Source organism: Vigna unguiculata, chromosome 11 (assembly GCF_004118075.2).
Source record: "Vigna unguiculata cultivar IT97K-499-35 chromosome 11, ASM411807v1, whole genome shotgun sequence".
Classification (NCBI taxonomy): domain Eukaryota; kingdom Viridiplantae; phylum Streptophyta; class Magnoliopsida; order Fabales; family Fabaceae; genus Vigna; species Vigna unguiculata.
The window spans coordinates 16,762,077-16,826,166 of NC_040289.1; the positions used below are offsets into that span (position 1 = coordinate 16,762,077).

Here is a 64,090-nt window from a genome sequence, read left to right on the forward strand (position 1 = left end):
CATATACAGCATCTCAACATAAATAACACAACATCCCAAATGAATATCATCCTTTTAATTCATACCACCTGGCCACAACCAGGCTATTCGTGTTCTACATCTTCTAGTGATTACTTTAAGATGACTTGCTGCCATACCTATCGGCCATAACCGATAGAGCACGTGCGGCAAACCATGTTACGGATCATACACCGTAACGCCAGGTGGAGTTCCCAAATACGAATCTGGTTCGCAACGTCCCAAGACTACCAAACTTGTCAGTCAACTACTGAGGAGGACAATCTATCTGGACCCGTCTGTACTGGCCACAACTAGCACACTCACACCGGCAACACTCGCCAACCCGATCCACAACTCAAGGGTTCCTCGTGTTCATCCGCCATCCCGAGCCACAACTCAAGAGATGTTATTCCGAGCCACAACTCAAGGAATACCACGTGCTTTAACCCCTATCCCGAGCTACAACTCAAGGGATACGTTCCGAGCCACAACTCAAGGAACAACAACAATCCTACCTTTGAAGCATCACCAAAAGCCCTATAGATCATGCACGCAGAAATCCAACAACCCAAGGCTGCAACAACAAAATCACCTGGCGGGTGACACGTACCGCCAGGCGCTGCCAGCTTCCAGACTGCCTGGCGGGGGACGCATACCGCCAGGCGCTAAGCGCCTCTGAAATCTCCAATGCTGCAGACACCACCTGGCGGAACCACCCTCACTGCTAGGTGCACAGGTTCCAAGTGCCCACTGATGTAGTAGTTATTGCCTAGTTGAAAGCTCTTTGCTACCAGGCGCCCCGTTGTTCTAGAGCCCACTATTTTCTTCTCTATCGCTTGGCGGACCTCGCTCTGCCATCAGGCGCTGCATTAGTACTTACGTAGTACTGGTTGTGGTCAGATTCAGACACTCTTCGCATCTTTCCACTCACGCTTGCCCTCACTCCAGTGTGCCCCTAACTAGTGCATCATATTCGTATATAAGTATGTATATTTACAACTCTCACCATATCTCTATAACAACTCCCCATAAAATTACTCCATTCCAAGAGGCTCACAAATTGTTAGGTATCATCCATGTTTTTCCAAACCAGTACCTATATGCCTTCTATTATGGTCTTGACGGCACTTGAATCTTTCATTAAATAACATACTCCCCATGCTACTAATTATCATTCTCTCAACCACTTTATACACCTACAATCTGCTCGCTTATAAGGTAAGATTGGAAATATCACTACTTTACTATGATCACTACACACTAGCCCCTGCACCAGCCCTTTTCATTCAATTATATCTCCTACTGCAAAATCTTAACAGGTTTTTCCCCTCAACAGTAATAAAAATTAAACTCCTAATTTACACTTGTCATTACTAAAGACTTTTATCCAACTATCATCTTCAACCCCCTCGCAGATAACAAGAGACTGATTCACCAAAAACCAAACGTCTAATATTCCAAAAACACCATCACAACACCTAGCAGCCACTCAGATCCACTCTCTCTACGCCGGCGCCTAGCAGCCATCCCCGTGCCGTTATGTGGTGCATGCCTTTTTGGGCAGCTTCCCAGAATTTCATCACCCTGCACAATTCTAAATCTCCAATTTTCTCATCCATGTTCCTCCATCCTTCCATTCAATTCACCTCCCTCGTGTACTTATGATTACTACTCTTCTTAAACCTTCAAATACACAAAATTTCCTTATATTTACTCACTTAATTTAACCAATATGCGAAAATTCCAAATTCTCAAACCCTAAAAGTTCATTCACACTGTTCTATCAATTTTATCCATAAATTATACTAAATTTAATGAATTACAACGTCAGATCATCCCATAACAACTAACCCTTGATTTCCCTTTGAACAAAATCATGTAAAAACGCACAGAAATCATAAATTGAATTAAATAGACCCACGCTGCCTGGCAGAAATTCATCACCGCCAGGCAGTTCATCAAGAAAACCCAGAACTAGGTTGCAGGCTTGCGTCGTCTGGCGGTACAGGGCTTCACCGCCAAGCGGTTCCTCGCGGGAACCTAGAAAACACACAAGAATGGATGAGCCGCCTGGCGGGCTATACATAGCCCACCAGGCGGTTTCTGGAAAAATTCCAGAAACTCAAAAATTTAGCAGAAACACGACGAACTCATGCATTTCACAATATATACATCATGCAATTAAAAATTAAAGTAAATTAGACGCGTAAAACTCCTCTAACCTGGTTTCCTTGCTAAAAGTTTGGGAATTCCCAAGGTTCTTCTTTGCTCACCAAAGTCTTCTTAGTTCTCCCTCAAATCAGCCTTAATTCTCCACTCAAACCTCACCACAATCCAATTTTCGTGCTCTAGTTTCCGAGTATAATCACAGTTGGCCAAAACCCTCACTCTTACCCCAATTTGGCCTTTTAAATGGTGCCTTATTACTAGGTTAATTACCAAAAACGAATCAAGGCATAATGGTGATGTTAATTACCATTTATTGGATCTTTATGTCTGTTTTGCAGCCACCCTTGGCTGTCAATTCCTCTAGGGTTTACGTTAACCCTTCACATTCAAGCCAAACACCAAAAGAAATAGTAAAAATAAAGTTTAATTTTAGTTCTCCAAGGCTTGAACCCACAACCATGCTAATGCCAAGTCAATGCTAAACCATCAAGCCAATTCATGTTTCTTACTTACTAATATAATTCAAATATTATATTATTCCACAACATGATCAACATATATTTAAAACAATAACAAATAAATAACACACATTTGGCATACATAGGACTTGAACCCAAGTCTTCTTACACACTAAAGTACTCTCAACCATTTGAGCTAGTACTTTTCCACGTTATACAAATTAGAATTTAATGTCATAAAGGCATTCCCTACCCGCATTTATTCATTAATTAATTAAATTATGCGGGTCTTATAGCAGGATATATGGCTGTCAAAACATGGCAGTTAAAACCGCCATTTTATACCCCAAATAAACGTCGTATTTAACAATTTTTTTGTAGTGCAAGTATAAATGCAAATACTCCTGGACCGGACACTTTCAATCGATTAAAAATAGAGATAACCTATTAATTTCATTAAATAGATATAGTACTGATAGAATCAACTGAATAAATCACAAAAATAGTCAACTAAAAAATTGGGAAAAATGCAGAAATGCGAATTTGTGAATTAAGTCAGGAACACTATGAAAGATCAATCAAGATAGGTTCAAATTGTTAGTTTTGAAATGGTTGAAAAGCCAAGAAGGGGGGGTTGAATTGGCTAGTTAAAACTTTAGGCTATTTTTGCAAGCTAAAAACCTCCTTTAATTGAATCAAATAGATCACCAAGTTAGGATGCAAACAGTACTGGACTATACACTTTCAGTCGATCAAAAACAAAGTTAACAGATTGATTTTACTAAACAGATTCTATTCCGGTATAATCAATCGATTGAAACTGAAAAACAGTCGACTGAAATACTGGGAAAAATGCATAAATGTGAATTTGAATTTTAAACCAGAAACAATGCTCAAGAATGATCAAGATCAGTTCCAAATGATTATACAAACATGCTCAATGCTTCAAATGCTATAAAAACATGCAAGAACATGAAAAAGATGATTAAAGCATAAGTTCTTGAAACTTTAAAATGAAAATGCAAGAGAGAAAGGTTAGAGAAGAGAGGACACCACGAATTTTTATACTGGTTCATTCAAACCTGAGCTACATCCAGTTTGTCAAGGCAACCTTAGCTTGACTTTGCACTATTTCAAAAGTTTTACAAAGAATCCACCCTTACACTTCCAAAATATGCAAAAACACCACAAAAGACTCTTGAATCACACAAGAATCACACCAGCACAACAAGAACCCTCTTGTAGACCTGGAAAACCACTAGGCACACACACAAAGCTTGAGAAAGATCAAACCTCAGTGGTAGCACAACCTTGCCTACCACAAACCACTTTCTCCAAGCTTCAAACCAAGCCAAAAGCTTCAAGAATTGATCCAAGATCAATCTTCAACAGCTGCAACACCTATGATCACGAAGGAGAGAGTTTCCACAAGTTTCCAGAACCAATTTGTGCTCTAAAATGATCAACAGACCTCTCTTTCGAAAATCACAGCTTTTATAGTCAAACTATTACGAAATTCAACATGTTGATTTTCAAATCAATCGGTTGATTTCACTTAACTTAAGTGAAATCAGTCGATTAAAAACTAAATCCACTGATTGAATTTGTTGCAGTTTAAGACTACTACAGCCAACCTTTTGAACCTGTTAAAGAGTCATTCAACAGATTAAAAGAGACATTTTAACCTGTTGAAAAACCATTCAACAGATTAAAAGCACACCAAAGACCAAACTACATCTAATTAATGCTTTAAGGTCTACAACATGAATTACAAACTACAAGTACATTTTCTTAATGATGTAATTACATGGAGAGCACATGTTTCAGCCTTGATCACCATGGATATCATCAAATCTCCTTTCCTTCATCAATGTAGGCTTCATTCCAATGTTTATGGCTTCAAGATAGTTCAAAAGAGCTTCATTCAATCTTCATCAAATCTTCAAGAAGCAAACCACCTTGGCTTCTCATGTCAACACAAATGAGTTAGACAAACATGAGTAATGCTACAGATAATGCCATATCACACAAGAATGTCAAAAAGATGATTCAAATCAAAATTCTTTAAACTTTATAGTACAATACAAGTGAGAAGGGTTAGAGAAAAGAGCAATGCACAAGATTTTTATACTGATTCATTCAAATCTGAGCTACATCTAGTTAGTCAAGGAAACTTGAGCCTGACTTTGCACTATTTCAAAAGATTTACAAAGTTCATAACATTACACTTTCAAAATATGCAAGAACACCACACAATGACTCTTGAATCACATAAGAACCAAACCAGCATACCAAGACACCTCTTGTAGACCTGGAAAACCACCAAGCATAACCTAAAATCTTGAGAAAGACCAAACCTTAGGTGTAGCACAACCTTGCCTACCAAAACCACCTTCTCCAAGCTTCAAACACTAAGCAAAATGCTCCAAAAAAGATCCAAGATCAATCTTCAATAGTTGCACATTGTATGATCACAAAAGATAGAGTTCCATAGATTCCACAAATTTTTTGCACTAAAAAATGGTCTCCTTAGCTCTCTTTCAAAAAATACAGCTTTTATTGTCAAATGGTTACGAAATTCAACAAGTTGATTTTCAAAATAATCGATTGATTTCACTTAACTTAAGTGAAATCAGTTGATTACAATATAAATCAACTGATTGAATATGTACCAATTAAGACTACTACAACAAACTCATTCATCTGTTTGCTCTTCATATTGAATTTGTACTTTAATGGATTAAAATAATATGTATGTTCTTAAAAGGCAGCTGGGTATTTATGTAATGTATTTTGTGTTTTGACACTAATTTATATTCATGAATGTATGCATTGCTTAATTGCATATTGAAACTCGTTTAATCTTCACTTAATTTATTGTTTCGAGTGGATTAAGAGTGAAATGAAACCCTATTTTTGTGACCCATGATAAGCAGAATTGCATTCGCATCAAGGAGTCAATATGTTCTTAATCTTTGTTCATCGATTCTATTTTAGTAATTTATTGAATTTTGTATTTTGTTGAACTGCCATAACCTCCCTTGTGTTGCAATTAGAACCTTTGATTGAGAACATAAGTCACTAGGAGATGACCTTGGGTTAGCTCTGTTAGCACAAATAGCCTGGATGATTTGGTGCTTGAAGATTTGATGACGAGATATGAAGCCATTACCTTAGAACATGTTGGAACCAGGCCTAAATTGCTAAAGATGTGAAGATTTGATGATTCACGTATTTATCAAGCCTTGTATGCGTGCTCTCTAAATGGTTTAGTCATGAAGAAAACAAGCTTGAAGATTGAAGTTCATTTTGTAGACCATTTAGCATTGTATAGATGTATAAAGTGTTTGTTGTGTCTTTTAATCTATTGAAATGTTTTTCAACAAGTTAAATGGTGTCTTTTAATCTATTGAATGACTTTTTAATAGATTGTAAGGTTTGTTGCAGTAATTTTAATTGTTACATATTCGATCAGTTGATTTATTTTGGAATCAACTGATTTCACTTAAGTTAAGTGAAATCAACCTGTTGAATTTTGTAACAGTTTGACCATAAAGTCTATTTTTTTCTCGAAAGAGAGGAAGGAAACCATTTTTTAGCATGAAAACTATCTGGTATCACACTCTATCTCTTTCGTGATCATACAGATGTGCAACTGTTGAAGATTGATCTTGGATCATTCTTGGAGCTTTTGACTCGGTTTTTGAAGCTTGGAGGAAGAGGTTATGTAGGCTAAGTTGTGCTACCACTTAGGTTTGGTCTTTCTCAAGCTTCTGGGTTGTGCTTAGTGGTTTTCTAGGTCTGCAAGGGTTGTCTTGTTGTGCTGGTGTGCTTTTTGTGTGATTCAAGAGTCATTGTGTGGTGTTTTTGCATATTTTAAAAGTGTAATTTTGTAAACTTTGTAAATATTTTGAAATAGTGCAAAGTCAGGCTCGAGTTTCCTTGACTAACTGGATGTAGCTCAGGTTTGAGTGAACCAGTATAATAATCTTGTGCATTATACTTGTCTCTAACTTTTCTCACTTGTTTAGCACTTTAAAGTTTAAAGAAATTTGAATTGAACCATCTTTTTGATATTCTTGTGTGTTCTGGCGTGATCTAAAGTTGTGCTGATATTTGTATCACTTATAGGAATCAATTTTGTTTGATCTTTCAAGCTGGTTTTGGTTTAGATCTGTTGATTCTATCAATATTGTATCTATTTAATGAAATCAATCGGTTGTCTTTGTTTTTGATTGATTAAAAGTGTGCAATTCAACAAGTGTTGCATCCTTAATTCGTGGTCAATTTGATTCATGTAAAAACTATTTTAGGCTTTTAAAAGTCACTATATTTTTTAACTAGCTAATTCAACCCCCTTCTTGGCATTTCAACCATTTCAATACTTACAAGCTCTTGAGTACTATATTTAAATTGTTTATTTGTTTGGGTACAACCTTGATCATAAACTTAGCTCGACCTGGATTGACCTGGTCTTGATTAGGCTAATATGGACAAATATTGATAGTTTTTAATTTTTAACAATTACTTTGTATTTAAATAGTTTTTTGAATTTGGTGGTAATTGAAATACTTTATCAAAACAAGAAAATTAAAATTTAGTAAATTGATCTAAATAAAACATTTGAAAAATGAAACAATTTGAAATGCTAATTAAAATTCGATATACTTGAATGTCTTAGAAAAATTTGAAATTCCTTATAAAAAATCTAAAGAATGATGGCCTTAATTAGGTTCAGAAGCACAATTAAAAACCTTTAAATCTCGCAAGGTCTATTTATAATAAATTTGCCTGAACTTCAAAAAATAGTAAAAAATAACAAAAGAAATCAAATTCAATGATCCTTATGTTCGTTTTCAAGTCCTAAAAGTGTAAAATCCAATTAGCGAAAAATAATATCTACAAGAAAAGTTAAAGTTGAAATAATGAGTAATGGTTGCATGAGCTGGAGATGCGAAATTGAAACAATTATTACTAATGAGCCCAACTTATTATTACTAAAAGAAAATAGACTAAAATTCTAAAATGGGAGAAATGGTAAATGAAAATGATGTGAAACCTAGACCATTATAATATTCGGTTGGGGGAATGATATTGATGCCATACTCAAAAAAGGTGAGAATGTGAGTGATAGGTCATGGGGTATGATCGCCCTACTCCTCTTCTTTATTTTTTCTCTCTCAACTCATCCTCTTTATTTTCTTTTTCTCTTAACACCTAATCTTTTATTTCTTTTTCTTCATTAATTTTCTTTTTTTGTTCATCATAGTATGAGCATGCTTTTTCTAGTATTCATCAAACATCTTCTCTTTATCTTTATACCTTAACTCTTTTTTTCTCTCCTCAAAATTCTCTTTCAATTTCCTTTCCATATGTGAAACAAACTCATTAACAAATAATTTGTGATAATCATTCAATTTGTAATAGTCATTGAGTTAAGGGGCATTTTTAGCTAGATATGACAATGCGCGGTGAACCAAGTCATAACCACACACTTATCCTTTTGCACTCCTGGGAAAAATTGAGCAATTTCAAAACTTTATTCTGAGGTATTTTATTTCACATCAACACTGGATCAAAGGAATGAACCTTACTTGAGACAAATCAATCTTCTAGAGATTATATTATCATGTATATACAAACAGAAAGATTCTATTTTTCACACATGAGTTAATCTTTTGAATTCACAAGACAATCAATTATGAAAGAAAGCACTCAAGTTAAATGTGTATTTTCTCACCAAAATTCGCTCATGTGTTTTGGCTTGTGTTTTCACTCAAAATACTCATGCAAGTAAACACTCATAATATTTAACAAGACTCTAATATTCACAAACTTTCAGAAAAATATGCATTCAAAGATCATGAGGGCTTTTCACAGGTTATAATGGGGCCAAGGCAAAGGTAGGAAAAATTTTAGGATTTTTGGGTTTTTGAAATTAAAATATAGAAAGAATAATGGAACATAATTTCAAAAACAACTCTTTTTCATTTATTGCTTGTTGCTCTCTCTTTTTCTTTTTTTTTAGAAAGCAATTATTTCAACACTTTTTCATCAACAATTTTACCTTTTTCCATTTTTATTAATTTGTGGGTGAGGTACTCACCCACACACTTTATTCCTCAACCATTCCTAAACATAATCCATTAGCTCCTTCTTTCTTCCTAAGGTAAAACATGGTCTTTTTCTTTTCAATGTTATACAATAGGCTTAAAACAAGAAAAAGAGGTTTAAAGCTCAAAGGGGCTACTAATGGATTAATATCATGGTGGGCTTATTTGGCCAAGTAGCTAAAAATAGGAAATGCCTCAGTCATATCAAATCATGCATATTCACCTAAGTTGCAAAACAAAAGAATCAAGCTAAATATTTGAGTATAAACAAACATGAGCAAGTCACTCAAGAAAAATAGGAATGACAATGGCAGTTCATCCTTTACATTAAGGCTCAAGACTCACAAGGTCAAATTCTTTCACAAAAGATTTAATCAAGATATTCTCAAATCAACTCAATTAGCAAATCATAGAAACAATCCACTCATATCAACATGACTTTTATTTTTTTTCAGAATTATGATCATCCCAATTACTGAATCAAATCCTAAAAATCCAATGTTAATATGTTTTATTGAAAGTAGGGAAATATTTTGGTGGATTTCTTAAGAGACATATTGTTTAAAAGTTCCACTTAGTAAAAAGTTAATACTTTCACAATTTTCTCAAAAAGAAATCACAATTTTTTTCTTTTTAAATGAAAACAAAAACAGAAAAAAGAAAAATCCTACCTACAGTTTGTCTCCCCACACTTATTTCAAAAAAAAATGTCCTTGATGGACTTATTTTGGGGAGGAAACGAAAAAATTTGTGACTATTGGCTCAATCTGGCCATATGTCAAAATTTATTTTCTTTAATTTTATAAAGTACAAGTCAGCTTGTACAATTTTATTAAAGAAAACAAAAACACATATTTTTGAAATTTTTTTAATATTTTCAAAATTAAAAACAGAAACAAAAAACAAACATGCATGCAAATTAACTTTTCTATCAACAATGATTTTAAAAGAATTTGAATCTAAGCTTTTTACCTGTTGTAGCAACCTTTCTTCTTTTTCTGCAGCCATGTCAACAAAGATAACCACTGAAAACTTATTTGCATCATTCACATCAACAAACTTGATATGTGGAGTGTGTGGCTTCAACTCAACTTGACCATCATCAGGTGCATTCGAATGGTTAAGTGGATCATCAGTAATCCTCATAATCTCATCTTCTGAGCAAAAATTTTCACCTGGTGTTGTTGACTCTGCTGCTTCATCATTAACCAAGTCAGTTGCAATTATAGATGCTTCAGCTGCATCTTCGAATACTGTTGGTTTTTCAACTACACTTGGTTCCTTTATTGTATTATCCTCACAACTTTGCTCTTGAAAATGATCATTTGTACTCATATCCTCATCAATGGATACAACTTTATATTTACATTGAGCATCACCAACATATACATCAATGAATATGTTTATGTGAGAATCTTTAATTTCTTCATCAGCAATTCTATAAAGTTGTTCTTACTTGCATCCCTCAACATATCAGACAATATTTGCTTATTTTCGTACCACTCTTGCTCAATATTTTTGCATCTTTGATCAACTCGCAACCTTTCATCCACGGACTCTAATTTCTCTATAACTTCATAACTTTCCTGTAGGATGGTCCATTGGTTGCTTCAACTTGTTGTGGTGGTACATATTGTTGCTGAAAACTATTTGGAACATATGGTTGCTGAGGTGGACACTCAGAATATGGTTGTTGCTCATATCCCAAAAAACATGATCTAGGATATAGATCATTAAATTGTCGTAAAGTTAACCTACTTATATCAGGTGCAGAAGTAGGTGTGACAATTTGTTGCTGAAAATCACATGGTTGTTGTGGATAGCAATTGTAATCCATTTGAAAACTACAATGTTGATTATTTTCGTATGAAAAATTATTTTGCATTTTTGAAAGAGGTTTTCTGAAAAGAAATAAGTTGAAAGCTTGTTGAGTAGACTTCCAGGAAAGAGAGGTGCGTCTCAATGGACAACTTAAGTACCTTGTCTTTCCTTAGCCAAAGTGTTTCCCAACTAGTTTCACAAATTTCCCAACAAAATCCTCAAACAAAAATTACGCTTAAAAAAAATAAAATAAAGTAACTAAAAAAATAACTAAAGAAAATAAAATAAATGTTAGAAAAAAAATTTGAGATAAAAAAAAATGTTAGTGATAAACAAAAAATAAAATCAAAAGAAAAAAATAAAAATAAAAATAAAAAATAAAATCAAAAGAATAAAAATAAAAATAAGAACTAAAATGATAAAAATTCTAACCGTGTTCCCCGGCAACGGCGCCAAATTTGATAACGCTGTCGTTGACGCGTTCAAATTAATACTACTTATCTATAACAACTGCAGTATTGTTAAGAAAGTAGTCAACAAAATAGAAAGGGTAAAATAACCCAAAGTCGTTTCCCAACGAACACGGAATTGATTTTTAACAAATTAGTTCTTATAAAACAATACAAAGCGGTTAGTCAAATAAAATAAAAAATATAGGGGATTAAGATAAACAAAGATAGAAATAAAATTTAAAAGATAAAAAGAAATAAAAACAATAGTACAGAAAATAGATTGATTCCATTACTTTTTCAAAATAGATTCATCATCGGTTATCTAAAGATTATTGCTTAATTAATTATTGTTGTAGATTTGCAAATTAATCAATGTAAAGTCTCAATTAATTTGTTGGCGTTCTCACTTTTAACCAAAGTATTGTCTCAATTAAAAGTGAGAACTTTTAGATTATCCATAGTAAATTCAATCAAAGTACAGTTTCAATCAAATTTTACTATGCCTAATCATGTCTATTCTTTTATCTCCTCACCAAATAAAAAACTTAATTAATCAAAGTAAAGTCTTGATTAATTTTCATTAGATTAAATACCTTTAACCAAAGTAAAGTCTCAATTATTGGTAGAAACTCATTTAATCACATGAAAGTTTCTAAATAAAATCAAAGTAAAGTCTCAATTAAATTTAAAAACCCTTGAACTCATATGATCAACATGCATATAGATTTAAAATCATTACTTTTTACGAGATTCAAAGATAAAAGACATAGATGAATTAAAACCTCAACAATAATAAAAAGAACAAAGAAATTAATTCATTCTAACCTCAAAATCCATAATGAAATTACAATGGAATCAACCCAAGAAGTTTAGCAATCCATGAAATACAAAAGAAGAATAAAGAGAAGAAAAGAGAGAGAAAGGAAACGAAATTAGGCACCCCTAAGGGTTCCAAAACTCCGAAGTCCCGAGCTTGTCCTTCTGCTTCTCCCTTGGTCTCTTCATATAGGAATTGGGCTAGGCTTTTCTTTTGCTAAAATCTCTCAAACATCTTTTAAAATAAAGATAAAGATAAATATTTAAAAAAATATTTGGAGAGATATAGACTATTTGACAAATATAATTGGTTGATAATATCAATATCTAATATAATTAAATTAATTAATTAATTAAAGATATATGATAAATTATCACCAATTAGTATTTGTATAAATTTTCCAAATCAACCCTTTGCAATCTCTTTAAATTATCTTCTAAATAATCCAATATCTTCAAGATATATTTGTTTGTTGTGGAACTAAAAAGATTCAAGAAGATCTTGTCATATTTAAAAAGATTTGGTAGTTATTATCTTTCAATATTTTATGATATAATTAAATAAGATATTATTTAAAAATATCAAATAAAATATCTAAAGATATATTTTTTCCAAATTATCTTCTATCATAAAGATAAAGAAAACCGCAAGGTCCAATTTTTTTGTTCCTCTCTTCTTGGTTTAGCCAAACTTATTCACTTTTTCAAGGCTTGAATTTTTGTGCTTTTGATAATTTCTTATTCTTGGATTTATCTTTAAGGTGTCATGAAGCTTTAATCAATTTATTTCCACACCTCCATGAGCTCAACATAGCTGCAACTGCACTAACACACCTCAAAATATCCAAAGAACATTTATGCAACTAAAAAGATATTTTTAACATGTTTTTGTATCTCATGTTCAATAAACCCAATTATAGGAAATCCCAATTAAATCAATCTTTAAGCACAAAAATTCAATTAAATACCTAGAATTAAACATTAAATGAGGGCAAAAATACGCACTCATCAGCTAGCCCAGAAGAAAAAGTGTGGGGCATAATGAGTATTTTAGCTTGTTGGCCCAATTAGGCCCGCCTGCTTAACTCGCAGCCCGCACGAGCCAATAACGGGCCAGGTCGCACGAGCCAACAACAGGCCAGACCGCATTGGCTCGCATTAACTTCAATCTTTAAAATTTAGTGGCACCAACATAATACATCATGTGTGTTTCTTATAAGCAAGTTGCTCATTAGAGTTTTTTCTCTAGTCCATCCAAAAGCAACTCATAGTTCGTGTGTCTTCCCTTGTTTCAATCTAGACCAAAGTTATTTTTATTTTCAACATACTTAAAAATTAGGACTTATAAAATTTGAATATTACCTTTTTTTTTTAAGAAATAGGCTTATAGAATTTTTTATTATTACTCATTTAATTAAATAAAAACAAGGTTATTAAAATCCTATATCTTGGTGGAAAAATACAAAATAAATAATTTCTCATGCAGGTCGCGAGTTGGCCTGCAAACTTGCCAACCAAACATTACGCAGGACAGGCCAACCCTACCCGCTTTTTTCGGGCTAAATGCAGGGTGGGCCTGTCTGGTTTGTCATCCCTACTTTTAGTACCAATACTTGCCATAAGTATGAAAAAATAGAAATAAATATTTAAAAAATATATAAAAAAACTCATTGAATATCAAGAACTAAAGCTCTGATACCAATTGATGTGAAACTAAGGATATGATCATTATGATATTCAGTTGAGGTAAGAATATTGACGTCACACTCAAGAAATATGATCACCACAGGTTACTCCGATAAGATAAAACTTGTGGTTGGTAAGACGCATAACTCCACAAAACTCTCTAAGATAAAGGTCAGTTTTCTATCAAATTCAGATGTATCAAAATATTGCAAAGAGCATCTTTTTATTCGGCTCGTCTAAAATAGATGTTTACAAGAAGGCCTTTAGTTCCTGCACACCCATAATTTCTTTGTGCAACCCCTCAAATTTTCAAAAAATACCATTTTGCTCTATGTAAAAGTGACTTTCGAATTAAATATTCTTCAAATTTTTTGGAAAACACTTTCAAGAATTTTCGAAACAAGATATCCGGAACAAAATTTTTGGAATAAAATTTCCGAAAAGCATGAAATGAATTATGGAATAAGTTTTTTGGAATTAGATTTCTGAAACATATATAATACCAATACAATGCCTTCTTGAATGAGATTTTCGAAACATCCTGAAATGAAGTATGTTTTGAAAAAACTTTCCAGAAGACATGAAATTTGTTCTTGGAAAGAACATTTTTAAACGATTTTTTTTTCATTTTTTTCTTTCTTCCTCAGCAGGTCTTTTCTTCCGCTACAGCACCAATGATGTTGGAAGCAGCAACGATAGCAAAAATGAGAATAATAGTGTGATGTAGTAATGAAAGATAATTGACTATTTTTTCTTCTTATTGTGGGGGTGCTGGTAATAATTATGGGAATATAAGAAGCAATTGCCTTACAGGAAACCCTCTTCTACCCTTTGCCCATGTCTATTTAGACCTTAAACATATAATTTTAATCTCTCTGAATAGAATGTATGTTCATGGTAATCAAACGAGGAAATAAACATACGAGAAAATACTACTAACAAATATACTTTTCTTGTTACATATTAAAATTTATTAAAAATTATAAACTTCAGTAAGTTTATTTCTGACTTAATTACGTGTTTATCTGAAAGTGATATTTACTATAGTTAAATATGTTTTTTTTTAAGTTTAAATAAATTTTAAAATTAGTTTTTTCAAATTTTATATTAATTTAGTTATTTATTTTTAAAAATGTATGTATTTAATTTTTTTACTAAATTTTATTAAATTATTTAATATTTTAAACATATTTTATCATGTTCCTGACGTTTTGGTTTTGCCAAACTTTTGTATCGGTTAAAATAATATTTAATAGAAAAAGGTTGGTCATCTCGTCCATCTGCTTGATTAATTTGTTTTATAGTCCTATATATAAGGAAAAGAGAAAGCCCCCTGTGCTTCTTCATTAGCAAACGCAAGTTCTTTGTGCAGTCCCTACCCCAAAAGAAAGGTAGTTCTCATTCCAACACAACAATACTGAACACAAAACAGTAGCAGAACCCACCTGGCAAACACAACACACATACACACTCTCAGTGCAGGTTTTCATTTCCATTACATCTCATTAACATTCTTACTGTACCATTCATTGGATCTGACTCAAACCGAACACGTTCCCCGGCATTGGATCCGTTCCACGATCCGACCCATTTTCCCTTCGGGTTGGTTGATCCAAATGGGAATGCTCCACAAGCCATGACCCCAGCCGTGGAGGAGGACCACCACGACCCTTCCCTTTTCCACGACTCCAACGACCGTTTGCTCTCTTCATGCTCCTGCTCCACGTCCGCCTCCGACGACGACGCTCCCACTCCCCAAAACGACACTCATGCCCTCCCTCAATTCCCCTTCCCCACCATGTGCAAGTACGATGCCTGGATCTCCGAACCCTCCTCCCTCTCCGAGCGCCGCTCCCGCCTCCTCCGACAGTTCGGTCTCCCCACCCCGCCTCCCCCCGCCGCAACCATCCCCCGATCAGCTTCCTCTCACCAATGCACCGACACTTCCACCGCCGCCGCCACTATTCCCCGATCGAAATCCGACAATACCGCGGATCGCGGCACCAAGCATAGCAAGTCCTCCGTTGTTCCCATTCGCTACAATGACAACGGTTTTCTCGTGAATAATAATATTAATATTAATTGTAGTGTTAGTGGTAGTCATTCTGTGAATAATAGGATTTGTGTGGGTGTATCTGAGGAGGGTGGAAATGGGGAGGGGAATGTGGTGGATGAAGTGGAGCAAGCGTGTACGATTAGGGATTTGGACAATGGGAAGGAGTTTGTGGTGAAGCGGGATGGGGTGTGGAATGAGGTGAAGGAGGTGGGGACTGGAAGGCGTTTGACTGTGGAGGAGTTTGAGATGACGGTGGGGCACTCTCCGATTGTTCAGGAGCTAATGAGGAGGCAGAGTGCGGAGGAAGTTGGCGATGGGGACGGCGTGGATGGGGAAGGTGATGGTGGGAGTGCTGGTGGTGTTGATGATGAAGGGGATGGTGGCAAAGTGAGGAGAAAAGGTGGGTGGTTTAAGTTCATGAGTTTGAAGAGTGTTGTGGTGGGTCAGAAGGAGAGAAGGAGTGGTGATGAGAGGGATACGTCTTCGTCAGAGAAAGGGGGTGGCCGGAGGTCAAGCTCTGCCACGGACGATAGCCAGGATGGTGGTAGTGGTTTGGTTCAGGGGGGTGAGAGAGTGAGGGTTAGACAGTATGGGAAGTCTTGTAAGGAGGTTACAGGGCTTTATAAGAGCCAGAAGATTCAGGCTCATGATGGATCCATTTGGAGCATTAAGTTTAGTTTGGATGGGAAGTACCTTGCTAGTGCCGGTGAAGATTGTGTGATTCATGTTTGGCGGGTTGTGGAGTCTGAGAGGAAGGGCGAGTTACTAGTGGAGAAACCGGACGATGGGATTTTGAACATGTTGTTTGTTGTTAACGGGTCGCCGGAGCCTTCTTCTCCTGGCATGGAGAATAATTTGGAGAAGAAGAGAAGGGGGAGGTTGTCTGTCAGCAGAAAATCGTTGAGCGTAGACCAGTTAGTAGTGCCGGAAACTGTGTTTGCTCTCACTGAAAAATCGGTTTGCACCTTTAAGGGTCATCTCCATGACGTGCTTGACCTTTCTTGGTCCAAGTCTCAGGTTAGCTTCTATAAAAGGATTAGATGTTATTCTTTAATTCTACTTTTGTCTTGTATGCCTGAATATACATGTAACGTTCATTTTATTTACATTCATTCGTACACCCATATGCATTAAAATTGTTATTAGTTTTTCTGCTTTGTCCTGTTAACAGATAAAATCACTTAAGAGGAACAGCTGGACTTTTCTACCGCTACGTAAAATTATTGAGCTTGGATTGAGAAATTGATTTAGTGCTAACCAAACAAGCACCGATTGAGGCTCTTGTGAGAGAAAGTGGATATAATGAAACAGTTAGATTAAATGGGCAGAAAACCAAAACATCAGAAAGCACCAAGAAGATACTCAATTATACCGAAAATTTGATTATTATGTATGGAACCCATTAGTCTATTGATTTATTTTAGCTGGCCTTGCCTAGTGGGATAAGACTTGGTTCATATTTTATTGTCCATTTTTAATTAGCAGAATAGGCATCAAATGTGAGTTCTGAATTGTATCAGAGTATAATATTTATATTTATAAGTTTATGTATTGAAATGTTTATTTTTTATGGAATATGCTGTTAAGGGAACACAAATTGTTACTATAAGTTCGAAGACTATTTTTGTTGATTTATTTTTTTGGTTAGAACTTTTTGGAATTATTTGTACACTACAACAGCGTTTTTTTTTTTTTTTTTTTTTTTTCAATTTCATCTCTGTTTTGAGGTTACTTACTGTAGTTGTAATCATAAACTCAAAATATTGAAATATGAAATCTAGGAACAAGTAGATAAAGTTCTGTTTCTTAGGGAAGATTTCTGGAGTTATTTCCTTACTCCCTGTCAAATTGATTACAATTTATTTGAATTTAAGGTAGTAGATCAACTAATATTTATTTTCTGAGGTTGCATTGTCATCTAGGTTGGAAATGCATTTGCTGATTAATAGTTTAAAGTGTGGCGACTTGTAATGAAATGGCTGATCACACGTGTTATGTATTTCTTTATAATGGTAGCTATTGGTGATATTTTTGGGTTGTTTCTATGTCCAATTTTCCTAGAAATTACTTTAATGGAATAAATCTAGAGAGATAGTGGCTGTAAGGTAAAGGGAATTTAACTTCACTGCCTATCGAACAGAGATAACATGTTCAGGTCAATAAGTTTTTTAAGGTGCTGATATGTTGGGAGGTAACCTAGTTGTGCTTAAAAAGTTATTTCAGAATTAAAAAAAAAAATATTTTCTCTCAAGATCCTTGCATAATATTCACTAGAATTTAAAAATCCCTATAAGCATTTATGGATATATAAAGTTGTTCCGAACTTAAGTCCACTAAGATAGTATTGTTAGGGTCAATTACTATGTTGAAGGTATTGTTTGCTTTGGATATGAATTTAAAAAACCTTTTATTTTCCCTTGACATCTTTGCATAAATTCCCCTTAATTTTAAAATGCCTATAAGCATTTATGGATATATGAAGTTGTTTCGAACTCCAGTCCACTAAGATATAGTATCACCAAGATCAATTATTGCATCTAAGGTATTGTCCATTTTGAAGTTTGGTAGCTTTGTCATGGTTTTGTCCTTCAAAAACACCTTGGTGAATTCAGAGAGGAAGGTGTACATAAAAACCCTTGGGCCTCGACTCCTAAGATATGAGACTTTTTAGTTTACCAAAACACAGGTCCCCCAATCGAGAGTTAAGGAATAGGAGTGTTCACTTTTCAACGTCTTTTTGGTCCACATAGATGATGCCAATGTTCCAAACTCAGAAGTAATCCATTCTAAAAGATTTCAAATTATTGATTAATAAAATGTTCTAAATATATTATTAGGAAATATAAAAAGGTTAAACCTTTTCTAATTTTATATAAATATTTTTAAACTATTTTTGTTACGAAGATTTTTTTAATCAGTTTGCTTATTTGCTAAAATGTACCCATGTTGTAGTAATGGGATTTTGGTTTAAGAGCACCATTCAGGGTGAAAATGTAAAGAATGAATTTTAGTCATATATTATTACAAGCTAGGAAGATGTCAATGAAGAACTTAAATTGGGCGAGGAGGATATGTTTACTTAGTAAGAGAGTTTCTTGATTATCATCTTATATTTGATCTTTACAATTCAAATATTCGTCATGACAATGTGCAGTTTGTACGTTTTCTTAAATGTTTTTTCTGTTTGATCAGCACTTGCTCTCATCTTCAATGGACAAAACTGTGCGCCTGTGGCATTTGTCTAGCAAGTCTTGTCTGAAAGTTTTTGCACACAGTGACTATGGTGCGCACACTCCTCTATTACATCTGCTCTCATTACTTTTTTGTATTCTGAATAGATTTTATGGATTAGAATGATTTGGAATATGCATTTGTGATATAAGCTTCTTCTATTTCTTTTCCTACTAAAAATTGAAGACAAGTTCTGACAATACACTCTTAGACATGCATTTTTCAACAGGTGGATTATTGGTTGAAATTTATCGTGACTTGTGAAATAATAGTGAAAGTCATCAAATAAGAGATTAGACTCTTCATTGTATGATTTTTAATAAATGCTAGCTATTACTGAAAAATGAGACCAGTCAATTTATGAATTTTAATAACAGTATAAAGTGTGTTGGAAATAATGCATTTCAGAGTGTGTTGTTAGTGTTCCTCAATTTTTAATTGGATTCACTGTATAATCCAATTATACACTTAGTCATCCGTTGGTTTGCGTAACCACTTTAATGGACAGTAGCATGATTTTATCAAAATTGACTGTTGCTGTATATAGAACTGATTGTACAAAATTTTATTCTTTTCACATATCAGTTGCCACTTAAATTTAGCAATAATAAAACATTCTTGTACTCCTCCCACCCTTCCCACACCGTTTCTTCTCCTTGCTAATTATACCTTTGCTTCAATTTGTTATCTGTCTGGCACAGTAACTTGCATCCAGTTTAATCCTGCTGATGATAGATACTTCATTAGTGGATCTTTGGATGCCAAGGTTCGTATTTGGAGCATACCTGATAGACAAGTTGTTGATTGGACTGATATACATGAGATGGTCACTGCTGCTTGCTATACGCCAGATGGTCAGGTTAGTTCTACATTTATATGCATTGTTTTATCTACATGAAAAAAATTGATATTTTAGTCGGAATTCAATGATATTTTCTGCTCAAAGCAGGGTGCACTAGTTGGTACTTACAAGGGAAGCTGTCATTCATATAATACATCTGGTATCATCTGTGTTCTCTTTAACCACATATAAATTTATCCATTCTGATGATTGCAGGCCACTGATTATTGCTATCATTGTCATTTTTTTCCATTTCATTCAGAAAATAAGTTGCAACCGAAAAGTCAGATAAATTTGCAGAATAGGAGAAAGAGATCAAACCACAAGAAAATTACTGGCTTCCAGGTATAATGACTACTGGTCTGTATTAATTTTTCCTAAAATTTAAAGGTTAAAATGGAAAAAAGAATAAAGGCAAATAATTGAAGGCTTAACAACAATTATAAATGTTCTTTGGTTGGTAATAATACTCGTGCTTGATTTCGTACTGATTTTTATGAACAGTTTCTGCCAGGAAGTTCTTCAGAAGTCCTCATCACTTCTTCTGATTCTCGGATTCGACTAGTTGATGGCGTTGATCTAGTTCACAAGTTTAAAGGTAGGTGAAATGAGTTCTATATCAAGTGACTTTTATTGGATCTCTTCGTGAATTATATTTAATCTTCGTGCTATGTATTCAAACATTGCTTGGTACCTGATGAAAATTTTTACTGCAGCCAATGGCAAAATTATTACTGAAATTGTTTACATGATAGAATAAGGAAACCTCCAACTTAATAGATGCATTAGAGGGAGGCTAAGAGAATTAAAATGTGTAATCGATTTAGTGTTACCGATATCAGATAATAGAACATATCGAGGTCCTAAAAAATCCTTTATGAAATTATAACGGAATTACAACGGAATTACGATATATGCATACATATATTTTAAAAGAATAATACAGAAATACAATTGTAATGCAAAAACAATGAAAGAGATAACCGTAACTAATAATAATATTATGTTTAGAAATTCAAATAAAAATAGCATCAAATCATAACACCAAAAATTTCAAGTTCAAAACTTTAATAAGGTTTTTCCCATGTGCTACTGGCCCTGCGCAATAGTGTTTTCTCCTGCGCTGCTGTCCCTGCACACTAGTCATTTCTTGTCTTGCGCTGCTGCCCCTGCAAGCTAGTGTTTTCATCTCCTGCACCGCACCATGGGCGTTGTGGCTCTCTGCCTTTCGGACCATCTCCGGTCCGTGCCAGCTAACCATGATGCAAAATGTGGCCACCATGGGTTGCCATGACAAACTTGCATCACCACCACCATATTGTGGCAGCAAGCTTCAAAACCGCCACCAACTTTTGCCATGATGCTGCCACAACAGATTTTCAATAACACTTAATTGATTGTTTTGAGAGTCGTTGGTTAGTTATAGGAGAAGTTTGTTTGTAGACATGAAGAAAAAGAGAATAGTTTTGAACTTGGGAGTGTTTAGAACTATTATTGAATTTGAGATGTACTTTCATATCAATAAAGACCTTCTTGTTTCTTAATTGCTTGTTTCAATCATAGTTTAACCAATTGGTGTTAGAGTTCCAATGTAGGAGCTCTGTAGGTGGTGCATGTGCTTAAAGAGAAAGAACATATGGTGGGAAGTGTTGAAAATATGGAGAAAATTGTGGAGAACCAATCAGCCACAACAAGAAGATTTTTCATAGCAAGAATTGTGCATAATGAGGTTAGAATTGATGCTGGAAAAGTTGTTGGAGTTGCGAGTAAAACACTTCCTAGAAAATACAGGATGAAATGAATCCACCAATTGAAACGGAATCAACTAATTATGAGGTGATACAATGAAGTATTTTGGTGGGAGCCTTAAAGGGTGGAAATTTTACATTTTGATGTTTCAGGGAGATGATGCTTTTGGGTGGGCGGTGAAGCTCGAATTTTACTTTATTTTATGTGTGATTGCATTTGTTGGGAAGATGGAGGCATTAGTGGGTGATGCATTTGGGTGGTGCAGCGGTGGGAATATTGCCACCGAAATCTCGAGATGGGAAGATTTCAAGTTGGCATTAGAGGTTAGATTTTACTATGTGTCTGAGTAAATTTTTAGTGTTATTAGCATTGAAGCAAGATAATTTTTGGTGCTTGAAGATGCTACTAAATTTAAAAAATATGTTGATTTTGTTCAAGGCTTGTTGGAACTACAATTGATGACTATTTTGATTGGACACTAAACAAAGTAAGTAGAATTGAGGTAAGGAATTGTGTAGCGAATAATAGGAATGTGGGGTTTAAGGAGGAAGAAACAGTGATAGAGATATTGTAGGGTAGTTGTTTTGATAGATTGTTGGGCTACTCAAGCAAGGTGGTGGAAAAACTATGATTATATTTGATAACCTCCACATTATTTTTGTGGAAGTGGTAGACATTATTTTTTATGGTGTTTTGAAATTTAGCAAGATTTTTATCTTTTTGAATTGGGAGGACCAAATGTTGTACTGGAGTTAAAGTTGTTGGATAGGTTAGCAGATGTTAAACAAAATTTTGAGGAATTAACAATGAAGATACACATTGGAGAGTAGGAAAGGGTGTTGAGACGAAATCTTGGATTGATTAAGTCAACCGCTTCCCTTTGATTAAGTCAAGGATCATTTCAAGATCAAGGTAATAATTCATCGCAAAGTGCAATGTTGTGGAAAAGATATAGAATATATAAGCTATTCTAGGCGAAATCAACACTATGTTGAAATGATATGTGGAGGTTTTTCAATTACCCCAAGTTATACCCCCAAGCTAATTTTGAGGAATTAGCAATGAAGATGCACATTGGAGGGTAAGAAAGGGTGGTGAGCGGAAATCTTGGATTGATTAAGTTAGCCACTTTCCTCTAAGTAAGTCAAGGTTCATTTCAAAATCAAGGTCAGGGATTCAATGCAAAGTGGACAAGATAGAGAATACATAAGCTATTCCAGACGAAATCAACACTATGCTCAAAGTAGTGTTATCAAATTTCTGAATGCTTAATATATAATGTCCAAATTTGGGCCACGCCACTAAAATTATTTAACTTAAACCCTATTACATAGAACTCCCTCCTCTCTTGTCCCTTTAAATGCTAGTGCCGCAACATCTTATTCTTTTACTTGTTACTACTGTAGTAAAACATTGTTTAAAACCTCTCCTCTCTTCTTTTCACTTTTCACTTTTCACTTTTGCATGAGAATTATATGTAGTGGTATTATATTTCTTCTGATCGTAATATTTCCGCTAAAACCTATTATGGTTTTCGTTATAACTTTATAAAGGATTTTTGTGTCGTCAATATTTTTCGTTATTCGATATCGATAACATTGGTTCAAAGGATTTGCGGAGGTTTTTGAATTACCCCAAGGTTTACCACCTCATAGGCAAAAAGACTATTGTGCTTATAGCTAAAGCCAATATTCCTAATTAGACTATAAATATCTTCATGACAAAAAGGAAGAAATTGAGAAATTAGTGGGTGAGGTGCTTGAAGGTGCTTCTGAGGCTAAGTGTTAGTCCTTTCAAGTAGGATGGGAATTTTGCATGGATTATAAGGCTTTCGATGAAATAATTGTACAGGATGATTTTCCAAATGACATTATAGATTAGGTTTTGGAAGAAATAAGCAAAGTTATATTTTTTAAACATGATTTGAAGGTGACTTACCATCAAATTTGTTTGAGGTATGAGGACACACGAGGGCAACTATGAATTCATTGTTATGCATTCAGATTGATTGATGTCGCATCTACTTTTTAGTTCATTATTAACAAGGTTTATAGACCGTACTTAGGACATTTTGCTCATCTTTTGTAGAAATAGTTACTGCACCTAGGCAATCATTTTAAGTTATGGGTTGAGTGTTGGATAACACTGCACTTAGTTATAGCTTTTGATGATTAATCTTCCTCTTGTGTCTCCTTTTCATATCTATAAATGAGGAATATGAGAAAGGTCTCTTAAGCTCTCAAAATATATTTTCTCTGTTTAATTTAAGTTGGTATGAGAGCCATTATTTAAAAAGCCTATCGTAGCGAGATTTTTTGGACATTCTGTTCCACCCGCTATTGGACTGCTATCTGACTACCCATTTCTAGTCTCACGCACGAGATGTATATACCTCAACGTGAGAAGGGTGTGTTAGAGGTCCCACATCGACTAGAGACAAGGTAAATTCATAATATATAAATAGGGTGCAAATCTTACCTTACAAGTTGGTTTTGTGGGGTTGAGTTAGGCTTATGTTCACTTTCTAACATGATATGAGAGCTGGTCGATCCCGCTCTGGTTTCTATGTCATCTTGTCCGCCTATGTTAGTCACCGCTATTTGCGGCTATCCACCACTAATCACCGCTGTCTGTGGCTGTCCAACTCGGTTTATCACTATCTAGAGCTACCCACTGTTTTCTTTAACAGTCCAATGCTGTCAACCACGGTTATCTGCTGATCCGCTGCTGTCCCCCACCGTCCACCGCAGTCTGCCATCGCAGCTCCGTTCAATAACAACTGGATTTGGATTGCCTTTCTGAACGACGGCCAAACCCGCAAGTGTCGGAGGCCAACTCCCGTCCACGCGTCGCCACGCACCGCCTCGCACTCAACCTATGTTCATCACAGCTCAGAGCGTGACGTCCAAGCGCCGCCTTCCGCTCATCAGAACTTCTTGTTGGTACCAGTCTTGTTGGACCTTGCTAGCTTCGTTTTGACCCTCCAAGTTCCGTTCCAACGTGGTTCAAAGTCACTTATTGTGAAAATCACCCTAGGGGTTTGTTTTCTCTAGCTGTTTTCACACTTTCTTGTTGGTTTCTTGTTGTTTTCGTCAAATAATGGCCACTAGAAATCCTATTTCATTCTTTGGAAGTCCCTTCATTACTACCGAGAAACTAAATAGCCAAAATTATCTATCTTGGTTTGCTGTCGTCGAAATGTGGTTTCTTGGTCAAGGACATCATGACCACTTTGAGAATGATGAAATCAATGTATCCTCTATAAAAGTAGAATAGTGGAAACAAGCAGATTTTCAGCTATGTGCTCTGTTGTGGTAGTCGGTGGAACTGAGACTTTTGATGTTCCTTAGGGCCTTCAAAACATGTCGCACCTTTTGGAGGAGGGCTCAAAACATTTATGCCAATGATATCCAATGCCTCTATGATTCGGCAAACAAGCTAGCATCTCTAAAAATGACCAATCATGATATGATCTCCGTCATGAATGAAGCCCAATCAGCTGTGGAAGAACTGCAGATGTTCTCGGAAGTCGACTGTTTAGATGAAATGTAGAAGAACCTTGACAAGTACTATATGGTGATGATCCTTCGTGCTATAATCCAGACTTGAATCATATCAAAGATCAACTTCTAACCTCTCATGAGGTCCCTTCCATAGACACCTTGATCACACGCATGGTTTGTGTCCCAACACCTCAAACTCACTAAGCTCTTGCTCCAGTGGAATCCTTTGTCATGGTCGCCACTCAGGAAGAGGAGGACGTGGAACTAGAGGAGGCAAACATGGAGGTCATGGGTCCTTAGTGAACATATCGTAAAAGGATGTTTCACACCTAGGAAAACTATTACTCCTTACATGGTTTTCCCTCCAACATAGCCAATGTCTCTTGGACTGAAACTACTGAATCCAAGTTCATTGAGGACGAGTATCAGGAGTATCTACGGCTCAAGTCCAACAGCTTGGCTCAGTCATCTCAAGCTCCACGTACATCTATAGTTTGTATCTCACAATCCATGGAAGGTCACAATTCATGGGTAATTGATTCAGGTTTGCTTCTAACCACATATCTAGAAATACCTCCTTGTTCTCAACCATTTCATTTCAAGAAAAACCTCATTTTGTAACCCTTGCAAATGGTTCTAAAACTTTCTCAAAGGAAGTCGGTCAAGCTATCCTGTCTCCATCCCTAAATCTAAAATTTCTCCTTTTTGTCCCTAATTGTCCCTTCAATTTAATTTCCTTAAGCAAGCTAACCAAAACATTAAATTGTTCAGTAACCTTCGATAACAAATCTTGTTATACAGGAGCATGGTTCGGGGAAACAGATTGGAAAAGGATATGAAGCCGGAGGATTATGCCATTTTGGATGTCGTCCACAAGTGTCATATGTTGCAGCTCCCAGTCCTAAAATGTTACATGATCGGTATCCAGACCTCATCTGTCCAAATTTAAAAAAGTGTATCCAGACCTTAGAATGTGAGTCATGTCAATGTCAACTAGGCAAACATGTTAGATATACCTTTCCTAAATGGTCTCAATCAAAGTATAATTCTAGTTTTTATATCATCCATTCTAATATCTGGGGACCTAGTCATGTCTCATCTTTTGGTTTTAGGTATTTTATTACTTTCATTGATGAATATTCGAGATGTACTTAGGTTTCTCTTTTGAAAGATCGTTTTGAATTGTTATCCATTTTACATCTTTTTTAAATAGAATCAAAAATCAATTCGGTCAAGTAATCAAAATCTTAAGTGAGAATGCTAAAGAGTACTTCTCAGCTACTTTTTCTACCGTTTTGAGTTCACGTGGTATCTTGCATCAATCTACTTGTCCTCATACACCATAGCAAAATGGTATAGCAGAAAGGAAAAATAGATGCTAAAATGGTATAGCAGAAAGGAAAAATAGATGCTTGGTTGAAACTGTTTGTACCCTTTTGCTTAGCGCCCATATTCCAATCCATCAATGGGAGATGTCATCTTAACTGCATGTTTTCTTATTAATCGGATGCCTTCCTCCATTCTCTATCATAAGGTCCCTTTCTCCATTATGTTTCCAGATAATCCTCTCTTTCACATTTCTCCTTACATTTTTGGTTGTGTATGTTTTTGTTCATGACATGTCTCTAAGGTTAGACACGCTTTCTGCTCACGCTCTTAAATGTGTCTTCTTGGGCTGTTCATGACTTTAAAAAGGGTATCGATGATACTCTCCTGAAACCAAGAAATACTATATGTTTGCCAATGTTACATTCTTTGAATAGACCCTTACTTCTCTCCATCTGTTCAAGATGTTCATGTCATACAATAAGTCCTCCCTATTCTAGTGGTTGAGTACAATATTTCCAGTGTCTCTGTCAATCCAAGTTTTGATCAAAGTCCTCCTAAGCCATCATCTCAACATATTGATCCCGTCCAACACAGGACCTAGACAGATAGTCCAGTTTTCCAAAAACATGGTGAATCCCCTGCTTTAGATTCTTCTCCCTCGTCTCTTGATACCACGACTCTTGGTGAAGGTGATTCAAGCTGACCCATTGCTATCAGGAAAGGTACTCGTTCCACTTGAAACCCACATCCCATTTATAATTTCTTAGCTATCACATATTGTCGCCTTCCTATTGTTGCCTTTTATCCTCAGTGTCTTCTGTTGTTATTCCCAAAATTGTGAATGAAGTACTTTATCATTATGGATGGCGATAGGCCATGATTGTTGAGATGCATGCTCTTGAACATAGTCATACTTGCGAGCTCGTGCCCCTCCCACCGAGCAAGAAGGTTGTAGGTTGCCTATGGGTGTATGCAGTTGAAGTTGGCCCTGATGGTCGATTAGTTGCAAACAGGTATACTCAGGTTTATGGCCTTGATTATTGTAACACTTTCTCCCTTGTGGCCGAGATGACTAGTATTTGTCTCTTCTTTGTAATGGCAGCAATTCGTCACTAGTCGCTTCATCAATTGGGGATATCAAAAATACCTTCCTTCATGGTGATCTTGAGGAGGAAGTTTACATGGAGCAATCTCTTGGGTTTGTTGCTTAGGAGGAGTCTGGTATGGTGTGCAAATTGCATCGCTCTTTATATGGCCTCAAACAATTACCACATGCTTGGTTTGGAAAATTCAGCTCAATTGTTCAAAGATTTGGATTAAGATGTAATGAGACAGGTCACTCAGTCTTTTACTCATATACCTCTCTTAGGAAATGTATCTATCAAATAGTATATGTTGATGATATAGTCATTACAGGAAATGATACTATTGGAATATCTCAATTAAAGGAGCACTTGTGTAGGCATTTTCAAACCAAGGATTTGGGAAGCCTCAAATACTTCTTGGGCATTTAAGTAGCTCAGTCTAAAGATGGAGTTGTAATCTCTCAAAGGAAGTATGCTCTTGATATACTATAAGAAACTGGTATGATTGATTGTAAACCAGTAAATAGTCCTATGGACCCAAAAAATAAAAAATTAACAACTGAAGAAGGTGAATTATTCTCCGACCTTGAAAGATACAAGAGGCTGGTTGGAAAACTAATTTATCTCACTATTACAAGTCCTGATCTATCTTTTGTAGTTGGAATGGTTAGTCTGTTTATGGAGTCTCCATGTGTTGGCCATTGGAATTCTATCATTCGCATTCTAAGGTACCTAAAAAAGGCGCCCAGGCAAGGGTTGTTATATGAAAATAGAGGAAGCGTTCATGTCTCTAGATATTGTGATGCAAATTAGGCAGGATCTCCTATTGACAAATGATCTACTACTGGATAATGTGTGTTCCTTGAGGAAACATTATTTCATGGAAAAGTAAGAAGTAGAGTGTAATGACCCGAAGTTGAAGAGCCATGACATCATTAACATGTGAACTTATATTGGTGAAACAATTTCTTCAATAAATTAATTTATGTGACATCCAGACTATGAAGATGTATTGCAATAATCAAGTTGCTCTCCACATTGCATCAAATCCAGTATTTCACAAGAGAGTTAAACATATAGAAATAGACTACCATTTTGTTCGTAAAAAGTTGTTGGCAAAAGAAATATGTAATGAGTTTGTTGGATCAAATGACCAACTCGTGGATATGTTGACCAAGTTACTAAGGAGACCTCGGATTTAGTTTATTTGTTCCAAGCTTGGTACATACAATTTGTATGCTCCAACTTGAGGGGGAGTGTAGATATAGTTACTGCACCTAGGCAATCATTATATCTAAGTTAGGGATTGAGTGTTGGATAACCCCTGCACCTAGTTATAGCTTTTGATGATTAATCTTCCTCTTATATCTTATTTTCATATCTATAAATATGAGGAACATGAGAAGGGTCTCTTAAGCCCTCAAAATATATTTTCTCTTTTCTACGATATTTATGGGGGATCTTATTTAGCATATGTAATTTGATTAAGATTTGTAAATATGATTTGAAGGTCCATTACAAAAAGTGTAGCTTTTGCTAGTCCCAAATGTTATACTGAGGGCATATTACTTAAACAAAAGTGGTGGTAGTTGACCCAAGAAAAATAGAGGTTATGACATTATGGCCTACACCACAAGATGTGAAGAGTTCAAGGATTGTGGAATTAATGAGTTACATACAAATCAATAACAACTATGGCAACATAAATAGTAGTTTAAGTCACATTTGATGAGTTAAAATCTGCCATGGTCTCATTACATATATTGGTTATTCAAAAATTTTGCTAGCAATTTGTTGTTAAAACCGATGTTGTCAAACTGGAGGATGGTACAATTATTTGAAGGGTTTAAAGAGATCATAACTCTACTAGTAAGAATTGTGAGTATACGTAAAATTATTTATAATCTTGTGCATGCATTAAAAATAATATGGACAATGATGAAATCAGCGACCAACAACAATTAAGGTAGTGTCGAAGATGTTGATGCGGTGTTGGAGATGGTGATGCGATGGTCTTGATTCTTGTGATGGTTGGCAACAGTGAAGCAAGCATTGGGGCTACAATGTCAATGCTGCAGTGGCCAACCACATCGATGCTAATGTGTATCGGTGATGGTGAGAGCACCACCAAAAGTTGTTTGGTTGTGTTCTCAAGAGGTGATGGTTAATAACCGAGTATTTTCATTTTTATTTTTTTCAGAACATCCACTCCTGCCTAAGGTGTAGTTGGTATAATTGGTGACCACAGATCACAAGGTTGCTTACTAGGGATGTTTATTGTCAGTTGATCTATGTAGGATTTGATACTCTCCTCTAGCTTGTTGATTGAACATGAACAATCTTCTTTGAAGCTTTAGTTGATTAAGTAGTGTTTTAGCACTATATGAAATGGTCTCTCTCTATTCTTCTTGAGATGTATCATATAGGCTTTAAAGAAAGTAGCCAATGTAAAAACTCTTGTGGGCCATTGAGTAGTTTCACCTCTTTTGAACACTTTCCTTTGGAAAACGATATTTTAACTCCTTCATTTTGACTCCCGCTACACTCCTTGACGTGGATTTCTAATTTCCTTTTATTTTTTATTTGCAAAAATGAGTGGCAAGAAAGAGAGAGAAAAAGTGAATGATAGAGAAAGTTGGAAGTGTGAGAGAAAGATGGTTTTGGAAAAAAACACTTCGAGAGCATTCTCCAACGACAAGCTCTTCTTCCTTCCATACGCTCCATCCCTCCATGCGAAAGCCAACGCCTTTCTTCCGTTTACTTCTCACAAAATTTAGGGTTTCTTTTCTTCCAAAAATGCCACACATATTTCCCTAATTACCCTCTTTTCCCCCTTTTTGTACTTAAATTCAATTTCATGACATGGATAGCGGTGGTTCTACTCTAGCGACACCGATTTCGAACGCCAACACTCCACCGCCATTTATGAGCAAGATTTACGAATACCCTTTGTAAACCAATAACCTGATGTTGTCTGTGGTAAGCCACTGAACATGTAAAACAATTTCAGTGAATTAAACACCTCACTAAGGTATATGGAAGCTAAATTGAACATGATGAATTCTAGTGTTGGATAATTACTCCATAACTCCCACATGACAAACATCATAACTCTAGAACTATTATGATGGAAGTTATCGACCATGTGGGTCATGTTGGAGTTGTCGACCAATTATCCCACAACAAATTTCATTATGTTGAATATAACTTAAATATTCCTTAATAAGGTGTTTTAATTAAATAAAATTGGTTTACATGTTGAGTGTCATACCACATACTGTTATTGTGTGCAAAAAGTATTGCGCAAGTCAACATTAGTATATTAATGATCATCCGTTGATAGTTCCAGAGTCATGATGTCTGTCATGTGGGAGTTATGGACTAATTATCCAACACCAAATTGCATCATGTTCAATATAGCTCTCGTATATCTTAGTAAGGTGTTTTAATTTACTAGGGTTGGTTTACATGTTGAGTGCCTTAGCATAGACCACAAATGGTTACTGTATGCAAAAACTAACACTCAGGTCAACACTTAATATATTTGTGGTCAACAGTTAATAGTTACAGAGTTATGATGTCTGTCATTTGGGAGTTATGGACTAATTATCCAACACCAAATTTCATCATGTGCCATATAGCTTCCATATACCTTAATGAGTTTTAGGTCACTGAAACTAGTTTACATGTTGAGTGTCTTACCATAAACTGTTATTGTGTTCAAAAAGTATTGCTTAGGTCAACACTTAGTATATCAATGGTCATCTGTTAATAGTTCCAAAGTTATGATGTCTGTCATGTGGGAGTTATGGTACAATTATCCAACACCAAATTTCATCATGTTCAATATAGCTTCCATTTACCTTAGTGAGGTATTTTAATTCACTGAAACTGGTTTACATGTTGAGTGGCTTACCACAGACAACAACATAGTGTTACTGGTTTACAAAGGGTATTCGTAAATCTTGCTTAGAAATAGCGGTGGAGTGTTGCCGTTCGGAATCGGCGCAGTCGGAGCGGCCCACCGCTATCCATTTCGCGAAATTGAATTTAAGTACAAAATGGGGGAAAAGAGGGTAATTAGGGAAATATGTGTGGCATTGTCGGAAGAAAAGAAACCCTGAATTTTTTTAGAATAAAGGCGTGGGCTTTCGCAAGAGGGATGGAGCATTTGGAAGGAAGAAGAGCTTGTCATTGGAGAATACTGTGGGAGTGTTTTTTCCAAAACTGTCTTTCTCTCACACTTTCTACTTTTTTTATCAGTCACTTTTTCCCTCCCTTTCTTGCCACTCTCATTTTTGCAAATAAAAGGAAATTAGATATCCACATCAGGGAGTATAGCAAGAGTCAAAATGAGGGAGTTAAAATATCGTTTTCCTTTTGCCTTGATATTGTTAAATGCACTCCATACAACATAAATGTTCTTCTTGGGAAGTGTGCATTTCCTTTATTTGTCTAATATATAGTGTCAAACGAAGTAGACTGTTCTTCCAGTTTTGACAATGTTTAGCATCTGAGATTGAATAAGCATTCTCTTCATTCCACCTTGAGGACAATTCTCAGTTGAAGAGTGGGGTTTTAATAGAATACGGTGACCTCCTATTAATACATGTATCAGAGAAAGAATAAGAAAAATAACAAATGTGTAATTGATTGTTTTCAGTAATTAGTTAGAGCTGAGACTATTTATAGGAGAAATTGGTTAGTAGAGAGGGAGAAAAGGAATTAGTTTTGATTTTGGGAGGGTCCAGGTTCCTTGACATGCCCGGAGTAATTCGGTTGAGAACTGTTTGAGTATGCGGTGTACTTTTTAATATCAATAAAGGAGTTCTGGTTTTTTATGCCTTTTTTATTCGATCCCGGTTTTATCAGTACATATGTATGTCTGCAATAAGTGACTTCAATATCAGGCTAACTCAAAATAATACAAACAAACACTTGTTTTGGAATGAAATCTTTTTGGTAGTTTAGTAGGTTTCCATGTATTTATTTGAATAATGAGAAAATAATTGTTAGTTGTAATTCTTCTATTGAATGTAAGATCTTCCAAATATTTCTTCCCATTTCACAGGAAAATGATACAACTTTTTTTCCAGGATTTCGGAATGCAAATAGCCAAATTTCTGCCTTCCTCACAGCAAATGGTAAATATGTTGTCTCAGCAAGCGAGGATTCTCATGTATACATATGGAGAAATGAAGCTGATTGTAGACCTAGCAGGGGTAAATGTGTCACCGTGACAAGCACATATGAACATTTTCACTGTAAAGATGTGTCAGTGGCCATTCCTTGGCCAGGTATGGATGACTCATGGGAGATGCATGATCCGTACTTTGGAGAAGAACCTGAGCTTGATGATACTAGGGATGAGGAGGTCTCATCAGCCAATCATCCTCCTACCCCTGTAGAGGAAACTTTTGCTTATCTGGGTTCACAATTTGCTTCGGGTTGCAATAACAGTCCACTTCATGGAACCATTGCAAGTGCAACAGATAGTTATTTTCTTGATAGAATTTCTGCGACGTTGCCTGAGGAAAAACTTTTAACCACAAGGGACCCGAGCCCTCAGGCAAGTGTGGATTTATCTTATGGAGTAAATCATAATATGTCAGCATGGGGTATGGTGATTGTAACTGCTGGCCTCCAGGGGGAAATTAAAATTTTCCAAAATTTTGGATTGCCTCTTGGTATATAAGAGATTAGCCAAAATTCATGTCTATGAGCATGGAAGAGTTCAAGTTATCAACTCAGAAGAAAAAAAGAAGGGTGGGCTTGTTGTAGTGTTGTGATGTCGAATTTCACATTCTCCTTTAGTTAGAACTGTACAGAAGAGGTGTTGGGTGAGATAGCATAAGATAAGATCCATTTGTTTCTTGTTCTATTAAATATTGCATGATATATGTTGCCATTTCAGTCAAGCATTTTGGGGGACAGAAAAGAGAAAAATGGGGTAAAAGTCATTGAACAAAAGAGAAAAGAAAAAGGTTCACCTGGAATTTGGAAACCGGTGGATTTATTGTAATGGGAAATTGTAGAGATTAACGACCTTGGGAAAAGCTTGTGGAATTACATATGATGATTCTTTTACATTTGTTAATATTAATCTTATTATGTAATTTTTGTTCAGTGGAGTCGATTTCAATAAAACAACATAGCTCCAACTAGGGCTGGCCAAAAATAACTGAATTGTACTGTACTTAGGTTAACTGTACTGTTTTAAATCAAAAATAACTGAATTATTAATAGTAAAATTAAACTGTATTGTTTTGTAGTTAAAGTTAGAAAAACTGTACTGCAAATAGATAACTTGTTCACATCCAGTGCACTGAACTGTGATTTTTTCTTTCTCTTCGATCTCGATCAGTCCACACACACTTCTTTTTTCTCCACCGAGATTCAACCACGACCAAAACAGATCCTGTCTCCGTCGCCTCGCCACCGTCGAAGGTTGTACCGTTGTCGAAGGTTTTGCTGCCGTCGAAGATTGTTGCCGTCGAAGGTGATCTCTTTATATCTTTAGGTTTTCATTTCGCTTCTTTTTTCTCCAATTCGATCATTCTAATCTTTTGGGATGAACTTGCCGTTAGGGATTTCTTCGGGATTTCTTCGTCAACAACGTGAAACCTAGTTGAGAAAGAAATCATGGCATAAAAGGTACTCTTCACACTCTCAATTTCTCATCTTTTCCCAATCTGCTAACTCTGGATGTTAGTAACAACAGTTTCAGTGATACCATTCCTCACCAAATTGCTAACTTGTCCGGAGTTTCTGAGTTGATAATGAATACAAATAATTTTAGTGGTCCAATCCCCATTTCCATGACCAAGTTAGCTACCTTGAAGATTCTAAACTTGTAATACAATAGCATTTCTGGCCCTCTTCTTGAAGAGATTGCAGAATTGAGAAATTTAGAACGTCTGTTATTTCAATCAAATCCTCCAACAATTGGAAGGATGGCCAACCTGGTTGAACTTAATCTGCAACTCAACTCTATCAATGGTATAATCCACCCTTCAATTAGAAACTTGACAAATTTAAAATTCCTCAAGCTCCAACAAAATAGTCTCTCTGGCCCCATTCCACACTTCATAGGAGAGATGACCAATTTGCATGTTCTTGAACTAGATCAAAATAGTCTTACAGGACAAATTCCTTCCAATATTGGAAATTTGACAAAGATGGTTAATCTGTCCCTGGCTCGTAACATGCTTTATGGACCAATTCCTCCCTCCTTTGGAAACTTGACACATGCCTTTCCAAAAATTTCACCTGATAATTTTTTTAAGCATAAGTCTTTTAGCTTTGAAAGCCTTATACGTTCAGGTTGAGCTCATGAAATTCAAAAATGTGCAGAAAAGGTAAAATCAAAAAGACATGAAAGCATGGTGTAGTTTAGACCACTTTTAATGTTAGGAATGTTCTGTTTTCTTTTTTTGAAGTGAATAAGCAAGCACAAGATATTGAATTGAAGTCTTTTATTTACAAAAATTTGTTCTCTTTTTCTGTTGAGTGAATATAATTTATACTCCAACCTATTCTAGCTTGCTTTAAGATGAATGAGATTTATAGCTCACATAAGATGAATGAGCTAGCATACCTTCATCATCAACTTTCAAGTCATTTTTAACATGATCAAAATCCAGAAGAACCCTGTCGTCAAGTGCATTAGGATTTTGCACATAATACACAAACACCACAACTTGATATTAAGAAACCGAAAGATGAAGCAAGAGAAAAGAAAATGTTCTTGTTCAAACCCAACTTACTTGAATGGTTATAAGGTCATCCCTTGTGAATGGCTCATTAGTGAGGAGCTCCTTCCAGTTTTTTGTCTTAATATAAATTCCCTTCAGTGTCTTAACAGGGTCTTGTGAAGAGGAAATAACTAGATATTACCATCTTACACCAGTTACAATCAATACAAGCATAAGGGTACACATTCAGAAATTGTGATTAGGTGTCAGGGTTTCCACACTTGGACCTTGAAGCTTTTGCAAGATAACATCCATGTCAAAAGTGACGCTGCAATAGATGTGTGTTAAGCAGCACAACCTCCTCACACAATACTTCTGTCAGACAGTAAAAAAGACATGTTAACATGTAGTCAAATGTTTTTGGAGGATAAATCACATAAAATTTCAGCAAGAATGATAGGAATTTGCAAGTAAAATAATAAGTTATGTGGTTCTCCTATTCCATCCCAAGATGTAGCAAGCTTGAGTAGTGATCTAAGGTCAAGGGCATTCAAAAATGCTTTTTCAGAAGGAATGATCTTAATCCCTATTCAATGCTCCTTCAGTGCCATTGTCTTCTTTTGCAGTGTTTTTCTTTTCTTTCCTTTTTTGGGAGTATCAAAGCCTATTTATATCTTTGTCCAATCATCACAATATTTCACTGCATGAGTAGCAACATCACATAGCCTAGCAGTTTCGTTTCTACATCAGGAAAGTCTCTCAAATTACACACTTATCATATCATGAATTCCACCACCAAATGCTTTGAGAGATCAATGGTTTTAAGCATGCTTCAAAAGTATAGGAGTAAGGGACTTACACAAACGAGCAACCAGACCTTCTGTGCCTTTTCTTCCTAGCCATTTCTTTCCTCCTTGGAGGTTGAAGCACAACTTTAATTGCAGTATCAAACACTGCTTTCACATTCTAAATCATGCAAATACAACAACAAGTTTAGGTACAAATTTCGTTTTGTATCTATAAATATATTTTATTATTAGCACTAATACACATAGAAATGAGTCTTAATTCTCATGTTTTCTTCTTCCTCTATCTTCTTTTTTTTTTTATCAGCTTTATTTTATAATGATAACTTATTTAAAATTATATTAAAAGTAAAAAAAAAATTGGTAAACAAAAAGCCTTAAATGACTATTATATAGGAAAAAATGGAATATTAAATAGCAAGTAGCCAATGCTAACCTCTTTTGACTTGGTTAAATACACTAGAATCAACATTAGAGCATCTCCATAAATCTTAAATTGTTAGGATATTAAATATAACATTTATATGGAATAGGCCAAATTTGTGTGTTCCCTTTTCCAGTTTTTGATTAATAAATTGACATACCTTACATGACTTTTATTGCTCAACTATCTAAAGAATTGACATGTTAAGCATTGAATTGGTACCGTACTATTTCAATCAATTCATCTATCTATTTATATGTTTGGAATACGAATTAGGTAATACACACATAAATATGATTTGAAAGTTAGGTCTTCAAAATTGAGGCGCATCTAGTGTATTAAGGGAATAAAGGAAATTTGTCCTACCCTTGATAATAGTAAGTGTTCAATGCATTTGTAATCTCAAATTACTTGTTCTGCTTTGCCAGCAATGTACAAATTTAGGTACAAATTTTAAAAGTCATAGCAACAATAAGTAGTGCATAAAAACAAAAATAGTTAAATTTAAAGCCACTACCTGTTGAGTCTTTGAACTGCACTCAATGTAAGCTACAACACCTATTTGTTTCCTCAGTTCTTCCCCCTATAACCAATGTGACATGATTGAAATGCAGAAGTTTAAGAGCACATAAATGCTCTGTTGAAAACTGTCCATTATTGATAAATCCTAATAGCCTAATACAATGAAAACATGCATGTTCTACAGTAATAAAGCCACATACAAGCCTAAACAATAATCTAACAGCTACAGACTTAGGCTTTGTTGGAATATGGGCCTAGAAATATCATCTTAGGAAAAAAATTTCCATTTTTCAAAATTTCTTTGAAGTAAACAATAGTTGTTATGAAATAACAAATCAGCTTGCCATAGCCAATTCAAAGGAGTATCTGTCATATGCAGTGGATTTATTCATCTTACATTGGTGAGCAATAATTTACATTGATTATTGTCGATGTATAATTTTAATTACTTAATTCTCACTTTAAGAATATATGTATTTTAGTTTTCAAATGATAATTTATTCAATTATATAATCAAGACATGTGTCATATTACTTACCTCTGTCTCTTCCATTGTAGTACATATCAATAAAACAGTTTGATAGCATCATTGAAAAGATAATGCGTAAAGTCCTTAATTTAACATGAAAAGTAGCCAATGGTCTCTTGGAACATTTCTTTTTTTTTTTTTACTGATATAAATATGTAATCAGGTTGGAGAAGATGAATTCAGGTTGGAGAACAAAACAGTCAAGTTTATAAGCTGCAATCTTGGATCAGATGGATTTTACATTGATCCTTTACCTCCTTACATGGCTACATCATCAACTGAGCATAGTAAAGGTCGGTCAGATGTGTGGGAGCATTTTACCAAACAAGATCCTTATTCTGAGAAGAAGGCTAAGTGCAATTACTGTGGTGATTTGATTAAATATTTGGCTGGAACAAGTGGGATGAGGAATCATTTGATAAGATGCAAGGAAAATCCAAATAGAGAAGCATTCAAAAGGAAAAAAATGTCATCATCAACTACAGAAGGGGCTAGTGTTGGCCCTTCACCAACAATTTCTAAGTTTGACCAAAATGCATCTCGAATGAAGTTGGTGAAGATGTTTGTGAAATCCGAGCTTCCTTTTCGATTTGTGGAAGATGAAGACTTCTGTGACTTTGTACGATCCTTGCAGCCACGGTTTGAGGTCCCATCCCGCACTACATTGAGGCGTGAAATGTGGGAACTCTATGAAGAGGAAAAAGCAAAGTTAAAATTTTTCCTATCAAAGTAGTGTGGGAGGGTTTGCTTAACTACAGACACATGGACTTCAATCCAAAACCTAAACTACATGAGTTTAACAGCTCACTTTATTGATGAAGATTGGAAGCTTCATAAGAAAATTTTGAATTTTTCTCAAACAACAGGTCATTCAGGGGAGCTCATTGCTAAACATGTTGAGGCTTGTTTTAATAACTGGGAGTTGAAGCGAGTCCTTAGTGTCACTGTGGATAATGCTACAACAAATGATGTTGGGGTCCAATACCTCAAAAGAAGGATGTTATCATGGAATTGTCTTGTCTTAAAGGGAGAATATGTTCATATGCGTTGTTGCACACATATATTAAGTTTGATTGTGAAGGATGGGTTAAAAGAGATAAAAGATTCAATTTCAAAAATTCGAAGTGCAGTTAAATATGTCAAATCTTCTCCAGCTCGATTTGCTAGATTCAAGGCCTGTGTTGAACAAGAGGGAATTTCTTATAGAGGTCTTGTCTGCCTTGATGTTGAAACCAGATGAAATTCAACTTATCTAATGTTAGAGGCAAGCTTGAAGTACAAAGATACCTTTGTCTTGCTAGATAGGCAAGATAAGAAATTTGGTGCTGAAATGGCCAAAAGTAGTGGTGTGCCACTAGAAGAGGATTGGGAATATGCAAGGTCTGTTCTACCATTCTTAAAGATGTTTTATGACTCTACCATACGGATTTCTGGTTCTTCTTATGTCACTAGTCATATGTATATGAAGGAAGTGTTTGAAATTGGTAAAAAGATTCGACAATATTCTGAGAGTACTGATGTGAGCATAAGATTGATGGCAATGAGGATGAAGGGTAAGTATGACAAATATTGGGGAAATCCCAATGGAATTAATATCTTATTATTGATTGTTGTTGTGCTTGACCCAATGAGTAAGTTGGATTTTGTTAATTACTTCATTGACTATATATTTGAACCTAGCATGGCCAATGGATTGAAATCAAAATTATTGTCATCTTTAAAAACACTTTGTGATCAATATCAAGGGGTTGAGGAGGGTTCTAAAAGTAGCCAACAAGAATCCCAACTAGATGATGAAGATGATGATCCTCATGGCATGAGCTTCTACCTAAGAGCTACAGGAAGTAGATTTGATTATATATCAGAGCTTGATAAATATTTGAGAGAGAGGATCCTGAACCTTATACAAAGTCAGTTGAGCTTGATGTTTTACATTGGTGGAAGGTCAACTCAACTAGATTTCCTATCCTTGCAAACATGGCTCGAGAGGTGTTAGCTATTCCCATCTCTACCGTAGCATCAGAGTGTGCATTCAGTACAGGAGGAAGGGTGGTTAATCCTTATCGTAGTTGCCTAACGCCTAAAATAGTGGAAGTACTTGTTTGCACACAAGATTGGTTAAGAGGAACACCTTTCTCTATACTTTTTAATGAGGATCCTAAAGAGCTTGATGAATTTGAGCAAGGTGAGTTTATATGAAAACTTTATATATTTTTTGGTTGATACTTTATATGAAAGCCTAAAATACATATTTTTTTTGTAGATATAACTTCTCAAGACGAAGTGGGACCTTCAAGTGCAATTAATTTAGATGATTGAAGATGTATTAAGATGTATTAACATTTTGATGTTGTTTATGGGAGAACCTACTGGAGAACCTATGTATTAAGATGTATAAATATTTTGATTTTGGTGTATTGAAGTATGAGGCTTATTTCAAGTATTATTTCCTAAGCACTTTCAAATTATAAACTTTATATTATTATTGCGTATTACAATCATATGTAATTAGTGCAATTCGGTTCAAAATAATGCAATTCAGTTAAAAAACAGTGCAATTCAGTTCAAAAATAGTGCAATTCAGTTCAAAAACGGTGCAATTCAGTTCAAAATTAATGCAATTCTATTCAAAAATAGTACAATTCGGTTCAAAAATAGTGAAGTTTATTCAAAATCAGTGCAATTCGATTCAAAAACGGTTCAAAAATAGTGTAGTTAAGTTAAAAATTAGTGCAGTTCAATTCAAGAATAGTGCAGTTCAGTAAAAAATAGTGCAGTTCAGTTAAAAAATAGTGCAGTTCAGTTCTGATATAGTGCAGTTCATAAAACAGTTCAGTTTATAACAATTCATATTATAGTGCAGTTCAGTACAGTGCAGTTCAGTTCAGTTTATTTTTCAGAAAAATAGTTCAGTTCAGTTCGTCTGAACTGTTTTTCAGTTCAGTGCAGTTCATACGAACTGTTTTTTAGTTCAGTGCAGTTTTTGGTAGTTCAGTTCAGTACAATTATTTTTTCCCAGCCCTAGCTCCAACTGTGCGACTAGGGCATGTTTGGAAAACTTGTGGGTTTTTTTTTTTAACAGATGTAAACTCGAAACTCGTCTAAATTATAACAAATAAACCTTTAATTCCATCTCGAATGGTCTTTAAAGTAAAAAAAATATTCATATAATATAATTGTTATATCCAAAAAAATATGAAGCGGTCTTTTGAATATTGAAGAACACTTCAAATTGTTCCTTCAATACTAGTAAAATATAACTTGAGATTAACCACTATACCTGTAACATCCCAAAAAAACTGAATAACCTCGATAAATGAAATCTTATTAGGTATGAAAGTATACGATACATTAGCCATACCCAGATTACAACAAAAGGGGCCCCACATGGCCCAACCGGATAAGTATGGAAAGAAAACAAATAAAAGCGCGAGGCGTTGTTCAACAATAAGAGTATAAATAACATAAAATCTTTCAGTAGTGGGTCCCACAGTGGGCTCGACCCTGTCCAAACCATCAAGCTACAACATCCCTATCAACATTACCACTGCCAGGGGTTCTCACATCTGCCCACATCAACAAGGTTGATGATCATCACAATAGAGAAAACCACGCACAACATACAAGCAAACAAAAGGGTAAGCTAGTGTAAAGGAATCTCATTTTATAATAGTTCACAGGCAATTTCCACGCCAAGCATCAATAACAAGCATCATACCAAAGCTATCAAAATATATGAGACTCCAATACTTGACTATCCGGATACGCTTAATGAGGCACTACCACGTGACAGTGGAATTATGTCCTAAAAATGAGGCGTCACCGCGAGGCCTTCGCGGAATTATACCCTTACAGGAGGCACCACCACGTGGCCTTCATGGAATTACGCCCTGGCCCTGAGGCACCACCATGACCCCCCGTGGAATTATGTCCTTTTGTCGAGGCACCACCAAGAACTCCCTTTAAGAGGGTCTGTGGAATTACGTCCAGCAGATGAGGCGCCACCAAGATCTCTCACTACGAGAGTCTTGGAATTATGCCCTACTCATACTTTATACATGCCTCACCCACCAATCAAGAACTTTCATAACATTAATATCATGCATAAGCAACATGCAACTCATGCCTTCCAATTCATACACAATAAAATAACATACCATCTCCATCTCAAACTCATATATTAATCATGCCATCATCAAGTAACCCCTTTAGTAAAGCTTTTAGATCATACAAGTAAGTCACACATCAGTGAGCCATTCAACAACAACATCAAACTCGCCCGCTGCCTTGCTCAAAACAACAAGGTTCGCTCAGGCGAGTGGAACCCTCTCGCTCAGGCGAGTCCTATCTCGCCTAGGCGAGGGCGCGACAAGGGAATAGAGAACCCTGCGAAGTCTCGCTCAGGTGAGTCCCTTCTCACCTAGGCGAGAGCATTCCTTGCTCAAAAAGAACGCACGTCGCCTAGGCGAGACTAGCTCGCTTGTGCGAGAAAACCAGTACTCGCCACTGTTTTCCAATACAATAGTGAAGACCACCATCCAAAACATGTTTTAAGTCGACCCAAAATGGATACAACACCCATCAACCCATACAAACCCGAAAAGACGTTCAAAACAGCGAAAAACACAAATAAAAGAAGGTCCTAGCTTCCCTTACCTGGGAAAAGACTAGCACGAGACCTCGATCTTAAACAGCGGTGAACGACAAAACCAAGAGCGACTCTAAGTGCTGGAAAAAGATGAGAGACAGGGGGAAAAATGGGTTATCCAGCAAAACTGTAACAGAACTACGAACGAGGTTGGAAGGAGACTTACATAGGATATGGAAACGGAGTTAAGCGCTGTTCGATCGGGAAAACGTAACCCTAGCAGAGCTCCGTACGGCAGCGGAGTGTGACAACACAATTTTTGGTCTGTTTCTGAAAATGAGACAAATGTGGATTAGGGCAACACAAATTTGGTATTTATCCAATGGGCCAGCCTCTAGGCCCAACTGCTGTAGGGCAGCCCTTCTCTTTAGGGCAGAAAAAGAGAACCAGAAATTAATGGGCCTTACATTCTCCCCAACAAGAAAAATTTTCGACCTCAAAAATGAAAGCGTACCAGGTAAAAAGGTGTGGGTGTGATTTCCTCATGTCCTCCTCCAACTCCCAAGTAGAGTCACCTGTCCTCTGATCCAGATGACCTTGACCAATCTGACTGTTTTTCCTCTGCGTTCCTCAACCTTGCTATCCTCTAGAGCAATGGGTGGTACCTCCACAGTGAGGTCCTCCCTCATCTGTATATCCTCAGCTTCCAACACATGGGCTGAGTCAAACACATACTTCCTCAACTGCGACACGTGGAACACCGGGTGAAGATTTGCCAACTGAGGAGGCAAAGCTATCTCATAAGCTACCGGTCCAATCCTCCTCGAGATCTGATAAGGACCAAGGAACTTAGGAGAAAGTTTCCTCGAGCGGAGAGCCCTCCTCACACCGGTGGTTCGGGTCACCCTCAAGAACACGTGATCTCCAGCCTCGAATTCCAATGGTCTCCTCCTACGGTCTGCATAAGCCTTTTGTCTGCTCTGTGAAGCCTGCATCCTATTCCTCACTAATCTCACCTTCTCGGTGGTCTGTTCCAACAGCTGTGGTCCGACTAACACTGCCTCCCCATCCTGATACCAACACAAAGGGGTCTTACACTTCCGGCCATAAAGAGCCTCGTAAGGCGCCATCCCGATGCTCGCATGGAAACTATTATTGTAGGTGAACTCAATCAACGGTAACACTTCGTCCCAAATGCCTAAGTGATCCAATATGCATGTCCGCAGTAGCTCCTCAAGGGACTGGATCGTCCTATCTGACTGGCCATTTGTCTGAGGATGATAGGCTGAACTCATCGTGAGGTTGCTTCCCAAAGCACCCTATAAGGTTTGCCAAAACCGTGATGTGCATCGGGGATCTCTATCTGATATAATGCTTGAAGGCACCCCATGCAACCTCACAATCTCCTTGATGTACAACTGGGCCAACTTACCATAGACATCCTCAAGTTCATTGCTAAGAAATGCGCACTCTTGGTCAATCCGTCCACTATGACCCAGATGGTGTCATGTCCTCTAAAGGTTCGTGGCAGATGGGTCACAAAGTCCATTGAGATGTTGTCCCACTTGCACACCAGTATCTCTAACGGTTGCATAATCCCCCCGGGTCTTTGATGCTCCACCTTTTCCTTCTGACAGGTTAGATAGGCAGACACGTACTGTGCCACATCCTTCTTCATACTCTGCCACCAGAAGTTTTCCTTGAGGTCCTGGTACATCTTAGTCATGCCCGGATGCAGACTGAGACGACTTTTGTGTCCTTCCTCTAGGATCAACTTCTTCACCTCAACATCGTCGGGTACACACACCCTGCCCTGAAATCTAAAGATGCCATCACTACCCAAGGTAAAGTCCTTTGTCTCTTCTAACCCTAGTTGCTCTCTAACCCTATTCAGGCTGGCATCCACCAACTGCCTCTCTTTAACTGAATCCAAGAAATCACTAGATATAGTTAAGGTGCTACACCCAATGAACTCAGATCCCAATTCCACCTATAGCTTCATGTCCCTAAACTGCTCTAGTAGCTCCACCTCCTTGATCATAAGGTGAGCAGTATGTACAGTCTTTCTACTTAGAGCATCGGCCACCACGTTTGCCTTCCCCGGGTGATACAACAGTTCAAAATCATAGTCTTAAGGAACTCCATCCACCTCCTCTGCCTCATGTTCAGCTCTTTCTGGTCAAACAGATACTTGAGGCTCTTATGATCGCTGAACACACGGAATTGAGCACCATAGAGATAGTGCCTCCAGATCTTCAAGGCAAACACTATAGTTGCCAACTCCAGGTCATGAGTGGGATAGTTGCGCTCATGCACCTTAAGTTGTCTCGAGGCATACGCCACAACCTTCTTTTCTTGCATTAGAACACAGCCGAGCCCAAGATGAGATGCGTCACAGTAAACTTCAAACGGTTTCCCCACGTCCGAAATTACCAATATAGGAGCGCTCGTCAACCTCCTTTTTAGCTCTTGAAAGCTCTCCTCGCACCTGTCCGTCCAAGTAAAAGGTTGGTCCTTTCGAGTAAGCAAAGTCAGGGGCGCCACTATCTTGGAGAATCCCTCTATGAATCTCCTATAGTAGCCTGCTAACCCCACAAAACTCCTGATCTCCGTGGCAGACTTAGGGCTTTCCCACTTTACCACTGCTTCGACCTTTGCTGGGTCCACTACAATCCCCTGGGTGGATATCACATGCCCCAAAAACTGGACTTCGCCCATCCAGAACTCACACTTGGACAACTTGGCGTACAATTGCTTCTCTCTCAAAACACTAAGCACCAACCTCAGGTGTTCTGCATGTTCCTCATGAGTTCTGGAATAGATAAGAATGTCGTCTATGAAGACTACGACAAACTTATCTAAGAAGGGCCGGAAGATCCTGTTCATGTAGTCCATGAACACTGTCGGGGCATTGGTCACACCGAAAGGCATAACCACGTACTCGTAGTGTCCATACCGGGACCTGAAGCCCGTTTTCTGCACGTCGTCAACCTTCACCAATATCTGGTGGTATCCTGACCGTAGATCTATCGTCGAGAACACAAACGATCCATGCAATTGATCCATCAAGTCTCGATTCTCGGGAGAGGGTACTTATTTTTGATTGTCATCTTATTTAGCTGCCTGTAGTCCACACACAAACGCGAACTCCCATCCTTTTCTTCACCAACAACATTGGTGCTCCCCAAGGCGAAGTGCTGGGTCGGATGAACTGTTTCTCCATCAGCTCTTCTATCTGTTTCTTGAGTTCGACTAATTTCGCTGGAGCCATACGATATGGAGCCATCGATACTGGACCTGTCCTCGGTACTAGGTCAATAGAGAACTCCGCCTCTCTATTGGGGGGTAACCCAGGTACTTCATCCGGAAACACGTCCTCAAACTCATGCACCACATGTATGGCAGACTCTACCTTCCCCCCTTCCACCTCTAGATGCGTGAAAATCACAAAGCATTGCGCACCACTAAGTAGTTCCTTCAGAACTCCTTGGGACGATAACAACTTAGGCTCCTCCGAGTCTGGGAATAACAGTCTCTTCTCTCAGCAATCTATAAGAATGCGATTGGCAGAGAGCCAATCCATCCCTAGGATTACCTCTAACTCCTGTAGAGGTAGGCAGATTAGATTCACTTTGTACCTGCATCCCTCTACCTCCACTGGACACCTCGCACACAAGGATGACGTCCTGACCAAACCCGACGCCGGAGTAGACACTACAAGCTCACACTGCAGCTCGCACACCGGCAGACCCAACCATCCCACACATGCATTTGACACAAAAGAGTGTGTCGCTCCAGAATCATATAACACACAACAAGCTTTCCCAGCTATCAAACAATGGCCTATAACAAGGTTACGTGAGCCTGCAGCCTCCGCTCCGGTCATGGCGTACACTTTGCTGGTTGCCTGAGGCCTGTTGCCTTTGTGCCTCTGTTGGTTCTGTGTAGGAACCTGTACTGGAGGTCGCGTCACTACTCTAGCAAGGGTGGGTGATGAATGATTGACCCCAACTAAGGATGGAGGCAAATGCTTAAGAAGACTAAGCATGTTTAGAAAGGAAGTTCACTAATCCTTCATCCCTTTCATTTGTGTTTGCTATTTTTGATTCCCTAAATTGACTTAGTTGAATCAACTTTAGTTGACTTGTTGACCTTTGACTAGGTTTGACTTGTTGACTATAGTTGACTTGACTTAAGCCAACATGCTAATCTATGTTTATTTGCTTTGTAGGTTAATTAGGAGTAAGAAAGCAATGCTAGGTGGCGCATGGTGATTGGGGAGCATAAATGATGTGGAGGAGAGAGTAAAGCAAAGATATAAAGCATAAAGTAAAAGGCATGAAGCAAGTGTACCTATGTACCTTTGGTCTCCTTTGTTTTTAGCACACTTTGGCCACTTTTTGGAGACATATGAGACACATTCTTTGTCTCCTTGTGTGCTAGAACGAAATTAGCCTTGCACACACAATAGTTAGCTCTTTTGTGTCTCATTTTTGTAACCTTATTTGACCTAGTTTCTAGAAGCTAAGGTTAGGTTTTTGTAGAGACATCCTTAGGTATCTTTTATTTGCTTAGAGGCCCCTAAACTCTTCTATATAAGGGGTGCTCCTAGACATGTAAAAGGGTTGAACATTTTGAAGTAAAAACACTCTTGTGTCTCAACCATTTGTGAGAGTTTCCTCCCTTGGGAGTGAATACTTTTAAGCCTTATCTTGCATAGCAAGTGGCGGCACACATCCACTTATCTTCAAGGTTGCCATGGCTTCTAGCCTAGCCTTGTAGTGGTGTGGTTCTCACATTTTTACCATTCCTTTTCTCTCCATTTTATATTTTCCTCTTCCTTTAATTGTTCTTGGTTTTCTATGGTTTATGTGCTTTCTATTTCTTTTTTTTTTAATCAATCCATCATCTTTTTCTTTTGAGCTTTGTGAAAGGAACCTTCACATCTAGATAGCTTGCTATCTTAATGTCCAGTGGGGATTTCACTTAGCTTTCTTAAACAACTCACACCATATTCAATAATCTTAAAAAGGTACAAGATAATCCTTCATCAGTGGGGCAGTCCCTCCCAAAGTGGCCCTCCTTGCCACAGTTGTTGCACTTCTTGATGCCTACAAGTTGGGGGCAGACGTTCCTCTTGTGCGGTCCCCCACACTGGTAGCACTGAATCCTGTTCTGCTGGGAAGAAGACTCCCTAGACCCCTAAGACTAGAAATGGGGCCTAATGTAGGGCTTCCTCCTCTCCTCGTGCCTGTGTCTGGACCCTGATGGTCCTCCCACTCTCTGTTGGGATGAGTGCTGAGTTTTCACCTCTACCTTCATCTTCTCCATGACCCTTGCCTTCTCCACCAAGGCGGCAAAGTCCTTGATGGATAGCAGAACCACCATCAAACGAAGATCCCCACGGAGACCATTCTCAAATTTCCTGCATCGCCATTCTTCATCTAGCGGCATGGTGTAGAAACGACTGAGGTGCTTGAACTTTTCTGCATACTCAGTCACATACTTGCTTCCTTTGGTTAACTGCAAAAATTCTACCTCTTTAGTGTATTTGACGCTGTTAGGGAAGTACTCAGAGAGGAACTTCCTCCTGAAGACATCCCAAGTAACTGGCTCCTGCCTCTCTTTCGTGAGGGACTTCATGCTGACCCACCAATGCTTAGCCTCACTCGTGAGCATGTACACCGCGAATGCCAGTCTACTCTCCTCTGGGCACATCTTGGCATCAAATATTCTCTCCTGGTCTTTCAGCCACTGATCTGCTGCGTCCGGGCTGGTCTTGCCTCCAAACTTCACCGGGTGGTGTTTTAGAAAGTCCTCTAGACTCCACTCCCTGGTCGTAGGTCGTGGCTCAGGGCCAAAAGTAGGGGCAGCTACCCTGTTCTCCTCCAATTGGCGGAGGGTCTTCATATGTTGCTTGTGAGCCTCCTCAGCAGCCACCCTAGCAGCTTCCATCTGCTGCATCACTAGCTGTTGCTGCTCAAGTGTTGTCGCTTGTCGTTGCATTGATGCCTCATGTTGTTGCATTATCGCCGTACTTTGCTGTGTTATGGCAGCTACCATTGCCTCAATCGCTCTGGCGATGTCCGACACATCGCCCTGGGAAGATTGTGGAGTCCTACGAGATGGTGCCATAGTCCACTAGCACACAGGAAATCACTTGGTTAGGCTTGATAAGGCAAGAATTAACTAAGAATACTCAGAAAGACATAGAGAAAGCTAAGCGGACACCCAAGTCCACAGACCTAAGGAACGACCGCTCTGATACCATGAATGTACCGTCCCAAAAAAACTGAATAACCTCGATAAATGAAACCTCATTAGGTATGAAAGTATACGATACATTAGCCATACCCAGATTACAACAAAAGGGGCCCCACATGGCCCATCCAGAAAAGTACGGAAAGAAATTAAATAAAAGCGCGAGGCCTTGTTCAACAATAAGAGTATAAATAACATAAAATCTTCCAGTAGTGGGCCCCACAATGGGACCGACTCTGTCCAAACCATCAAGCTGCAGCATCCCTATCAACATTACCACTGCCAGGGGTTCTCACATCTGCCCACATCAACAAGGTTGATGATCATCGCAATAGAGAAAACCACGCACAACATACAAGCAAACAAAAGGGTAAGCTAGTGTAAAGGAATCTCATTTTATAATAGTTCACAGGCAATTTCCACGCCAAGCATAAATAACAAGCATCATACCAAAGCTATCAAAATATATAAGACTCCAAGAGTTGACTATCCGGATACGCTTAATGAGGCACCACCATGTGACAATGGAATTATGTCCTAGAAATGAGGCGTCACCGCGAGGCCTTCGCGGAATTATACCCTTACAGGAGGCACCACCACGTGGCTTTCGTGGAATTATGCCCTGGCCCTGAGGCACCACCACGACCCCCCGTGGAATTACGTCCTTTTGTCGAGGGACCACCAGGAACTCGCCTTAAGAGGGTCCGTGGAATTACCTCCAGTAGATGAGGCGCCACCAAGATCTCTCACTACGAGAGTCTTGGAATTATGCCCTACTCATACTTTATACATGCCTCACCCACCAATCAAGAACTTTCATAACATTAATATCATGCATAAGCAACGAATCATGCAACTCATGCCTTCCAATTCATACACAATAAAATAACATACCATCTCCATCTCAAACTCATATATTTATCATGCCATCATCAAGTAACCCCTTTAGTAAAGCCTTTAGATCATGCAAGTAAGTCACACATCAGTGAGCCATTCAACAACAACATCAAACTCGCCCGCTGCCTCGCTCAAACCAACAAGGTTCGCTCAGGCGAGAGGAAGGCGAGTCCTATCCCGCCTAGGCGAGGGAGCGACGAGGGAACAGAGAACCCTGCGAGGTCTCGCTTAGGCGAGTCCTTTCTCGCCTAGGCGAGAGCATTCCTCGCTCGAAAAGAACGCGCGTCGCCTAGGCGACATATCACGCAACAAACAAACTGGGTGAGCCCCCTGATAATCTCGCCTAGACGAGACTAGCTCGCTTGGGCGAGAAAACCAGTACTCGCCACTGTTTTCCCATACAGCAGTGAAGACCACCATCCAAAACATGTTTGAAATCTACCCAAAACGGATACAACACCCATCAACCCATACAAACCCGAAAAGACGTCCAAAACAGCGGAAAACACAAATAACAGAAGGTCCTAGCTTCCCTTACCTGGGCAAAGACTAGCACGACACCTCGATCTTAAACAGCGGTGAACGACAATACCAAGAGCGACTCTAAGTGCTGGAAAAAGATGAGAGACAGGGGGAAAAATGGGTTATCTAGCAAAACTGTAACAGAACTACGAGCAAGGTTGGAAGGAGACTTACGTAGGATATGGAAACGGAGTTAAGCGCTGTTCGATCGGGAAAACGTAACCCTAGCAGAGCTCCTTACGGCAGCGGAGTGTGACGGCACAATTTTAGGTCTGTTTCTGAAAATGAGACAAATGTGGATTAGGACAACACGAATTTGGTATTTATCCAATGGGCTAGCCTCTAGACCCAACTGCTGTAGGGCAGCCCTTCTCTTTAGGGCAGAAAAAGAGAACCAAAAATTAATGGGCCTTACAATATCCTTACAAACTTGGATTCATGCTTGTGCTCATTTAAGGATTAGAAAAAGCACGACAGTATTTTAAGGACCAAATTGGCATTTTATTCTTGTAATATATAAATATATATATATATATATATATATATATATATATATATATATATATATATATATAATTTTTTTCGTTTTAATTTTTAAATTTACATATTTACATATATTTTATAGACATATATCATATATGTAATTATTATATTGTATTTTTAAAATATATATTAAAAAAATAATACAATATAAATAAAATTAAAATATTACCAGTAAAAAAATTAAACAAAAACAATCAATTAGAAATCAAAAATCAAAAGAATAATATATATATATATATATATATATATATATATATATATATATATATATAATTTAATTAAAGTTTATTAATCCTTTGTTTTATTCATTTATTCATTTATTTATTGTTATTGTTATTTTATTTTTAAAATGTATAATAAAAAATAAAAATATTAAAGTAATTATAATAAGAAAATAAAACGAAAATTTTAGAAATTGAAATTTGAGTAAAATTAAAAAAACTGAAACAGAAGAAATATTAAAATAAAAAAGGTATATATATTGTAATATCCCAATTAAATAGATAAAACCAATTTAATAAAACGTCGTATACATGAATATTCAGAGAGTACAAAATTTGGGATATGAAGATACACAGTACGCCAAATATATCCATAACAACAGAGAAGAGGCACCACACTGCCTAAAACAAAGTGCAATACTTCTAAAGATAGCACAAGGTCTTGTCCAGGACAAGATAATCATAATCTATTAGGTCTCCTTCAGCTGTAGGCTCCATAGCGAGCTCAAAACCCGTCCAACCATCAAGCTGCAGCGTCTCTACTAACATTACCACTGCTAGGGATTCTCACATCTGCTCACATCAATAAAATTGATGATCATCGCAATAGAGGAAACCACACACAACATACAAGCAAGCGAAAGGGTAAGCTAGTGTAAAGGAATCTTATATCATAACAGTCAACATGCAGTTTCAAAGTCAAACACAAATAACAGACATTCATACACAGATTACCAAATCATTTGAGACCCCAAGACTTGACTATCCAAATACGTAAAATGAGGCACCACCATGAGATAGTGGAATTATGTCCTAGTAGTGAGGCGTCACCACGAGGCCTTCGCGAAATTACACCCTTACCGAGGCACCAACAGGTGGCCTTCGTGGAATTACGTCCTGGCCTTGAAGCTCCACCACGTTACCCTCGTTGAATTACGTCTTGCCGTTGAGGCACCACCATGAACTCTCACCTCGAGGTTCATGGAATTAAGTTCAATAGATGAGGCACCACCACGGACTCCCCCCTAGGAGGTCCATGGAATTACGTCCATTAGGTGGGGCACCACCATGAGCTCTCACTAAAAGAGTCATGGAATTACGTCCTACTCACACTTTGTACATGTTTCACCAACCAATCAGAAAGTTCCACTAATTACCAACATCATGCATAATCAACCAATTATACAACTCATGATTCCCAATTCATACACCAATAAAGCAACATATCATTCTGATCTCATCCTCATATATTAATCAAGGTATCAGCCCTCAAACCTTTCTAGTCAATCATTCAAGTCAAGGAAGCAAGCAATCACATCAATGGCCATTCACGTAATAGCACAAAACCTACCCCAGTCTCGCTCAGGCTAGAGGACCTCACACAGGCGAGAGATCCTCTCGCTCAGGCGAGCTCCTTCTCGCCTAGGCGAGAGCTCGAGCAGTAGAACAGTAGCTCCTGCGGATTCTCGCTCAGGCGAACTTCTTCTCGCCTCAGCGAGATTACTCCTCGCTCAAAACGACTATTCGTGCAGAAAAGCTTGGGTGAGCCTCTGTTAGTCTCGCCTAGGCGAGGCACGCTCACTTGGGCGAGAAAAACAGTGCTCACCACTATTCACTCGTGAAATCGCAGAACCCAGCACCAAAAAAATCATGTTTTCATCAATATCAAACAATCAAACCACAAGCATACTTCAAGCATATGATTCATACTGAGAAAGCATACTAAAAATGCAAATAGCTATAAACCCTAGCTTCCCTTACCTGGAAAGGGTTTAGCAAAAGACTTCGACACCTGACTCAACGAACCCAACAACTTCAAAAGCAAACTCAAGAGCTGAGAATAAAGATACAAGAAATAACGAGGTTGCTATAGTAAGCCCAACAGAACCATGGGAACCAACTTAGAACGAGAAGAGCACGGTTTAAGAACAACTTACGTGAAGGGAGAACGAGGTTGGGCTAGCTCGAAAGGGACGTAGGACCAAACCCTAACAGAGGATCTGTGGAGAGAATGAAGGGAGAGTTAGGGTACTGATTTTGCAGAGTGAGTTGGAAATAAGGGACTTGGCTGCTTTTGGGGCCCTTGCATCCTATGAGCCAGCCTTTAGGACCAATAGTGTGGCAGCCCTTAAACATTAGGGTATTAAAATATAAGAGGGCCTTACATATATATATATATATATATATATATATATATATATATATATATATATATATATATATATATATATATATTGACATCCAGAAGTCTAAAACTTTAATAGGATGTCGACTTCCAGATGTATCTTTAACCGAAAGTCGATCCGAAAATAATTTTGAGGGTGTGATCTACGTGACTTCGCTCAAATGGTCAAAGGGTACTTTTGAGATTTTTAAAACTTTTGGATGTACAAAAGAAATTCTTGGAGGTGTAGAAAGAAAGCCTCTAATTTAGACATTCTATTATGATTCAAGTAGTATAAGATTTTCTTTTTTAAGTCTTGTATCATGGATCAACTTGGGTCAACACAAGTCAACACCCATGCTTGACCTAAGTGTGGCACATAGAGGAGTTGACCATATGGGTCAAAGTTTAGTCTTACCTTGGTGAGCAAGGAGAAGGGGTGTCCCACCTTTGGAGAGAGTGGCTATGTGTCATGCTCTCATTGGAGATGATTGTCCATAAACAATGGTCGTATATCCTTCTAGGAATGAAGAGGATTCTCCCATGTTATTTGCCATGGGAGCTCCTAATGGAGAGGATTTTTACCTTGGTCTCCAAGCTAGCCAAGTTGAGGTTTTTAGGATTTTTCTTCTACAAATTTGTAGACACCTTAGGCCTATAAATAGAGGTGTCTCCCCTCATGCAAATTTACTTTGAGATTAGTAATAAAATGCTGCCAAATTTTTGTGCCATTGTACTTGTCTCTAAAGTGAAGGGTAAAGCATCTCATGTGGTCTCTTTTAGCCATCTTCCTCTAGAGTTGGATTTACCTCTCTTGAGAGCACCAAACATCACCATTCCCACCACATACACACCCAAACTAAAACCTATCTTCCATCATTCCTCCATTACTTATGGGCATCACATCACGTTGGACTCATCTTCATACTTGGAGCTACTAGCTTGAGGAGGAGACCATCATTCCCCCTATCAAAGGGACTTGCCCACAACGCCTTGAAAAATTCCAATGAAAATCTAAAAATTGTTGCTTTAACTAGTTTAATTCTTGCCAAACCACATCATCAAGATATGTATGTTGCCATTGAATTAAAACCTTCGTAATAGCTAGGGGTGGGCAAAAAATCTAATTTTCTTGATTCAATCTACTTTTGCTTCAATCTAATCCATTTAAAAACCATTTTATTAAAAATCAAATCCATTTAAAATCCATTTTATTGGATCTGGATTTCAATCTAATCTACATTTTATATATTTTATGGATTGGATATCCATTCTATAAATCAAGATTTTCAAATATGGATAATCCAAAAAATCCAATCCAAATTTTCAATTTAAATTTTTAGTTGGGTTAGGCTAAAGGTTGAGATGGACTAAGCTAAATTTAGACTCGGATGGACCTTGCTCGACGACCTGTATGGACCAAGCAGGCCCGAAGACCTTGAGGTGTCGGGTGGGCCTAACAACCAGGATGGGCTGGGTGGGCCTAAAGGCATAAACGGTGAAAATGGTTTAATCTTGGCAAGAAAACTGTCCAACCATCCACACGCATAGTGTAAACATCATTTGCGTAGTTGTGAAATGGTGGCACTGTTTCAAGCTAGGAAAACAGCAAAATGAAGGAAATAAACGGTGGAAATGAAACAAAAGTGAAGAAGAAGACAATAGACAAAACATAAACGGTAGAAAAATGAAAAACAAGCAAGATTCACTGATTAAAATGCAAGAAACTCAATATAATGAAGAAAATGGTGCTGAACTTTAAAGGAAAGCTAGTAAATGATGTGAACCATAGCAAGCATGGAAATCTAAAAATAGAGTGTAGAACACTCTTGTAGTCTCATAGTTGCATGGACTCAATGGAGAAACACAATAGAGCACATAACCACAACAAATGAAACGTGAAAGATGAAAAATAATGAAAGAAGAAGAAGAGAAGAGACGAAACAACAAGGAAACAAGGAAAACTAAACAAGCTATGGATAGAACCCTTACCAAACCAAGACAAGTGACTACTCCACGGTTTGGATGGCTCTAGATACCACTATGATGGAGCTTGGTGGAGACATGAAGCTCCAAGTGCAGCGGAAATGATGGAGGAAGCATGGGAGAGTGGGAGGCAAGTGTGTAGGCTCTTGCTTGCAATGGATAGGTGAAAGGATGAATGATTTAGAGGTGGTTCTAGTCTAGGAAGGGGGCTAGAGGTAAAGAGAGTAAACTCTTTAAAAGATGACTCTCAAGTGGCAATAGTGAGGAGTGTTCTCAACTCAAAGTGTCTATTGCACAAAACTGGAAGAGTGAGTACAATGCTGAAAAATTAAGGCTTTTATACTCAAGCCATTACACATGAGGAATCTTGACCCTTGGATGAGAAGGAGAAAGCATCTTGGCCTTTGATGCTAGCTTGGAGAAGAAGGCTTGATCTTGGCCATTGGATGATTCCTTGGAAAAGGAGGAAGCATTCCTAACTCTTGGATGCTTTGGATCCATGAGGTGTAGGAAGAAGTGTTGACTTCCACTTAGTCCACCTTGGCTCTTTTGATAGCTTATGGCCAAATCTCCTATTGGGCTTAGTCAAGCCCAATTTTATCAATTCAACTACTCATTGTTTGACTTATTATTCTAGAAAGCAAAGCCTAAACAATGGGCCAATATTATTGCTATTTGCTATTCTATTGCTCTTTGAGACACCTCTTCAAATCTTCACATCTTCTTTGACCCATGTGAAGAGTATGAGAAATCCATGTGGGATTGGGCCATCTTGAATGAAGCCCAATTTGATCTTTTTTAGCATGCCCCTTGTTATTGGGCCTCTTGATGGGCTTGGGCTTGAAGGTGCATGATGGCCATGGATTGGGCCTTGAGCATGATTTGGACCTAGGCGTTGGCCGAAGCTATAAGCCTTGTTGGGATCACATTAGTTGATAGGCATAATACTTTTACTTTTCTTTTTCCTTAGGTTGGTAATTGTGATTTGACATTAGCATAATTTTAGACAGCTTTTGGTTTCTTTTCTTATTACTTTATTTTTCGTTATGGTGCTTAGGAATCATGTGTTTGAAGAAATCACGTGTTGGAGTGGTGTATCCTATATTATGTTATTTTCCTTTGGGTTTATAATATATGTTTTTCGACTTTCTTTTGGTGGTATTACATTAGAATGTTAGAATGACGGGTTGCTTGGGTGCTTAGATGATAAAACTATGAGTGTTTTGAGGTTTTTTTTTTTTATGTGACTTTATTCTTCCGTGTATGATGTGGTGGTGTGTATTAGGTAGAAAATATGTAATTCTTATGTGTTGCACGTTGAGAGTGTGATTGTGATTATGATGCTTAAGTACTGTACCAGGATGTGATTTATTTAAGAAGTATTATTTTACTAAGAAACTTTTATATATCATAGTTTACGTTAGCTTACCCCTATTTGGTTTTTTGTGTGTTTGTTGTGTGTGCGATGATCGTATATCGTGTGTGTTATACGTGAGCAGATGACAATGCATGAGAGGTTGGGGTGAACTCAGGAGTTCTCACAATTTATTTAGTTGTTTTAAATCAGATACTAAAGACTATGTAATTTTCTTTTCGCAATTTTTTTTTGGATTTGTTTTTTGACAATTGACATTTTGAACTACGTAATTTAAATCAAACGAAATGTTTTTTTAATAGTACATTTACAATGATAATTCTTTTCCACCAAACACGTTCATTTTTTAACTTTCCATGACATTCAAAAATTGAGGTGCTATAGCAGGGGCTCATCTATAATTAAGCACAAATTAGAGTTAAGGGCTCACATGCAATTAAGCAAAAATAAAGGACTTCCTGACAAACAAAGCAAATTTATTCTAAAAAGGGGAATTGTCAAGGAACAAAACTAAATGCAACAAAGACTCTATTAAAATTAACCTTTTTAACACATTTTTACGAAATCTCAATTTTTCTAAACTGTCAACAAAAACTAATTAATTAAAGATGAAAACACATTTATTTAAACTAAAAGAAAACTTTTAAAAAGGAAATATACTGAAAAATGGAGTGCTAACAATAGACTAAGTCTTCCACTTGAAATTCTTTGCCGACACGTTTTTGTAAATTAAATATAAAAAGTTTGGCAATTTGTTCTCTTATCTTCATGGTATAATCAATTACTTCCATTAGAGAATTTGCCTGCATAGTCACATTTGGCATTGAAGGAGGATAACCGTATAATGTCAAACCCCTAACTACGAGACCAACTGGCAGAGCAATGGTAGGGAGGATCTAAGAAGATTGGGCTTCACCGAAGCTAAGCAAGCCCAAGTTGATGTTGATATAGGCTAAGGAAGATATGAAGATCTAGTCTAGGATTCTTCTGTAAATATTACAATAGTAATATCTTTCGGCTTTATATTATAGACCTAACAACACAAAATTTTATTTGGACCTTGTATTTTAGCCATAGTTTGGGCTTGAGCCTAGTAGTCTAGTTTGTTCTAGAAGGGGATGGGCCTAGCTTTAGGCCATGTAGTGTCGCCTAAAATTAGGTTTTTTAAACCTAGAGGTGTGCAAACTTTCCTTCAGACCTCCTCCTTGAATGCACAAAGGCAAGGAGAGTGTGAGTGCTTAAGTGGCAAGTCACACCTTAAGCATGTCTCACTTGGCTCCAAAATTCAAATTCTAGAATTTAAATTTTGACTTTCTTTTTTGGATACTATTGTAAGGTTTCTTGGCCTATAAATCATGACATTCACCTCTTGTATTTTAAACATGAATTTGAGTATTGATTTGCTGCCAAAATTGTTGCACAAGTTATTCTTTGGGCTCACTTGAGAGTAGCCTTCTTTATAGTCTACTATACCTTCCTTCCATAGGAATTGGCCTTACCTGTCTAAGAACCCTTACCCTAGCCAAACTAAAACACTTCTCTTTCCTCATTCATAGCTTCCGCAACCTTAATTCATCGATGGAGACTCCATCTTGCATTGATGATAAAGACCTATTTTGTATTTTAAAGATTATGGTGTTTATGGTGATTAAGAAAACCCAATGAAGATCCCCATTGAACATTAAGATAACCAAAGTTATTTGGATGTGATGGTTCACTTCAATGAGCTCTATAGAGGATAAGAGATTTAATTAAACTAAAATGAAAACAAGATGAAGATAGAAACATGAAAACTGAAACATATAAGCAAGTAAGTAACAAAAATGAAGCAAAGATGAAGTAAAATGTGGAAGATATGAAAGGGGAGGGGAAGCTCAAGTGATGGCATGTCACTAAAGGGGTATAAAGGAAACCAACCCACGATGAGTGGGTGATGCTACCACTTGAGTTGCTAGCTCAAGATAAGGCTAGTGAAGAACACACTCCAAGGAGAGCATCTCACAAGGTCAAACTAAGAGAGTAACTTTACTTTAAAAATGTTTAACCATTTTACAAGTCTCGAAGAACCCCTTAAATAGGTGATGGTAAGGGGTCTCTTCTAGAAGGTCTACAAAAAGAAAAAGAAGGCTACTAGAAACTAGGTCAAAAGGTGACAACTTTGGTGTGAAGGGTGACCTAGCTTGGTCACTAAGCCTCCTCCTTTGTGTGGCATTGATCTCTCTTCTAGAAGGTCAACATGGCTCTCCACCACTCTCCAAATGCGCATGCCATGTTTTTTTGCAAGGCCAAGGTTCTTCTCCACTCCAAGTAGTGTTATCTTCGTCCTAATTAGCATAAGCTTATCCTATGAAAAAAAAAACAAGCAAAAAGAATCAAATCGTCAACTTAAGTCAGGTTAACTATGGTCAACAAGTCAACCATAGTCAAGTCAACAAAAGTCAACTTAGAGAAAGTGAACATAAAGTAATAGAAAATAAGAAAGAAGAAGAAGGGTCAGAGGCTTCCATTCTAGTCATGCTTCTTGTAACGCTTCTTGGAAGGTCCTTCATTGCTTCATGGTGAGTCATGGATTGATGTATTCAAGTCTTCAAGGAGTTAGGAGAAAGGCCATCACCGTATGATGCCTCAAATGGTGGCATCTAGATTATTGTGTGGATTTACTATTGTACCATAATTCAACTGAAAAAAATGGTAAACCCATTTTATCGATAAATACCTAGTAATAAAACATAGGTAACCATCTAAAACTTTGTAGCAGCTTTCTTTTGGCCATAAGGTTAAGGGTGAAAAGAAATGAATTTCAATAGATGGGTCGAATGAAACTTCATTAACTCATTCCAAAAAGCACTATTAAAATGTTATCTTTGTGTTATGAAAATGTTGCAATATTTTATGTCTTATGGCTACATTGTCTACAATAACCATCTTTCCATTCCTCCTCAAAATGAAACCATCAAAGTGTAATGTTTGTAAGCTCCCTTGTGTAGCCAAAACTTACCCACAATTTTCTATAATTTTGGATCATATTTCCACGAGTCTTGAGCCTATAAGAAATTTAAAAGCATTATGAAAAATTGCAGCTAAACTCCCTGTATGTGGTTTCCTCGACAAAACAAAAGCCATTCTATTATCCTTTCCCTTTCTTATACTCAATGTTAAAATCCAAACCCATTAATTTCTTTAGTTCCCAATTTTGCATTAAAGTTGTTGGAGATTGCGCCAACAAATGTTTCAAGGCTTTCTGGCCAGTTTTTTATTATAAAATTATGTCCCAAAAAGTAATATTGCCCCTTCTCCATTGCAAATAATATCACATAAAACTCTTTTTCATATGCTGAAAGTAATTGATATTTTGGACCCATAGCTTTGCTAATATTAGTTATTGCACGAACTTTTTGAAGAAGAACCACACCAATACCTAACTTTGAAGCATATGCTTTTTATTGTGAAGACTTCACTAAAATTCGTTAAGGCCAAGACAAGAATGGAAATTAAGGCCTCTTTAGTTTGTCAGAAGTTGTTTCTTCCCCAACATCCCATTTGAATTCAATGTCTTTCTACAGAAGTTGACTCAAGGATTGAGCAATTTTAACATTATTGTTGATAAATATGTGGTAAAACTAGAATGACCCAAAATGGCCTTACTTTTCCAGGATCAGGTTGCACCTTTTTAGAAGAAATCAAATTACCTAAATTTAATCAATTTTATTTTTGCCAATATTACACTTCTTAAAGTTGAGAACCAGATTATGTAGTTGTTCTAGCTGAATGGTTAGATGTCAACAATGTAAACGATCATACCATGTTTTTCTATAAAACAAGATATCACAAAAAAATAATACTACAATGAATTTCATAGATGTTCCCTAAATATGTAATTCATCAAATTTTGTAATATGGCTAGTGCATTATGTAACCCAAAAGGTAAAACAAACCATTTGTAATGGCCATTATGAGTTTTGAAGGTTTTTTATGAATATTAGCATCTACCATTCTTACTTGATTATAACCACTTTACAAATCCAATCAAGAAAAATTACTTGCACCATTTAATTCTCCAGAACTCTTGCTAGGAGCTTGAAAGGTTCGAGTACTAGGTATATCTGTTAGCGGTTCTAATACGGGTGCTGTAACACCCCTTTCGAGATGTCACGTGTAAGATTTTTTCTTTAAAACGTGAAGTACAACCTTTGATACCATCGTATAAGATAGGAATTTTCACAATTGTTTCTATCTTAAACAACACCTGATAAAAGATTCATCCAAACCTCTTTATTAATTAAGATTCTAACATCGTTCATATAATCAATTAACTTAAATCGTTCGATGAAGTTTAATATCAAATCCTTATAGTGAAAACTCAAAACCATTACACTATTACATTTTATTTCAAAAGAACCCTTTTAAAGGTCAAAATAAAACTTCCCAAAGCTTCCACACGAACTCCTCACAACTAAGCTTCTCCAATAGTATATGCATCAACATCTAGTCCCGTATAACGCAAGTCATACGATCATTGCAGGTGGAAACCACATCCACAAACATGTAAGGGTGAGCTAACCATGTATCACATCACATAACAGGCATATTAATATGTAACTCACAGCATAAATAAATGTAACATAACTCATTCATAAAAAAAATCCACTAACACATGTTCTCAACACCACAACTTGAACTCACCAGAATATTACCATCAAGTAATGGTGACAGTATGACATTCTCTCAAGGCCAAGCAATATACATTTCCTGCGCACCAACGCCTCTTGGAAAAGTCCCTTCCCCTGCTTTCCATAAACTTACTAGCAACAACTCCACTCGCTTGACAAAGCCTTGGGTGGAGCACTCTTGCTAAGCTCATGCTAAAGACTTACAAAGAAACGAAACCCATTTACCATGACTCAACAAAGTCCTCTAGGTAGAGAAACCATCATGGTTTTATAGCTAACAGAGAGTTCATGCTATCTTAATACATATGCACACACATTCATGCCACACCTCATCACATCATACCATCCCATACATTAGTACTATAGTTCACATAATCACATAAGTCTACAAGCATTCATCATACAATGACATACATGCATCTCAAAACAGTATTCATCCCAAATGAGTGAGTGCCAACACTTAAGTACCAACAATTCCATTCAATCAAGCATAACACAGCTATAAGACCCAAGAAATTTAATTAAATAAATAATTAATTAATAAATGTGGGTAATGGGAGCCTTTACGACAATTAATGCTTACTTGTATGACGTGGAATAGTACTAGCTCAAGTGGTTGAGAGTACTTGATTATGTTGGGGGGACTTGAGTTTGAGTCTTGTGTATGCCATTTGTGAGTTATTTTAATCGTTATTATTTTAATCATAATATGCTTGATCATGATGAGTGATAATATAATCCTAGAATTATAGAAATTATCACGAAACATGAATTTGTTGAATGGTTGTACATTAACTTGACATTTGTATGGTTGTGTGTTCGAACCTTGGTAAACATGAATTAAGCTTTCTTTTTGCTAAAATTCTTTTTGGCATGAAGGTGAAGGGCCAGACAAACCTAGCCATCAAAGGGTAGCTAGGAAGGTTGAGAAAACTTTCATGGAATAACCATTGAATGGCAATTAAGTGTAGTTTAATGTAATTTTCGTTTTACCAACATTAAGCTTAATTAAGTTGTAGTAATGAGCATTGGTGAGAGGAAAAGAGTGAGTTTTGAGACTTCCATAGGGTGAGAACTTTGAAGAGTGTGTTCTGGACGCCTAGACGAGTCTAAGGAGCGCTGGTATGTGTGCTTGAAGAGAGGCAAGAGGGGAAGTCTTTGTGGAACCAAAACAACACCCGAATTGTGCAATTACTGCCATCCAATTACTACCAATGATACACTGAAATCAGGTTCCTAATACCCCTCTTTCAAGCTCTCTCATAATTCAATGATCACTCACTTACCGTTGCTCGAAAGATTTATTATACAACCCAATTCCATTCAATTTATAGCATTTATGCATCAACACAATATACAAGCATAAAATTCCAGAAGTCGCAAGAACTCCTGCATCAAACAACACAAAACAATCGTAGACAGTGTTGCACCGCCTGGCGGTAGTTCATGATTGCGAGGCAGTTCATAGAAGAACCCAGAAAATGGGCCAAAATTGATGTGTTGTCTGGCGGCTTGGTCGTTACCGCCAGACGGTTTTTGGGGAGAAACCCAAAAACTACGAAAAATAGCATCAAGGGGGTGGGATTTCATGTAATGGTACATGGCAAAGCATAATCATTCATACACGAATTAAAAAAACACAAGAACAACTCCCCTTACCTGGAATCCTTGCTCCAATTGAAATCCTTACTCTTCTTTCATACTCCTTCTTCCCTTTGCTTCTAAGAACAACAACAATTATCCTCCTCTTTGCCTTCTCCACGCACCCAAAACTTCTCCACTCTCACACCTAATTCCTCTGCACTTTTCCAGACTATTTCCTCTCCCTCTCTCTTTTTCACTTCTATTTTAATTAAATTAATTAAAAAATTGAAAATAATTATTGCAAGGCTTATTAGCCATCAATCCTCATTAACTTGATGGTTTTACAGACCTTCCGGCTGCTCCCTCTGACGACTAGGGTTTGTTGACCCTTCTTATTCATGCCAAAAAGAAATTTGGCCAAAAAGAAAACTTAAATCGTTCTTAGAAAGGTTTGAACACACAACCATTTCCATTGTAAAGCAAATGCACAACCAATTCAAACAATTCCTGTTTCGTGATAATTCCTACACCTTTAGGAATTTAATATCACGCACCAAGATAAAATATATTACCAAGAGAACAAGGCATTAAATTAACACACAATTTGGCATAAATAGGACTTGAACCTTAGCCCTCTCACACAAACAAGTGCTCTCAACCATTTGAGCTAGTACTTTTCCACGTCATAACCATCCACTTTAAATGCCATAAATGCTCCTCCTATCCACATTTATTAAATAATTATTTATTTAATTATTTAAATTTCTCGGGTTTTACATGTATCATCAATATAACAATGACACAGTGGACGATAAGGAAATGGGTCCAGAGTCAAGCCATGTCGTGAATGAAATATAGGAGATTTTGTTGAGTTAATGCAAGATGGTCAAAAGAGTTTATGTAAAGGGTGTGATAAATGTTCTAAACTTTCATTCTTGATCAAGTTGTATCACATCAAATGTCTTTGCAAAATAAGTGACAAGGGAATGTCCATGATGTCTTTGAACATGCTAAAACTCCACACTTATTCTGTGAGGCAATGAAAATAATTAACAAGCTTGGTCTTCATTACACCAAAATCAATGCGTATTTGAATGATTGCATGTTGTACTTTTGTAACAAATGTAAAGTGTCTAGATGGAAGGCAAAAAGAAAAGGTACAATTAGTGCTACAAGTAGTAAAAGAAAAAAGATTCCTGCAAAAGTATTAAGGTATTTTCCTTTGAAGCCACGCTTAAAAAGGATGTTTATGTCCTCCAAAATAGTTGAGCATATGTGATAGCATGAATCGGGAAGTACAAATGAAGTCATCTTAAGGCATCCAAGAGATTCTAAAGCATGGAAAACATTTGACTTTAAGCATCCTAAATTTGCCTCAAACCCTCGAAATGTGAGATTTGGTTTGTCTACTTATGGGTTTAATCCATATGGTAATATAAGTACTAGCCATAGTATTTGGCCAATTGTACTCATATCGTACAACCTTCCACCTTAAATGTGTATGAAACAAAGTTCATTCATTCTCTCCATGATCATTCTTGGAAAGAAAGCTCCAAGAAATGATATTGATGTATATTTACATCCACTAATAGAAAACTTGAAAGAGCTATGGAGTATTGCTATCAAAACTTTTGATTCATATGGAAATAAAGTGTTTGATATGCATTAAGCTATATTGTGGACTATTAGTGCTTTTCCGAGTCTTGGAACCTTATCTAGATGGAAGACACATACTAGGTTGGCATGTCCTAGATGTAACTTTAACACAACTCCTAAGAAACTTATTAAAGGTGGCAAACTTTGTTTCATGAATCATTGTCGTTGGTTAGATGGAAGACATAGATTTAGACTGGCTTGAATGAGATTTGATCGAACTATAGAAAATAGAAATCCACCCTTGGCGGTTTCGAGATATAATGTGTTACAACAAGTTCAAAATCTTAATGTTGAATTTGGGAAAGAACTATTACTTAAAGAACGGGCCAAAAGACAACA

At 37.0% G+C, this 64,090-nt stretch overlaps 2 protein-coding genes across 6 annotated transcripts; one reads left to right on the plus strand and one right to left on the minus strand.

Annotated features, from left to right (window-relative positions):
- The first annotated feature begins 14,837 nt into the window (after positions 1-14,837).
- On the plus strand, positions 14,838-33,435 carry LOC114169669 (WD repeat-containing protein 44-like). 5 transcript variants are annotated; one of them, XM_028054922.1, is made up of 7 exons: positions 14,838-16,588; positions 18,764-18,854; positions 19,504-19,661; positions 19,749-19,803; positions 19,906-19,988; positions 20,148-20,241; positions 21,226-21,667. In XM_028054922.1, exons 1-7 carry the CDS (start codon positions 15,152-15,154, stop codon positions 21,264-21,266), a joined length of 1,959 nt encoding a protein of 652 aa, XP_027910723.1. In that variant the 5' UTR covers positions 14,838-15,151; the 3' UTR covers positions 21,267-21,667. The 5 variants fall into 5 exon arrangements, with proteins under 5 accessions (XP_027910723.1, XP_027910721.1, XP_027910722.1 ...); XM_028054920.1 differs by lacking the exon at positions 21,226-21,667 and adding an exon at positions 32,406-33,435 and having other exon boundaries at positions 14,839-16,588; XM_028054921.1 differs by lacking the exon at positions 21,226-21,667 and adding an exon at positions 32,406-33,435 and having other exon boundaries at positions 14,839-16,588; positions 19,752-19,803.
- Positions 33,436-47,080: 13,645 nt separating this feature from the next.
- LOC114170214 lies at positions 47,081-48,007 on the minus strand. Its single transcript, XM_028055702.1, has one exon. The coding sequence runs from the start codon at positions 48,005-48,007 to the stop codon at positions 47,081-47,083; it is 927 nt and encodes a 308-aa protein (XP_027911503.1).
- Positions 48,008-64,090: the final 16,083 nt, after the last annotated feature.

Coding starts and splice junctions, on each gene's coding strand:
- LOC114169669 (XM_028054920.1), top strand. CDS start 15,152: ATGACCCCAGCCGTGGAGGAGGACCACCACGACCCTTCCCTTTTCCAC. Junction 19,804..19,905: donor TCATTCATATAATACATCTG/GTATCATCTGTG, acceptor CATTTCATTCAG/AAAATAAGTTGCAACCGAAA. Junction 19,989..20,147: donor AGAAAATTACTGGCTTCCAG/GTATAATGACTA, acceptor TTTTATGAACAG/TTTCTGCCAGGAAGTTCTTC.
- LOC114170214 (XM_028055702.1), bottom strand. CDS start 48,007: ATGGCACCATCTCGTAGGACTCCACAATCTTCCCAGGGCGATGTGTCG.